The 61673-nt window shown below is 42.6% G+C and overlaps 2 protein-coding genes across 2 annotated transcripts in view; one reads left to right on the plus strand and one right to left on the minus strand.

Moving 5' to 3' along the window:
* Positions 1-6909, plus strand: part of LOC140371719 (uncharacterized) — a 16441-nt gene extending 9532 nt beyond the window's left edge. The window contains exons 3-7 of the mRNA XM_072458909.1: positions 903-1084; positions 1767-1879; positions 2639-2781; positions 5096-5184; positions 5274-6909. Of these exons, the coding sequence (XP_072315010.1) occupies positions 903-1084; positions 1767-1879; positions 2639-2781; positions 5096-5184; positions 5274-6852 (2106 nt within the window). The 3' untranslated portion in view covers positions 6853-6909. The remainder of the gene's footprint in view (positions 1-902; positions 1085-1766; positions 1880-2638; positions 2782-5095; positions 5185-5273) is intronic.
* A 12663-nt stretch (positions 6910-19572) lies between these two features.
* abcg2a (ATP-binding cassette, sub-family G (WHITE), member 2a) lies at positions 19573-57438 on the minus strand. The gene is made up of 17 exons (XM_072459065.1): positions 57386-57438; positions 57194-57321; positions 41081-41140; positions 40151-40265; positions 39326-39478; positions 34902-35059; positions 33158-33260; positions 32793-32841; positions 29686-29883; positions 29321-29466; positions 28955-29037; positions 27951-28040; positions 27151-27275; positions 26920-27074; positions 26295-26384; positions 25391-25455; positions 19573-19749 (listed from the first exon to the last, which is right to left on the minus strand). Exons 1-17 carry the CDS (start codon positions 57422-57424, stop codon positions 19599-19601), a joined length of 1908 nt encoding a protein of 635 aa, XP_072315166.1. The 5' UTR covers positions 57425-57438; the 3' UTR covers positions 19573-19598.
* Positions 57439-61673: the final 4235 nt, after the last annotated feature.

The following is a 61673-nucleotide window of genomic DNA, read 5'->3' on the forward strand; positions in this document are numbered from 1 at the left end:
GGATGAAGTCGAAACGTCTATTTTTTCTAACTGAGTCCAGATGAAACAACTGAAGCTTTTTCTACTAAAGAAGAGGGAGAAGCGTGGTTAAAGTCACCAGAGATGAGGAAGAGAGCCTGTGGGTGCTGTGTTTGCAGCCTACAAGTGCAGGAGAGCAGTGCTTCACAAGCATTTTCAGCATTGGCAGACGGGGCCACATAGACTGCGATTAAAATCACATGTGAGAACTCCCGGGGCAGATAATATGGCCTCATGCCAATAGCCAATAGTTCAATATCCTTGTTACACAGCTGCTGCTTCACTGTGCAGTGTTCGGGTTTGGACCAGCTCGTGTTCACATACACCGCCAGACCTCCACCTCTTTTCTTTCCGCATTCTCTCGTTCTGTCGCCCGCAGCAGATGAAAATTGTCCAAACCTACGATAGAGTCTGGCATTTCTGCTGTTAACCAGGTCTGTGTGAAAATCAAGACGCTGCTGTCCCTATAAATCCTCTGGGACCGCATGAGGCTCGCTATTTCCCTCATTTTATTTTGAAGGGACCTCACGTTACCCATGACTACGGCGGGAACCGACTTCCTATTTGTCCCTCTCTTCTCTCGGAGTTTACGTCCAGCCCGTCTGCTTCTTTGCGTTTTCCTTAGGATGTCTATTCTTTACATTCCTGAATGTTCCAGAATGTTCTTTATGTCCCTGAATGTTCCTGAATGATCTTTATGTTCCTGAATGTTCCTGAATGTTCCTGAATGATCTTTATGTTCCTGAATGTTCCTGAATGATCTTTATGTTCCTGAATGTTCCTGAATGTTCCTGAATGATCTTTATGTTCCTGAATGTTCCTGAATGATCTTTATGTTCCTGAATGTTCCAGAATGTTCTTTACGTTCCTGAATGTTCCTGTAGGTGATCCACCGCGACATAAAGCCGGAGAACATCCTGGTCTCTCAGGGGGGCGTGGTCAAACTGTGCGACTTTGGCTTCGCTCGCACCGTGTCGGCGTCTGGAGGCGGAGTCTACACCGACTACGTGGCGACGCGATGGTACCGCCCCCCGGAGCTGCTGGTGGGGGACACGCACTACGGAAAGTACGAGTCGGCTCCGGTTTAGGGACAAACTAGTCTGGACCTGGAATAAAGTTATAGATGTCATTGGGATCATCCAAAAGTAATGACCTCTGACCTCTGACCTCTCTCCTCACTCCTCACTCCTCACTCCTCACTCCTCACTCCTCTCCTCTCCTCTCTCTCCTCTCTCCTCTCTCCTCTCTCCTCTCTCCTCTCTCCTCTCTCCTCTGACCTCTCTCCTCTCTCCTCTGACCTCTCTCTCCTCTCCTCTCTCCTCTCTCCTCTCTCCTCTCTTCTCTCTCCTCTCTCCTCTCTCCTCTCTCCTCTCCTCTCTCCTCTCTCCTCTCTCCTCTCTCCTCTCTCCTCTCTCCTCTCTCCTCTCTCCTCTCTCCTCTCTCCTCTGACCTCTCTCTCCTCTCCTCTCTCCTCTCTCCTCTCTCCTCTCTTCTCTCTCCTCTCTCCTCTCTCCTCTCTCCTCTCTCCTCTCTCCTCTCTCTCCTCTCTCCTCTCTCCTCTCTCCTCTCCTCTCTCCTCTGACCTCTCTCTCCTCTCCTCTCTCCTCTCCTCTCTCCTCTCTCCTCTCTCCTCTCTCCTCTGACCTCTCTCCTCTCTCCTCTCCTCTCCTCTCTCCTCTGACCTCTCTCCTCTCTCCTCTCCTCTCCTCTCTCCTCTGACCTCTCTCCTCTGACCTCTGACCTCTCAGGCCAGTGGACGTGTGGGCAGTGGGTTGTTTGCTGCTGGAGATGTTCACGTCTCAGCCTTTGTTTCCCGGAGAGTCCGACCTGGACCAGATCCACCACATCGTGCGCTGCTTTGGTGAGATGTTCTCCTCCTCCTGATGCTCCTCGTGTTCTCCTCCTGATGCTCCTCATGTTCTCCTCCTCCTGATGCTCCTCATGTTCTCCTCCTCCTGATGCTCCTCGTGTTCTCCTCCTCCTGATGCTCCTCATGTTCTCCTCCTGATGCTCCTCATGTTCTCCACCTGATGCTCTCATGTTCTCCTGATGCTCCTCATGTTCTCCTCCTCCTGATGCTCCTCGTGTTCTCCTCCTCCTGATGCTCCTCGTGTTCTACTCCTGATGCTCCTCGTGTTCTCCTTGTCCTGATGCTCCTCATGTTCTCCTCCTCCTGATGCTCCTCGTGTTCTCCTCCTGATGCTCCTCGTGTTCTCCTCCTCCTGATGCTCCTCGTGTTCTACTCCTGATGCTCCTCGTGTTCTCCTTGTCCTGATGCTCCTCATGTTCTCCTCCTCCTGATGGTCCTGTCATGTTCTCCTCCTCCTGATGCTCCTCATGTTCTCCTCCTCCTGATGCTCCTCATGTTCTCCTCCTCCTGATGCTCCTCATGTTTTCCTCCTGATGCTCTCGTGTTCTCCTCCTCCTGATGCTCCTCGTGTTCTCCTCCTCCTGATGCTCCTCATGTTTTCCTCCTGATGCTCTCGTGTTCTCCTCCTCCTGATGCTCCTCGTGTTCTCCTCCTGATGCTCCTCTTGTTCTCCTCCTGATGCTCCTCATGTTCTCCTCGTCCTGATGCTCCTCATGTTCTCCTCATGATGCTCCTCATGTTCTCCTCCAGGAGATCTGACGCCGCACCATCAGGAGTTGTTCCACTCAAACCTTCTGTTTTCTGGAGCGCGTCTGCCTCAATGTTCAGGACCTAAAGTCACTTTAGAGCAGCGTTTCCCCTCAGTGTCTGCAACAGCACTCAGCCTGGCCCAGGTACGGCTTTAGTCCTGCTTTAGTCCTGGTTTAGTCCTGCTTTAGTCCTGCTTTAGACCTGGTTTAGTCCTGCTTTAGTCCTGGTTTAGTCCTGCTTTAGTCCTGCTTTAGTCCTGCTTTAGTCCTGGTTTAGTCCTGCTTTAGTCCTGCTTTAGTCCTGCTTTAGACCTGGTTTAGTCCTGCTTTAGTCCTGGTTTAGTCCTGCTTTAGTCCTGCTTTAGTCCTGGTTAAGTCTCTTCTTTAGTCCTGGTTTAGTCTCTTCTTTAGTCCTGGTTTAGTCTCTTCTTTAGTGCTGTTTTAGTCTCTACTTAAGTGCTGGTTTAGTCTCTTCTTTAGTGCTGGTTTAGTCTCTTCTTTAGTGCTGGTTTAGTCTCTTCTTTAGTGCTGTTTTAGTCTCTACTTAAGTGCTGGTTTAGTCTCTTCTTTAGTGCTGTTTTAGTCTCTACTTAAGTGCTGGTTTAGTCTCTTCTTTAGTGCTGGTTTAGTCTCTTCTTTAGTGCTGGTTTAGTCTCTTCTTTAGTGCTGTTTTAGTCTCTACTTAAGTGCTGGTTTAGTCTCTTCTTTAGTGCTGGTTTAGTCTCTTCTTTAGTGCTGGTTTAGTCTCTTCTTTAGTGCTCTTTTAGTCTCTACTTAAGTGCTGGTTTAGTCTCTTCTTTAGTGCTGGTTTAGTCTCTTCTTTAGTGCTGGTTTAGTCTCTTCTTTAGTGCTGTTTTAGTCTCTACTTAAGTGCTGGTTTAGTCTCTTCTTTAGTGCTGGTTTAGTCTCTTCTTTAGTGCTGGTTTAGTCTCTTCTTTAGTGCTGGTTTAGTCTCTTCTTTAGTGCTGGTTTAGTTTCTTCTTTAGTGCTGTTTTAGTCTCTTCTTTAGTACTGGTTTAGTCTCGTCTTTAGTGCTGGTTTAGTCTCTTCTTTAGTGCTGTTTTAGTCTCTTCTTTAGTGCCGGTTTAGTTTCTTCTTTAGTGCTGTTTTAGTCTCTACTTTAGTGCTGGTTTAGTCTCTTCTTTAGTGCTGATTTAGTCTCTTTTTTAGTGCTGGTTTAGTCTCTTCTTTAGTGCTGGTTTAGTCTCTTCTTTAGTGCTGATTTAGTCTCTTCTTTAGTGCTGGTTTAGTCTCTTCTTTAGTGCTGTTTTAGTCTCTTCTTTAGTGCCGGTTTAGTTTCTTCTTTAGTGCTGTTTTAGTCTCTACTTTAGTGCTGGTTTAGTCTCTTCTTTAGTGCTGTTTTAGTCTCTTCTTTAGTTCTGGTTTAGTCTCTTCTTTAGTGCTGATTTAGTCTCTTCTTTAGTGCTGGTTTAGTCTCTTCTTTAGTGCTGGTTTAGTCTCTTCTTTAGTGCTGGTTTAGTCTCTTTTTTAGTGCTGGTTTAGTCTCTTCTTTAGTGCTGGTTTATTCTCTACTTTAGTGCTGGTTTAGTCTCTTCTTTAGTGCTGGTTTAGTCTCTTTTTTAGTGCTGGTTTAGTCTCTTCTTTAGTGCTGTTTTAGTCTCTTCTTTAGTGCTGTTTTAGTCTCTTCTTTAATGCTGGTTTAGTCTCTTCTTTAGTGCTGGTTTAGTCTCTTCTTTAGTGCTGGTTTAGTCTCTTCTTTAGTGCTGGTTTAGTCTCTTCTTTAGTCCTGGTTTAGTCTCTTCTTTAGTGCTGGTTTAGTTTCTTCTTTAGTGCTGTTTTAGTCTCTTCTTTAGTGCTGGTTTAGTCTCGTCTTTAGTGCTGTTTTAGTCTCTTCTTTAGTGCTGGTTTAGTCTCTTCTTTAGTGCTGGTTTAGTCTCTTCTTTAGTGCTGTTTTAGTCTCTTCTTTAGTGCTGTTTTAGTCTCTTCTTTAATGCTGGTTTAGTCTCTTCTTTAGTGCTGGTTTAGTCTCTACTTAAGTGCTGGTTTAGTCTCTTCTTTAGTCCTGGTTTAGTCTCTTCTTTAGTGCTGGTTTAGTTTCTTCTTTAGTGCTGTTTTAGTCTCTTCTTTAGTGCTGGTTTAGTCTCGTCTTTAGTGCTGTTTTAGTCTCTTCTTTAGTGCTGGTTTAGTCTCTTCTTTAGTGCTGGTTTAGTCTCTTCTTTAGTGCTGGTTTAGTCTCTTCTTTAGTGCTGTTTTAGTCTCTTCTTTAGTGCTGTTTTAGTCTCTTCTTTAGTGCTGTTTTAGTCTCTTCTTTAGTGCTGGTTTAGTCTCTTCTTTAGTGCTGTTTTAGTCTCTTCTTTAGTGCTGGTTTAGTCTCTTCTTTAGTGCTGTTTTAGTCTCTTCTTTAGTGCTGTTTTAGTCTCTTCTTTAGTGCTGTTTTAGTCTCTTCTTTAGTGCTGTTTTAGTCTCTTCTTTAGTGCTGTTTTAGTCTCTTCTTTAGTGCTGTCTGCAGATGGAGCCGGCGCTCAGGCCTCAGACTGAACAGCTGCAGGGTCATCTCTTCTTCACGCTCGACTCCTTCAACCTCAGGTTCAGTTTAAAAGACCTAAAACGGCATAAACGAGGAACAGGAAGTGGTTGATGATCATTTTGTCTTTTTTGGTCACGTTTCGTTGCAGGTTTTCAGACGAGCTGAACGCCAAGATCCAGAAGCAGCACCGGGAGAACGCCACGCTGCCCACAATCCCCAAGAGCACCGGGCCGACCAGAGACCAGCTGCAGGAGACGGAGCGCAGGCATCGCAAGCTCCCCGTCGCCGTGGACGACAAGCTCCCCGTCGCCGTGGACGACAAGCTCCACCCCAAGAAGGAGCCGAGCGAGGACAAGGCCCGAGCCGCCAGACGTCCCAAACTTCCCAAAGCCAATCCGGAAACATCCACGAGGAGCACGAGGAGCACGAGGAGCACGAGGAGCACGAGGAGCACAGGAGCGAAGAACGCCGCCGCCGTCAAGACGAAACCCGCCAAACCCAACGACCATCAAGACGCGACTAAGACGTCCAACGACCGCCACACCCCGGCGGTGAAAGCTAAAGCTAGCAGTGCGTTTCCCGAAGCCAAGCGCGAGACAAGATCGGACAACGCCAACGAAGCGGCGAAGGTCGATCCCAAAGCTCCCAGAATCCTTCAGCCGGAGCGAGGCCCCAAGGTCCTGAAGAACTCAGGGCCCGACCCGGGGCCTCACGGCCTCGAGGCCGTGAGGTTTGACCTTGTGTGCGATCCGGACGCACGCAGTGCCACGCCTCAAACTGCGAGTGTCACGCCTCAAACTGCGACTGTCACGACTCAAACTGCGAGTGTCACGACTCAAACTGCGAGTGTCACGGCTCAAACTGCGAGTGTCACGACTCAAATTGTGAGTGCCACGCCTCAAACTGCAAGTGTCACGCCTCAAACTGCGAGTGTCACGACTCAAATTGTGAGTGTCACGCCTCAAACTGCGAGTGTCACGCCTCAAACTGCGACTGTCACGCCTCAAACTGCAAGTGTCACGCCTCAAACTGCAAGTGTCACTCCTCAAACTGCAAGTGTCACGCCTCAAACTGCAAGTGTCACGCCTCAAACTGCGAGTGTCACGCCTCAAACTGCGAGTGTCACACCTCAAACTGCAAGTGTCACACCTCAAACTGCGAGTGTCACGCCTCAAACTGCGAGTGTCACACCTCAAACTGCAAGTGTCACGCCTCAAACTGCAACTGTCACGCCTCAAATTGCGACTGTCACGCCTCAAACTGTGAGAAGAGCCAGCGACTCTCGAGATGAAAGCCAAAGTGTGGGCGACAACCACATGGACAGGATCTCGAAGTCGAGTCAAACGCTGGAGAGTTGTTTGTCCAAAAAGAGTGACGCACATCTGGACGTTTCAGCACATCTGGACGTTTCAGCACATCTGGACGTTTCAGCACATCTGGACGTTTCTGGCCAAAGCCTGGAAACATGGTCCAAACACGCGATGAGCGTGGACTCCAGGAGCGTCAGGACGTCTGCATCTTCTCAGAGTCTGGCCACGATCACGACACTTTCTCCCATCGCAAACCGTCTGAAGATTAAAGCTCTGATCAGGAACTTTCCCCCGGAGCCTCAGGCTGCAGCGCTGAGGGGCCAATCAGAGCGCGGCAAACGTCTGACTCATGCGCACAAAGAAGATCCAGTGAAGGAGGAGTCAGAGCGACGTGAAGGAGGAGTCAGAGCGACGTGAAGGAGGAGTCAGAGCGACATGGAGGAGGAGTCAGAGCGACGTGAAGGAGGAGTCAGAGCGACGTGAAGGAGGAGTCAGAGCGACGTGAAGGAGGAGTCAGAGCGACGTGAAGGAGGAGTCAGAGCGGCGTGGAGGAGGAGTCAGAGCGACGTGAAGGAGGAGTCAGAGCGACGTGAAGGAGGAGTCAGAGCGACGTGAAGGAGGAGTCAGAGCGGCGTGGAGGAGGAGTCAGAGCGACGTGAAGGAGGAGTCAGAGCGACGTGAAGGAGGAGTCAGAGCGACATGGAGGAGGAGTCAGAGCGACGTGAAGGAGGAGTCAGAGCGACGTGAAGGAGGAGTCAGAGCGACGTGAAGGAGGAGTCAGAGCGACGTGAAGGAGGAGTCAGAGCGGCGTGGAGGAGGAGTCAGAGCGACGTGAAGGAGGAGTCAGAGCGACGTGAAGGAGGAGTCAGAGCGACGTGAAGGAGGAGTCAGAGCGGCGTGGAGGAGGAGTCAGAGCGACGTGAAGGAGGAGTCAGAGCGACGTGAAGGAGGAGTCAGAGCGGCGTGGAGGAGGAGTCAGAGCGACGTGGAGGAAAAGTCAGAGCGGCGTGAAGGAGTCAGAGCGGCGTGGAGGAGGAGTCAGAGCGACATGGAGGAGGAGTCAGAGCGACGTGAAGGAGGAGTCAGAGCGACGTGAAGGAGGAGTCAGAGCGACGTGAAGGAGGAGTCAGAGCGACGTGAAGGAGGAGTCAGAGCGACATGGAGGAGGAGTCAGAGCGACGTGAAGGAGGAGTCAGAGCGACGTGAAGGAGGAGTCAGAGCGACATGGAGGGGGAGTCAGAGCGACGTGAAGGAGGAGTCAGAGCGACGTGAAGGAGGAGTCAGAGCGACGTGAAGGAGGAGTCAGAGCGGCGTGGAGGAGGAGTCAGAGCGGCGTGGAGGAGGAGTCAGAGCGACGTGAAGGAGGAGTCAGAGCGGCGTGGAGGAGGAGTCAGAGCGGCGTGGAGGAGGAGTCAGAGCGACGTGAAGGAGGAGTCAGAGCGACGTGAAGGAGGAGTCAGAGCGACGTGAAGGAGGAGTCAGAGCGGCGTGGAGGAGGAGTCAGAGCGACGTGGAGGAGGAGTCAGAGCGGCGTGAAGGAGTCAGAGCGGCGTGGAGGAGGAGTCAGAGCGACGTGAAGGAGGAGTCAGAGCGACGTGAAGGAGGAGTCAGAGCGACGTGAAGGAGGAGTCAGAGCGACGTGAAGGAGGAGTCAGAGCGACGTGAAGGAGGAGTCAGAGCGGCGTGGAGGAGGAGTCAGAGCGACGTGGAGGAGGAGTCAGAGCGGCGTGGAGGAGGAGTCAGAGCGGCGCAGCAGAGACGTTGGAACGTCACTCAAACTGAGCTGGGATTAGAACTCAACACGGTTCCTCACGCCAAGGAACCTAAAGAGTCAGGCCCTAAAGAGTCAGGCCCTAAAGAGTCAGGCCCTAAAGAGTCAGGCCCTAAAGAGTCAGGCCCTAAAGAGTCAGGCCCTAAAGAGTCAGGCCCTAAAGAGTCGGGCCCCAAACAGAGCTGTGTTTGGGGCCCTCGGTCAGTGAAGCGACATGTGTCCTGGTCTGTTCGGACCCTTGTGCTGCAAAGACATTTTAAATGTATAAATATATATTTTGGAAACATAACTTTATTTTCCTAAACATCAAACACATGAATTATCGTCTGAATCACATGGAATAAACTTCATCTTCAATTTAAATTTGATTTAGTTTGTTTTTATTTGAATATGAATGTTAAAAGTTTTAAATGTGGACAGTTTGGAGGCGTTGCCGTGGGCGTGGCCGTTGCCATGGGCGTGGCCGATGCCGTGGGCGTGGCCGATGCCGTGGGCGTGGCCGTTGCCGTGGGCGTTGCCGTGGTTTCATTCTCTGTCTTCTTCTGATGAGTCTGAAGTCGCCGCCTTCACCTCGTCGCTCTCGGAGGACGACTGCTGCGCTCTGATTGGCTGAGTGAGAATGTCATGAAGGAGCCTGAGGTAAAGCTGGCTTCTGATTGGTCCGCTGTTCTGAGGCACTGCTCTGGATTGGACGGCAGGTTTTGGGGGCTGTGGGGACATTAAACATTTATACGTCTAAAGTCTCACTCTCAAGGGTCAATGTTACCTTGGCGACAGCAGGGTGGTGGGTTGTCCTGGCGACAGCAGGGTGGTGGGTTGTCATGGCGACAGCAGGGTGGTGGGTTGTTCTGGCGACAGCAGGGTGGTGGGTTGTTCTGGCGACAGCAGGGTGGTGGGTTGTCCTGGCGACAGCAGGGTGGTGGGTTGTCCTGGCGACAGCAGGGTGGTGGGTTGTCATGGCGACAGCAGGAGTCAGGAGCCAGGTGCTGGTCCCGCAGGAGTCGACAGGGGCACCGTCGAGGAGCGGAGGCTCAAATCCCCAGAGGAAGTTCTCGCTCTGAGCTGCAAACGACATGAAACCATGATGAAGAGGACCCATGATGAAGAGGACCCATGATGAAGAGGACCCATGATGAAGAGGACCCATGATGAAGAGGACCCATGATGAAGAGGACCCATGATGAAGAGGACCTATGATGAAGAGGACCCATGATGAAGAGGACCTATGATGAAGAGGACCCATGATGAAGAGGACCCATGATGAAGAGGACCCGTGATGAAGAGGGCCCATGATGAAGAGGACCCGTGATGAAGAGGACCCGTGATGAAGAGGACCCATGATGAAGAGGACCCATGATGAAGAGGACCCGTGATGAAGAGGACCCATGATGAAGAGGGCCCATGATGAAGAGGACCCATGATGAAGAGGGCCCATGATGAAGAGGACCCGTGATGAAGAGGACCCATGATGAAGAGGACCCGTGATGAAGAGGGCCCATGATGAAGAGGGCCCATGATGAAGAGGACCCATGATGAAGAGGGCCCATGATGAAGAGGACCCATGATGAAGAGGGCCCATGATGAAGAGGACCCGTGATGAAGAGGACCCATGATGAAGAGGGCCCATGATGAAGAGGACCCATGATGAAGAGGGCCCATGATGAAGAGGACCCGTGATGAAGAGGACCCATGATGAAGAGGACCCATGATGAAGAGGACCCATGATGAAGAGGACCCATGATGAAGAGGACCTATGATGAAGAGGACCCATGATGAAGAGGACCCGTGATGAAGAGGACCCATGATGAAGAGGACCTATGATGAAGAGGACCCATGATGAAGAGGACCCGTGATGAAGAGGGCCCATGATGAAGAGGACCCATGATGAAGAGGACCCGTGATGAAGAGGGCCCATGATGAAGAGGACCCGTGATGAAGAGGACCCATGATGAAGAGGACCCGTGATGAAGAGGACCCATGATGAAGAGGGCCCATGATGAAGAGGACCTATGATGAAGAGGACCCATGATGAAGAGGGCCCGTGATGAAGAGGGCCCATGATGAAGAGGACCCATGATGAAGAGGACCCATGATGAAGAGGACCCGTGATGAAGAGGACCTATGATGAAGAGGACCCATGATGAAGAGGACCCGTGATGAAGAGGGCCCATGATGAAGAGGACCCATGATGAAGAGGACCCATGATGAAGAGGACCCATGATGAAGAGGACCCGTGATGAAGAGGACCTATGATGAAGAGGGCCCATGATGAAGAGGGCCCATGATGAAGAGGGCCCATGATGAAGAGGACCCGTGATGAAGAGGGCCCATGATGAAGAGGACCCGTGATGAAGAGGGCCCATGATGAAGAGGGCCCATGATGAAGAGGGCCCATGATGAAGAGGACCCGTGATGAAGAGGACCCATGATGAAGAGGACCCATGATGAAGAGGGCCCATGATGAAGAGGACCTATGATGAAGAGGACCCATGATGAAGAGGGCCCGTGATGAAGAGGGCCCATGATGAAGAGGACCCGTGATGAAGAGGGCCCATGATGAAGAGGACCTATGATGAAGAGGACCCATGATGAAGAGGGCCCGTGATGAAGAGGGCCCATGATGAAGAGGACCCGTGATGAAGAGGACCCATGATGAAGAGGACCCATGATGAAGAGGACCCATGATCAGCTCATCTGCCTTTTCAAGGCAGCTGAGCTGGAGGGTTTGTTCATCTGTTACTGTGGCAACAGGACACGCCCCTTGTTACTGCAGATTCTAATTATTTCAGACAAATATCTTTCTCTAGTTCTACATAAAATGAGGTTGTTCATATTCAGCTTCTCTTTATAAATCTCTTTTTGAACCTGGAGCTTTGACTTGTGTCACTCCCTTTCCTGTGCCCTGAGCCAATCATCATGTCTCCATGGCAACTTATGCTTATTTTGAACCATTTGAGCCTTCATAGGGGCGATGGTGTCCAGAACATTCAAAACACTCGATGTAACAGAGTTCAACAAATCATTTACATTCAACATGAGACATTTTCAAAGTTGATCATTTCCATAAACAGTGTGTTTATGGAAATGATACAGCTGCAGGACCAGCCTCTGAACAGCTGCAGGACCAGCCTCTGAACAGCTGCAGGACCAGCCTCTGAATAGCTGCAGGACCAGCCTCTGAACAGCTGCAGGACCAGCCTCTGAACAGCTGCAGGACCAGCCTCTGAACAGCTGCAGGACCAGCCTCTGAACAGCTGCAGGACTAGCCTCTGAACAGCTGCAAGACCAGCCGGTGGTCTGCTGTGGGTGTGGCCTCTCTCCGGTGGGTGGGGCCACTCTGCTTTGGGTGGGGCCACTCTGCTGTGGGTGGGGCCTCTCTGCTGTGGGTGGGGCCACTCTGCTGTGGGTGGGGCCACTCACATGCTGAGTAAGACTGAAGGTTTCAAGGACAGCATCAAGCTCTTTAGCGTTTCTGTCACAAATATTATCAACATGCACATTGAAATCACCTGTAATGACCAAACCATCAAAGTCTGTGCGACTGAAACATCTCATACTCAAAAGTTCGCTAGTCTGAAGGTTCGCTAGTCCGAAGGTTCGCTGGTCCGAAGGTTCGCTAGTCGGAAGGTTTGCTAGTCCGAAGGTTCGCTAGTCGGAAGGTTCGCTAGTCTGAAGGTTCGCTAGTCCGAAGGTTCGCTGGTCGGAAGGTTCGCTGGTCGGAAGGTTCGCTAGTCTAAAGGTTCTCTAGTCTGAAGATTCGCTAGTCTGAAGGTTCGCTAGTCTGAAGGTTCGCTAGTCCGAAGGTTCGCTAGTCGGAAGGTTCGCTGGTCCGAAGGTTCGCTGGTCGGAAGGTTCGCTGGTCGGAAGGTTCGCTAGTCGGAAGGTTCGCTAGTCTGAAGGTTCGCTAGTCTGAAGGTTTGCTAGTCCGAAGGTTCGCTAGTCGGAAGGTTCGCTAGTCTGAAGGTTCGCTAGTCTGAAGATTTGCTAGTCTGAAGGTTCGCTAGTCTGAAGGTTCGCTAGTCCGAAGGTTCGCTAGTCGGAAGGTTCGCTAGTCTGAAGGTTCGCTAGTCTGAAGGTTTGCTAGTCTGAAGGTTCGCTAGTCTGAAGGTTTGCTAGTCCGAAGGTTCGCTAGTCGGAAGGTTCGCTGGTCCGAAGGTTTGCTAGTCGGAAGGTTCGCTGGTCCGAAGGTTCGCTAGTCTGAAGGTTTGCTAGTCTGAAGGTTCGCTAGTCTGAAGGTTTGCTAGTCCGAAGGTTCGCTAGTCGGAAGGTTCGCTGGTCCGAAGGTTTGCTAGTCGGAAGGTTCGCTGGTCGGAAGGTTCGCTAGTCGGAAGGTTCGCTGGTCCGAAGGTGCCGCTTAGTGCGCCAGTTAGGGACCGTCTCCCAAATACGATTGCACAAGTGTCGTTTAAAAATGTGTTATCTTAGAAAATATTAAACATATTTATACTAAAAAATACATGAATTGAGCACGAATCCAAAATGCTAATCTTAGGTGCTGTAGTAATATTGGGTTAAAAAATTTAACCCTTGTAAATTTCTAAAGAACATTTTTCTTAAAAAATCAACTCTAAGTTATAATAGTAGTCTCTAGGTATCACGCACACCTTTTACTTTTGATTATAATTATTCTTAATATGTTTGATATTTTTTAAGATAACACATTTTTAAACAAACACATTACGCACTTTAGAGACGGTCCCTAACATGAGCCGTGAGGAGCCGCAGTGCGGCTCGTTCAGACTTGTGGGCAGCCACCCACTTTTAAGCTCTTGTTAGCTGTTGCTAACAGTTGTTAGCTGTTGTTGGCTCTTGTTAGCTCTTGTTAGCTCTTGTTAGCTCTTGTTATCTGTTGTTAGCCCTTGTTAGCCATTGTTAGCTCTTGTTAGCTCTTGTTAGCTCTTGTTATCTGTTGTTAGCCCTTGTTAGCCATTGTTAGCTGTTGTTAGCTCTTGTTACCCCATGTTAGCCCTTGTTAGCTGTTGTCAGGTGTAAATGTGTGTGTTTCTTGGCCTCTGACTCTCTGACGTCTTCAAACAGCTTCAGGGTCACGTCTTTGTCCTTCAGAAACTCAACTCCTGATGCATGTTTCATGAGAACAGGTCTGAGCCGTGTCCTCTTTGTCTGAGTTTAACCACACGCCAAGAAAACACGCTTCACACGCCAAGAAAACACGCTTCACACGCCAAGAAAACACTTTTGACACGCCAAGAAAACACGCTTCACACGCCAAGAAAACACGCTTCACACGCCAAGAAAACACGCTTCACACGCCAAGAAAACATGCTTCATATGTCAAGAAAACACGCTTCACACGCCAAGAAAACACGCTTCACACGCCAAGAAAACACGCTTCACACACCAAGAAAACACGCTTCACACGCCAAGAAAACACGCTTCACACACCAAGAAAACACGCTTCATACGCTAAGAAAACACGCTTCACACGCTAAGAAAACACGCTTCACACGCCAAGAAAACACGCTTCACACGCCAAGAAAACACGCTTCACACGCCAAGAAAACACGCTTCACACGCTAAGAAAACACGCTTCACACGCCAAGAAAACACGCTTCATACGTCAAGAAAACACGCTTCACACGCTTCACACACCAAGAAAACACGCTTCATACGTCAAGAAAACACGCTTCACACGTCAAGAAAACACGCTTCACACACCAAGAAAACACGCTTCATACGTCAAGAAAACACGCTTCACACACCAAGAAAACACGCTTCACACACCAAGAAAACACGCTTCATACGTCAAGAAAACACGCTTCACACGCCAAGAAAACACGCTTCATACGTCAAGAAAACACGCTTCACACTCCAAGAAAACACGCTTCACACGCTAAGAAAACACGCTTCACACGCCAAGAAAACACGCTTCACACGCCAAGAAAACACGCTTCATACGTCAAGAAAACACGCTTCACACGCCAAGAAAACACGCTTCACACGCTAAGAAAACACGCTTCACACGCCAAGAAAACACGCTTCACACGCCAAGAAAACACGCTTCATACGTCAAGAAAACACGCTTCATACGTCAAGAAAACACGCTTCACACGCTAAGAAAACACGCTTCACACGCCAAGAAAACACGCTTCATACGTCAAGAAAACACGCTTCACACGCCAAGAAAACACGCTTCACACGCTAAGAAAACACGCTTCACACGCCAAGAAAACACGCTTCATACGTCAAGAAAACACGCTTCACACGCTAAGAAAACACGCTTCACACGCTAAGAAAACACGCTTCACACGCCAAGAAAACACTTTGAGGCGAGTGATTCTGGTCGTTACAAAAACAAATTGAATTGAATAAAATGCAGCTTCTGTTTGACATTATAAAACGTGACCTGGAACTTTCACATGTTTCACTGAATCTGAGTCAAATCTGAACGAGTCCCACGAGTCTGACTCCGGCTGCCCAACGAGACGCTTCAGGAATGAAATGGATTAAACGTTAGAAGCGTGAACTCACCATGAACAAGGTCAAAGTTCAAGAGTCCAGAAGTAGAAAAGAGCAGCGTGAAGGCGACGGCAGACATGACGAGCGCCCGGTCGAGGGAACGAGTCGAGACTGGGTGAAGGCGACGGCAGACATGGCGAGCGCTTTTGCCCGAACACATTTAGTGGTTGGAGTTGCACCAGACGAGGATTCAGCGTGAGTCATTAGTCCAACTGTAAACACTCAGCAGGAAGTCATAAGATTCAAGAGTTTCAAGTCAGAATCTCAGATAAAGAGTCTTTAGCACCTTCACGACCACACGCCCGACCACGACCGCCCAACCGCACCACCGCCCGCCCGACCACGACCGCCCGCCCGACCGCACCACCGCAGGCCCGCCCGACCACACGCCCGACCACGACCGCCCAACCGCACCACCGCCCGCCCGACCACGACCGCCCGCCCGACCGCACCACCGCAGGCCCGCCCGACCACACGCCTGACCACGACCACACGCCTGACCACACGCTAATTCCATCTGTTTGGGAGGAGCTTAATGCCATATGAGTGGGAGGAGCTTAATGCCATCTGAGTGGGAGGAGCTTAATGCCATATGAGTGGGAGGAGCTTAATGCCATCTGAGTGGGAGGAGCTTAATGGCATCTGTGTGGGAGGAGCTTAATGCCATCTGAGTGGGAGGAGCTTAATGCCATATGAGTGGGAGGAGCTTAATGCCATCTGAGTGGGAGGAGCTTAATGGCATCTGTGTGGGAGGAGCTTAATGCCATCTGAGTGGGAGGAGCTTAATGGCATCTGTGTGGGAGGAGCTTAATGCCATCTGAGTGGGAGGAGCTTAATGCCATATGAGTGGGAGGAGCTTAATGCCATCTGAGTGGGAGGAGCTTAATGGCATCTGTGTGGGAGGAGCTTAATGCCATCTGAGTGGGAGGAGCTTAATGCCATCTGAGTGGGAGGAGCTTAATGCCATCTGAGTGGGAGGAGCTTAATGCCATATGAGTGGGAGGAGCTTAATGCCATCTGAGTGGGAGGAGCTTAATGGCATCTGTGTGGGAGGAGCTTAATGCCATCTGAGTGGGAGGAGCTTAATGCCATCTGAGTGGGAGGAGCTTAATGCCATCTGAGTGGGAGGAGCTTAATGGCATCTGTGTGGGAGGAGCTTAATGCCATCTGAGTGGGAGGAGCTTAATGCCATCTGAGTGGGAGGAGCTTAATGCCATCTGAGTGGGAGGAGCTTAAGGTTTATGAAATATGAAAACAATCACGTCACTCTTTCAGGTTATGGTGATAAAGACTTTAGTTTATTTTTGCCGCCAGAACCGGTGATGAGAGCCCTGAACCCTAAACCTGACCTCTGACCTCTGACCTCTGACCTCTGACCTCTGACCCTCACACACAGGATTCTCAGACGTGTAATGTCGGTGAATAAATAATGAGTGTCATATTTATGCTTTGCCGCTTTATGTCAAATGTAACGTGACCTGAGGCGGAGCACGCTCTTTACCCAGATTTGTCTTTTGTCTCCGGTTTCCATGGAGACGTGTCTGTTCTGTTAGTACTGAACACTCGCAATACTGACCTAACCTAATACTGATGTGCAATTCTGTCATATGTGCAATTGCTGTTGGAATTCATGTGCAATTACTGTCGTGATCATATGACATGGTATTTATGTATTTATTTATTTATTTGTCTATGGGAGTTTTTATTTATTTATAGGAGATCTTCTACTGAAAGTGTTTTTCAGACTTCCTATAAGTGATCTGTTCTTCTGGATCTACCTCTGGATCTACCTGCGTTGCACCAATGAAATTTCCCCATGTGGGACAATAAAGGAATATCTTATCTTATCTTTATCACAAGAGGAGCTAAAGTGCACGTGACCAGGTCCAGGTGTGATACACATGTCTTTATAACTGATGACTGTATATTTAAGGTCATTTTACCTCAGTTTGTGTGTTTATACTGTGCAAGGAAGTATTCAAAGAGTCTGTCTTGTGTTCTGTGACATCACTTCCTGGTGGGTGTGTTCTCTTTTTGCCTCATAAACAACAGTGAAGGTTTGATCCACAAACAATCCAGAGACATGTTTTTCCCTCTGAGCTGGTGCTGCAGTAGAGGACGCTGGGACATGTGTCTAAGGACAGAGGACGCTGGGACATGTCTCTGAGGACACGGGACACTGGGACATGTCTCTGAGGACAGTGTAGTTCGCACACTGGGACATGTCTCTGAGGACAGTGTAGTCTGGACACTGGGACATGTCTCTGAGGACAGTGTAGTTCGGACACTGGGACATGTCTCTGAGGACAGTGTAGTTCGGACACTGAGACATGTCTCTGAGGACAGTGTAGTCTGGACACTGGGACATGTCTCTGAGGACAGTGTAGTTCGGACACTGGGACATGTCTCTGAGGACAGTGTAGTTCGGACACTGGGACATGTCTCTGAGGACAGTGTAGTTCGGACACTGAGACATGTCTCTGAGGACAGTGTAGTCTGGACACTGGGACATGTCTCTGAGGACAGTGTAGTTCGGACACTGGGACATGTCTCTGAGGACAGTGTAGTTCGGACACTGGGACATGTCTCTGAGGACAGTGTAGTTCGGACAATGGGACATGTCTCTGAGGACAGTGTAGTTCGGACACTGGGACATGTCTCTGAGGACAGTGTAGTCTGGACACTGGGACATGTCTCTGAGGACAGTGTAGTTCGGACACTGGGACATGTCTCTGAGGACAGTGTAGTCGGGACACTGGGACATGTCTCTGAGGACAGTGTAGTTCGGACACTGGGACATGTCTCTGAGGACAGTGTAGTCTGGACACTGGGACATGTCTCTGAGGACAGTGTAGTTCGGACACTGGGACATGTCTCTGAGGACAGTGTAGTTCGGACACTGGGACATGTCTCTGAGGACAGTGTAGTCTGGACACTGGGACATGTCTCTGAGGACAGTGTAGTCTGGACACTGGGACATGTCTCTGAGGACAGTGTAGTTCGGACACTGGGACATGTCTCTGTAGTTCGGACACTGGGACATGTCTCTGAGGACAGTGTAGTTCGGACATGTCTCTGAGGACAGTGTAGTTCGGACACTGGGACATGTCTCTGAGGACAGTGTAGTTCGCTGAGGACAGTGTAGTTCGGACACTGGGACATGTCTCTGAGGACAGTGTAGTCTGGACACTGGGACATGTCTCTGAGGACAGTGTAGTTCGGACACTGGGACATGTCTCTGAGGACAGTTTAGATCGGACACTGGGACATGTCTCTGAGGACAGTGTAGTTCGGACACTGGGACATGTCTCTGAGGACAGTGTAGTCTGGACACTGGGACATGTCTCTGAGGACAGTGTAGTTCGGACACTGGGACATGTCTCTGAGGACAGTGTAGTTTGGACACTGGGACATGTCTCTGAGGACAGTGTAGTTCGGACACTGGGACATGTCTCTGAGGACAGTGTAGTCTGGACACTGGGACATGTCTCTGAGGACAGTGTAGTTCGGACACTGGGACATGTCTCTGAGGACAGTGTAGTTCGGACACTGGGACATGTCTCTGAGGACAGTGTAGTCTGGACACTGGGACATGTCTCTGAGGACAGTGTAGTTCGGACACTGGGACATGTCTCTGAGGACAGTGTAGTTCGGACACTGGGACATGTCTCTGAGGACAGTGTAGTCTGGACACTGGGACATGTCTCTGAGGACAGTGTAGTTCGGACACTGGGACATATCTCTGAGGACAGTGTAGTCTGGACACTGGGACATGTCTCTGAGGACAGTGTAGTCTGGACACTGGGAGACACTGGGACATGTCTCTGAGGACAGTGTAGTTCGGACACTGGGACATGTCTCTGAGGACAGTGTAGTCTGGACACTGGGACATGTCTCTGAGGACAGTGTAGTCTGGACACTGGGACATGTCTCTGAGGACAGTGTAGTTCGGACACTGGGACATGTCTCTGAGGACAGTGTAGTCTGGACACTGGGAGACACTGGGACATGTCTCTGAGGACAGTGTAGTTCGGACACTGGGACATGTCTCTGAGGACAGTGTAGTCTGGACACTGGGACATGTCTCTGAGGACAGTGTAGTCCGGACACTGGGACATGTCTCTGAGGACAGTGTAGTTCGGACACTGGGACATGTCTCTGAGGACAGTGTAGTCTGGACACTGGGACATGTCTCTGAGGACAGTGTAGTTCGGACACTGGGACATGTCTCTGAAGACAGTGTAGTCTGGACACTGGGACATGTCTCTGAGGACAGTGTAGTTCGGACACTGGGACATATCTCTGAGGACAGTGTAGTCTGGACACTGGGACATGTCTCTGAGGACAGTGTAGTCTGGACACTGGGAGACACTGGGACATGTCTCTGAGGACAGTGTAGTTCGGACACTGGGACATGTCTCTGAGGACAGTGTAGTCTGGACACTGGGACATGTCTCTGAGGACAGTGTAGTTCGGACACTGGGACATGTCTCTGAGGACAGTGTAGTCTGGACACTGGGACATGTCTCTGAGGACAGTGTAGTTCGGACACTGGGACATGTCTCTGAGGACAGTGTAGTTCGGACACTGGGACATGTCTCTGAGGACAGTGTAGTTCGGACACTGGGACATGTCTCTGAGGACAGTGTAGTTCGGACACTGGGACATGTCTCTGAGGACAGTGTAGTCTGGACACTGGGACATGTCTCTGAGGACAGTGTAGTCTGGACACTGGGACATGTCTCTGAGGACAGTGTAGTTTGCAGCTTTAACGAGACAATGTCCAGTTTCATTCTTTATTATTTTATTGATCTTTGGAACATTTAAATCACGTGATGTTTTGATCCAGTGAAAAGACAAACTTTAAATTTAGAAAAATACAAAACAAATACATTTTATTTTGAAAGGTGAAACTTCATGTGAACTTCCTGATGAAGCGCAGTTTGAGGTACGCGATGGTCAGAAACACAATCGTCATGACGACCAGAGCCACGTGATTCTGCCACAATCCCCATGACGACGAGTCCACGCCCTGTTCATCCAAGAGCTCCTCCCCCGAGCGACACCTGCAGGACGAGACCGGAAGTGCATGTAAAAGTGTGTGTTATAAAAGTGTGTGTTACAAAAGTGTGTGTTACAAAGTGTGTGTTATAAAAGTGTGTGTTACAAAGTGTGTGTTATAAAAGTGTGTGTTACAAAGTGTGTGTTACAAAAGTGTGTGTTACAAAGTGTGTGTTACAAAGTGTGTGTTACAAAAGTGTGTGTTACAAAGTGTGTGTTACAAAGTGTGTGTTACAAAAGTGTGTGTTACAAAGTGTGTGTTACAAAAGTGTGTGTTACAAAGTGTGTGTTACAAAGTGTGTGTTACAAAGTGTGTGTTACAAAAGTGTGTGTTACAAAGTGTGTGTTATAAAAGTGTGTGTTACAAAGTGTGTGTTATAAAAGTGTGTGTTACAAAGTGTGTGTTACAAAAGTGTGTGTTATAAAAGTGTGTGTTACAAAGTGTGTGTTACAAAAGTGTGTGTTACAAAGTGTGTGTTATAAAAGTGTGTGTTACAAAGTGTGTGTTATAAAAGTGTGTGTTACAAAGTGTGTGTTATAAAAGTGTGTGTTACAAAGTGTGTGTTATAAAAGTGTGTGTTACAAAGTGTGTGTTACAAAGTGTGTGTTACAAAGTGTGTGTTACAAAAGTGTGTGTTACAAAGTGTGTGTTACAAAAGTGTGTGTTACAAAGTGTGTGTTACAAAGTGTGTGTTACAAAGTGTGTGTTACAAAAGTGTGTGTTACAAAGTGTGTGTTATAAAAGTGTGTGTTACAAAGTGTGTGTTACAAAAGTGTGTGTTACAAAGTGTGTGTTACAAAGTGTGTGTTACAAAGTGTGTGTTACAAAGTGTGTGTTACAAAAGTGTGTGTTACAAAGTGTGTGTTACAAAAGTGTGTGTTACAAAGTGTGTGTTACAAAGTGTGTGTTACAAAGTGTGTGTTACAAAAGTGTGTGTTACAAAGTGTGTGTTATAAAAGTGTGTGTTACAAAGTGTGTGTTATAAAAGTGTGTGTTACAAAGTGTGTGTTACAAAAGTGTGTGTTACAAAGTGTGTGTTACAAAGTGTGTGTTACAAAGTGTGTGTTACAAAAGTGTGTGTTACAAAGTGTGTGTTACAAAAGTGTGTGTTACAAAGTGTGTGTTACAAAAGTGTGTGTTACAAAGTGTGTGTTACAAAGTGTGTGTTACAAAGTGTGTGTTACAAAAGTGTGTGTTACAAAGTGTGTGTTATAAAAGTGTGTGTTACAAAGTGTGTGTTATAAAAGTGTGTGTTACAAAGTGTGTGTTACAAAAGTGTGTGTTACAAAGTGTGTGTTACAAAAGTGTGTGTTACAAAGTGTGTGTTATAAAAGTGTGTGTTACAAAGTGTGTGTTATAAAAGTGTGTGTTACAAAGTGTGTGTTATAAAAGTGTGTGTTACAAAGTGTGTGTTACAAAAGTGTGTGTTATAAAAGTGTGTGTTACAAAGTGTGTGTTATAAAAGTGTGTGTTACAAAAGTGTGTGTTATAAAAGTGTGTGTTACAAAAGTGTGTGTTACAAAAGTGTGTGTTACAAAGTGTGTGTTACAAAGTGTGTGTTACAAAGTGTGTGTTACAAAAGTGTGTGTTACAAAGTGTGTGTTATAAAAGTGTGTGTTACAAAGTGTGTGTTATAAAAGTGTGTGTTACAAAGTGTGTGTTACAAAAGTGTGTGTTACAAAGTGTGTGTTACAAAGTGTGTGTTACAAAAGTGTGTGTTACAAAGTGTGTGTTACAAAGTGTGTGTTACAAAAGTGTGTGTTACAAAGTGTGTGTTACAAAAGTGTGTGTTACAAAGTGTGTGTTACAAAGTGTGTGTTACAAAGTGTGTGTTACAAAAGTGTGTGTTACAAAGTGTGTGTTATAAAAGTGTGTGTTACAAAGTGTGTGTTATAAAAGTGTGTGTTACAAAGTGTGTGTTACAAAAGTGTGTGTTATAAAAGTGTGTGTTACAAAGTGTGTGTTACAAAAGTGTGTGTTACAAAGTGTGTGTTATAAAAGTGTGTGTTACAAAGTGTGTGTTATAAAAGTGTGTGTTACAAAGTGTGTGTTATAAAAGTGTGTGTTACAAAGTGTGTGTTATAAAAGTGTGTGTTACAAAGTGTGTGTTACAAAAGTGTGTGTTATAAAAGTGTGTGTTATAAAAGTGTGTGTTACAAAAGTGTGTGTTATAAAAGTGTGTGTTACAAAGTGTGTGTTACAAAGTGTGTGTTATAAAAGTGTGTGTTACAAAGTGTGTGTTACAAAAGTGTGTGTTACAAAGTGTGTGTTATAAAAGTGTGTGTTACAAAAGTGTGTGTTATAAAAGTGTGTGTTACAAAGTGTGTGTTATAAAAGTGTGTGTTACAAAAGTGTGTGATACAAAAGTGTGTGTTACAAAGTGTGTGTTATAAAAGAGTGTGTTATAAAAGTGTGTGTTATAAAAGTGTGTGTTATAAAAGTGTGTGATACAAAAGTGTGTGTTACAAAAGTGTGTGTTACAAAGTGTGTGTTATAAAAGTGTGTGATACAAAAGTGTGTGTTACAAAAGTGTGTGTTACAAAGTGTGTGTTATAAAAGTGTGTGTTATAAAAGTGTGTGTTACAAAGTGTGTGTTATAAAAGTGTGTGTTACAAAGTGTGTGTTATAAAAGAGTGTGTTATAAAAGTGTGTGTTACAAAAGTGTGTGTTACAAAGTGTGTGTTACAAAGTGTGTGTTACAAAGTGTGTGTTATAAAAGTGTGTGTTACAAAGTGTGTGTTACAAAGTGTGTGTTATAAAAGTGTGTGTTACAAAGTGTGTGTTATAAAAGTGTGTGTTATAAAAGTGTGTGTTACAAAAGTGTGTGTCAAAAAGTGTGTGTTAAAAGTGTGTGTTACAAAGTGTGTGTTACAAAGTGTGTGTTACAAAGTGTGTGTTAAAAGTGTGTGTTACAAAGTGTGTGTTACAAAAGCGTGTGTTACAAAAGTGTGTGTTACAAAGTGTGTGTTACAAGTGTGTGTTATAAAAGTGTGTGTCAAAAGTGTGTGTTAAAAGTCTGTGTTAAAAGTGTGTGTTACAAAAGTGTGTGTTACAAAAGTGTGTGTAACAAAGTGTGTGTTACAAAAGTGTGTGTTACAAAGTGTGTGTTATAAAAGTGTGTGTTACAAAAGTGTGTGTCAAAAGTGTGTGTTAAAAGTGTGTGTTAAAAGTGTGTGTTAAAAGTGTGTGTTACAAAGTGTGTGTTACAAAGTGTGTGTTATAAAAGTGTGTGTTACAAAGTGTGTGTTATAAAAGTGTGTGTTACAAAAGTGTGTGTTACAAAAGTGTGTGTCAAAAAGTGTGTGTTAAAAGTGTGTGTTAAAAGTGTGTGTTACAAAAGTGTGTGTTACAAAAGTGTGTGTTACAAAGTGTGTGTTATAAAAGTGTGTGTTACAAAAGTGTGTGTTATAAAAGTGTGTGTTACAAAAGTGTGTGTCAAAAGTGTGTGTTAAAAGTGTGTGTTAAAAGTGTGTGTTACAAAGTGTGTGTTACAAAGTGTGTGTTATAAAAGTGTGTGTTACAAAGTGTGTGTTATAAAAGTGTGTGTTACAAAAGTGTGTGTTACAAAAGTGTGTGTTACAAAGTGTGTGTTACAAAGTGTGTGTTATAAAAGTGTGTGTTACAAAGTGTGTGTTATAAAAGTGTGTGTTACAAAAGTGTGTGATACAAAAGTGTGTGTCAAAAAGTGTGTGTTAAAAGTGTGTGTTAAAAGTGTGTGTTACAAAGTGTGTGTTACAAAGTGTGTGTTAAAAGTGTGTGTTAAAAGTGTGTGTTACAAAAGTGTGTGTTACAAAAGTGTGTGTTACAAAAGTGTGTGTTACAAAGTGTGTGTTACAAAGTGTGTGTTATAAAAGTGTCTGTTACAAAAGTGTGTGTTATAAAAGTGTGTGTTACAAAAGTGTGTGTCAAAAGTGTGTGTTAAAAGTGTGTGTTAAAAGTGTGTGTTACAAAAGTGTGTGTTACAAAAGTGTGTGTTACAAAGTGTGTGTTATAAAAGTGTGTGTTACAAAAGTGTGTGTTATAAAAGTGTGTGTTACAAAAGTGTGTGTCAAAAGTGTGTGTTAAAAGTGTGTGTTAAAAGTGTGTGTTAAAAGTGTGTGTTACAAAGTGTGTGTTACAAAAGTGTGTGTTACAAAAGTGTGTGTTATAAAAGTGTGTCTTACAAAAGTGTGTGTTACAAAAGTGTGTGTTACAAAAGTGTGTGTTACAAAGTGTGTGTTATAAAAGTGTCTGTTACAAAAGTGTGTGTTATAAAAGTGTGTGTTACAAAAGTGTCTGTCAAAAGTGTGTGTTAAAAGTGTGTGTTAAAAGTGTGTGTTATAAAAGTGTGTGTTACAAAAGTGTGTGTTACAAAGTGTGTGTTATAAAAGTGTGTGTTACAAAAGTGTGTGTTATAAAAGTGTGTGTTACAAAAGTGTGTGTCAAAAGTGTGTGTTAAAAGTGTGTGTTACAAAGTGTGTGTTACAAAAGTGTGTGTTACAAAAGTGTGTGTTACAAAGTGTGTGTTACAAAGTGTGTGTTATAAAAGTGTGTGTTACAAAGTGTGTGTTATAAAAGTGTGTGTTACAAAAGTGTGTGTCAAAAGTGTGTGTTAAAAGTGTGTGTTAAAAGTGTGTGTTACAAAGTGTGTGTTACAAAAGTGTGTGTTACAAAGTGTGTGTTATAAAAGTGTGTGTTATAAAAGTGTGTGTAACAAAAGTGTGTGTTATAAAAGTGTGTGTAACAAAAGTGTGTGTAACAGAAGTGTGTGTTATAAAAGTGTGTGTTATAAAAGTGTGTGTTATAAAAGTGTGTGTAACAGAAGTGTGTGTTATAAAAGTGTGTGTTATAAAAGTGTGTGTAACAGAAGTGTGTGTTATAAAAGTGTGTGTTATAAAAGTGTGTGTAACAAAAGTGTGTGTTAAAAGTGTGTGTTACAAAAGTGTGTGTTACAAAAGTGTGTGTTACAAAGTGTGTGTTATAAAAGTGTGTGTTACAAAAGTGTGTGTTATAAAAGTGTGTGTTACAAAAGTGTGTGTCAAAAGTGTGTGTTAAAAGTGTGTGTTACAAAGTGTGTGTTACAAAAGTGTGTGTCAAAAGTGTGTGTTAAAAGTGTGTGTTACAAAGTGTGTGTTACAAAAGTGTGTGTTATAAAAGTGTGTGTTACAAAAGTGTGTGTCAAAAGTGTGTGTTACAAAAGTGTGTGTTACAAAGTGTGTGTTACAAAGTGTGTGTTATAAAAGTGTGTGTTACAAAGTGTGTGTTATAAAAGTGTGTGTTACAAAAGTGTGTGTCAAAAGTGTGTGTTAAAAGTGTGTGTTAAAAGTGTGTGTTACAAAGTGTGTGTTACAAAAGTGTGTGTTAGAAAGTGTGTGTTATAAAAGTGTGTGTTATAAAAGTGTGTGTAACAAAAGTGTGTGTTATAAAAGTGTGTGTAACAAAAGTGTGTGTAACAGAAGTGTGTGTTATAAAAGTGTGTGTTATAAAAGTGTGTGTTATAAAAGTGTGTGTTATAAAAGTGTGTGTAACAGAAGTGTGTGTTATAAAAGTGTGTGTTATAAAAGTGTGTGTAACAGAAGTGTGTGTTATAAAAGTGTGTGTTATAAAAGTGTGTGTAACAAAAGTGTGTGTTATAAAAGTGTGTGTTATAAAAGTGTGTGTCTTACACAGTTGCGGTGCCGTTCAGTGTTTGGCAGAAGTTCAGTCCCACAAACTCGTTTATCTGCAGCGCCTGAAAAACACAAATGTAAAACTTTAAGGAGGAAACTCACACGTGACACGCCCCCTGGAGGACGCTATCACACGTGACACGCCCCCTGGAGGACGCTGTCACATGTGACACGCCCCCTGGAGGACGCTATCACACGTGACACGCCCCCTGGAGGACGCTGTCACATGTGACACGCCCCCTGGAGGACGCTATCACACGTGACACGCCCCCTGGAGGACGCTGTCACACGTGACACGCCCCCTGGAGGACGCTATCACACGTGACACGCCCCCTGGAGGACGCTGTCACATGTGACACGCCCCCTGGAGGACGCTGTCACACGTGACACGCCCCCTGGAGGACGCTGTCACACGTGACACGCCCCCTGGAGGACGCTGTCACACGTGACACGCCCCCTGGAGGACGCTGTCACACGTGACACGCCCCCTGGAGGACGCTGTGACACGTGACACGCCCCCTGGAGGACGCTCACATGTGACACGCCCCCTGGAGGACGCTCTCATGTGACACGCCCCCTGGAGGACGCTCACATGTGACACGCCCCCTGGAGGACGCTGTCACATGTGACACGCCCCCTGGAGGACGCTCACACGTGACACGCCCCCTGGAGGACGCTCACACGTGACACGCCCCCTGGAGGACGCTCACATGTGACACGCCCCCTGGAGGACGCTGTCACATGTGACACGCCCCCATGTGACACGCCCCCTGGAGGACGCTCACTTGTGACACGCCCCCTGGAGGATGCTGTCACATGTGACACGCCCCCTGGAGGACACGCCCCCTGGAGGATGCGAGTGTTGGTAAGTCGAGTGTAATAATTCTGTTGTGTCACTGACCGCAAAGCCGTATCGTGGAATACTTAGATACTTGAGCCAGGCCAACCAGCTCACGATGGTGGGAAGGTTCACCAGTAATCCTGTGAAGATCTGAGAAGAACAAGACCTTTATGAAGACTCTAATCCTGTGAAGATCTGAGAAGAACAAGACCTTTATGAAGACTCTAATCCTGTGAAGATCTGAGAAGAACAAGACCTTTATGAAAACTCTAATCCTGTGAAGATCTGAGAAGAACAAGACCTTTATGAAAACTCTAATCCTGTGAAGATCTGAGAAGAACAAGACCTTTATGAAGACTCTAATCCTGTGAAGATCTGAGAAGAACAAGACCTTTATGAAGACTCTAATCCTGTGAAGATCTGAGAAGAACAAGACCTTTATGAAGACTAATCCTGTGAAGATCTGAGAAGAACAAGACTTTTATGAAGACTCTAATCCTGTGAAGATCTGAGAAGAACAAGACTTTTATGAAGACTAATCCTGTGAAGATCTGAGAAGAACAAGACCTTTATGAAGACTAATCCTGTGAAGATCTGAGAAGAACAAGACCTTTATGAAGACTAATCCTGTGAAGATCTGAGATAACTGCACATTCATGAAGACCACAGAGAGTACGGTCTCTACCATCATGAAGACGAAGGAGATGGTCATGAAGATGTTTGCGATGGCGACGACCGTCTGGTCAGCGGAGATGGCCATGGCCATGGCAGTACCGGTGTAGGCCACAAGGGCCACGGTCAGCATGAAGATGAAGAAGGAGGCGACGGTGGCTTTGAAACCTGAAGGAGAAGAAGAAGAACATGAGAGAGGAACCGTTTATCAGATGAAGTGGACTCAATGGAAGAGCCTCCTCACCGATCATGAAGTACGCCACGCAGCTGAAGACGATGGCAGGGATGGTCCTCAGCGCGATGATGTCGGACAGGATCTTAGACAGGAAGTAGACGGACACTCGGTAGTAACCACTGATGTACTCGTGTCTGCAGAAGGACCAGAGGTTCAGGACCAGGTTCTACGTCAGGAGAACATCTACTGTGCTCAAGGTTCTACATCTGCTGTGGTCCAGGTTCTACATCTGCTCTGGTCCAGGTTCTACGTCAGGAGAACATCTACTGTGCTCAAGGTTCTACATCTGCTGTGGTCCAGGTTCTACGTCAGGAGAACATCTGCTGTGCTCCAGGTTCTACATCTGCTGTGGTCCAGGTTCTACATCTGCTGTGGTCCAGGTTCTACATCTGCTCTGGTCCAGGTTCTACGTCAGGAGAACATCTGCTGTGGTCCAGGTTCTACATCTGCTGTGGTCCTGGTTCTACATCTGCTCTGGTCCAGGTTCTACGTCAGGAGAACATCTGCTGTGCTCCAGGTTCTACATCTGCTGTGCTCCAGGTTCTACATCTGCTGTGGTCCAGGTTCTACGTCAGGAGAACATCTGCTGTGCTCCAGGTTCTACATCTGCTGTGCTCCAGGTTCTACATCTGCTGTGGTCCAGGTTCTACATCTGCTGTGGTCCAGGTTCTACATCTGCTGTGGTCCAGGTTCTACTTCAGGAGAACATCTGCTGTGCTCCAGGTTCTACATCTGCTGTGCTCCAGGTTCTACATCTGCTGTGGTCCAGGTTCTACGTCACAAGAACATCTGCTGTGGTCCAGACTCACGTGAAGAGTTTTCTCTCAGTGATGAAGAGTTCAGCCGAGGACAAAGAGCTAAAGCACTGGTTCACCGTGATGAAGAACAAGGCCCCAAACCTGAGGACACAAGACCATAATCTGTGATGAAGAACAAGGCCCCAAACCTGAGGACACAAGAACATAATCTGTGATGAAGAACAAGGCCCCAAACCTGAGGACACAAGACCATAATCTGTGATGAAGAACAAGGCCCCAAACCTGAGGACACAAGAACATAATCTGTGATGAAGAACAAGGCCCCAAACCTGAGGACACAAGAACATAATCTGTGATGAAGAACAAGGCCCCAAACCTGAGGACACAAGACCATAATCTGTGATGAAGAACAAGGCCCCAAACCTGAGGAAACAAGACCATAATCTGTGATGAAGAACAAGGCCCCAAACCTGAGGACACAAGACAATAATCTGTGATGAAGAACAAGGCCCCAAACCTGAGGACACAAGACCATAATCTGTGAAGAACAACGCTCCAAACCTGAGGACACAAGAACATAATCTGTGATGAAAAACAAGGCCCCAAACCTGAGGACACAAGACCATAATCTGTGAAGAACAAGGTCCCAAACCTGAGGACACAAGACCATAATCTGTGAAGAACAACACTCCAAACCTGAGGACACAAGAACATAATTTGTGAAGAACAAGGTCCCAAACCTGAGGACACAAGAACATAATTTGTGAAGAACAATGCCCCAAACCTGAGGATACAAGACCATAATCTGTGATGAAGAACAAGGTCCCAAACCTGAGGACACAAGAACATAATTTGTGAAGAACAATGCCCCAAACCTGAGGATACAAGACCATAATCTGTGATGAAGAACAAGGCCCCAAACCTGAGGACACAAGACCATAATCTGTGATGAAGAACAAGGCCCCAAACCTGAGGACACAAGACCATAATCTGTGATGAAGAACAAGGCCCCAAACCTGAGGACACAAGACCTTAAGGTGGTTTGATGACCTCACCTGTTCTGGATCCCGCTCTGATCGTTCTGAACGCCAAAGAAGAGCGCGCCAACGACCAGCGCCAAGAACAGCGTCACCGCCACCTGCAGGAGACGACAGGGATCAAGCTCCGCCCACTTCCAAGTTCACGCTCAAGTTCTCCTTCATCTTTGCCAGACGGATTTATTCAAGACAAATATTGAAAAGAGTAAAAAGATGTAATAATATGTCATGTTTCCAGTTGATCAGATCTTGAGCTCGTTACTTCCAGAAGCAGTGGGCGGAGCCAGGGGAAAAGTCAACAATAATTCAACGTTTTTCTGTCGTTTTCTCCACGAAAGAGGAACTTTAATGTGGGACTGAAGTGTTCTCTGAAGCGGGAGTCACCTGAGCGATGGAGGTCTGAGGGTTCAGCACCAGGTTCTTGAAGGTTCTCTGGAGAACCCATCTGAACTGTGTGAAGAACCCAGTGTTGTAGGTGATGGTTCTGGAGCGAACAGAAGGAGACGTCGGTTTACCAGCCACGATCTGCTCTGTAATGACACCAGACTGAGTCACAGCTGCCTCGGGGCCACCGTGAGTCGCAGCTGCCCCGGGGCCGCCGTGAGTCGCAGCTGCCCCGGGGCAGCTGTGAGTCGCAGCTGCCCCGGGGCCGCCGTGAGTCGCAGCTGCCCCGGGGCAGCTGTGAGTCGCAGCTGCCCCGGGGCAGCTGTGAGTCGCAGCTGCCCCGGGGCCGCCGTGAGGGTAGTTACCGAGTTGTGCTTTGGTCTGTCTGTAGGAGCTGCAGGTCTTGTACTCCTGCACCAGCTTGTCCTCGATGGCCAGAGTGGATGGCCGCGCCTCGCCGTCTGGGGCTGCGTTTGAGCCGCTCAGCATCACCGCCGTCGAGTCGCCATTGATCACGTCCAAGAAGAAGTCGGCCGGGTTGTTGTGGGGTTCACAGGTGTATCCTAGGAGACGGAGTCAAGGCGGAGTCAGGGTCAACACTGACTCATGAGGCTTCATATGTCACTTATATAACTTGTACTTATATTATAATATGCTAGTGTCATGTTGTGTTTGAAGCGCCCTCTGCTGGTGCTGGTGTCATGTTGTGTTGAAGCGCCCTCTGCTGGTGTTTGAAGCGGCCTCTGCTGGTGCTAGTGTCATGTTGTGTTGAAGCGCCCTCTGCTGGTGCTAGTGTCATGTTGTGTTGAAGCGCCCTCTGTTGGTGCTAGTGTCATGTTGTGTTGAAGCGCCCTCTGTTGGTGCTGGTGTCATGTTGTGTTGAAGCGCCCTCTGCTGGTGTTTGAAGCGGCCTCTGCTGGTGCTAGTGTCATGTTGTGTTGAAGCGCCCTCTGCTGGTGCTAGTGTCATGTTGTGTTGAAGCGCCCTCTGTTGGTGCTAGTGTCATGTTGTGTTGAAGCGCCCTCTGTTGGTGCTGGTGTCATATTGTGTTGAAGCGGCCTCTGCTGGTGCTAGTGTCATATTGTGTTGAAGCGCCCTCTGCTGGTGCTGGTGTCATGTTGTGTTGAAGCGGCCTCTGCTGGTGCTGGTGTCATGTTGTGTTGAAGCGGCCTCTGCTGGTGCTGGTGTCATGTTGTGTTGAAGCGCCCTCTGCTGGTGCTGGTGTCATGTTGTGTTGAAGCGCCCTCTGCTGGTGCTGGTGTCATGTTGTGTTCGAAGCGCCCTCTGCTGGTGCTGGTGTCATGTTGTGTTGAAAGCGCCCTCTGCTGGTGCTGGTGTCATGTTGTGTTGAAGCGCCCTCTGCTGGTGCTGGTGTCATGTTGTGTTGATGCGCCCTCTGCTGGTGCTGGTGTCATGTTGTGTTTGAAGCGCCCTCTGCTGGTGCTGGTGTCATGTTGTGTTTGAAGCGCCCTCTGCTGGTGCTGGTGTCATGTTGTGTTGAAGCGCCCTCTGCTGGTGCTGGTGTCATGTTTTGTTGAAGCGGCCTCTGCTGGTGCTGGTGTCATGTTGTGTTTGAAGCGCCCTCTGCTGGTGCTGGTGTCATGTTGTGTTGAAGCGGCCTCTGCTGGTGCTGGTGTCATGTTGTGTTGAAGCGCCCTCTGCTGGTGCTGGTGTCATGTTGTGTTCGAAGCGCCCTCTGCTGGTGCTGGTGTCATGTTGTGTTGAAGCGCCCTCTGCTGGTGCTGGTGTCATGTTGTGTTCGAAGCGCCCTCTGCTGGTGCTGGTGTCATGTTGTGTTCGAAGCGCCCTCTGCTGGTGCTGGTGTCATGTTGTGTTTGAAGCGCCCTCTGCTGGTGCTGGTGTCATGTTGTGTTGAAACGCCCTCTGCTGGTGCTGGTGTCATGTTGTGTTGAAGCGCCCTCTGCTGGTGCTGGTGTCATGTTGTGTTTGAAGAGCCCTCTGCTGGTGCTAGTGTCATGTTGTGTTGAAGAGCCCTCTGCTGGTGCTGGTGTCATGTTGTGTTCAAAGCGCCCTCTGCTGGTGCTGGTGTCATGTTGTGTTGAAAGCGCCCTCAGCTGGTGCTGGTGTCATGTTGTGTTGAAGCGCCCTCTGCTGGTGCTGGTGTCATGTTGTGTTTGAAGCGCCCTCTGCTGGTGCTGGTGTCATGTTGTGTTGAAAGCGCCCTCAGCTGGTGCTGGTGTCATGTTGTGTTGAAGCGCCCTCTGCTGGTGCTGGTGTCATGTTGTGTTGAAGCGCCCTCTGCTGGTGCTGGTGTCATGTTGTGTTTGAAGCGCCCTCTGCTGGTGCTGGTGTCATGTTGTGTTGAAACGCCCTCTGCTGGTGCTGGTGTCATGTTGTGTTTGAAGCGCCCTCTGCTGGTGCTGGTGTCATGTTGTGTTGAAACGCCCTCTGCTGGTGCTGGTGTCATGTTGTGTTGAAGCGCCCTCTGCTGGTGCTGGTGTCATGTTGTGTTTGAAGAGCCCTCTGCTGGTGCTGGTGTCATGTTGTGTTCGAAGCGCCCTCTGCTGGTGCTGGTGTCATGTTGTGTTCGAAGCGCCCTCTGCTGGTGCTGGTGTCATGTTGTGTTTGAAGCGCCCTCTGTTGGTGCTGGTGTCATGTTGTGTTGAAGCGCCCTCTGCTGGTGCTGGTGTCATGTTGTGTTGAAGCGGCCTCTGCTGGTGCTGGTGTCATGTTGTGTTGAAGCGGCCTCTGCTGGTGCTGGTGTCATGTTGTGTTGAAAGCGCCCTCTGCTGGTGCTGGTGTCATGTTGTGTTGAAGCGCCCTCTGCTGGTGCTGGTGTCATGTTGTGTTGAAGCGCCCTCTGCTGGTGCTGGTGTCATGTTTTGTTGAAAGCGCCCTCTGCTGGTGCTGGTGTCATGTTGTGTTCGAAGCGCCCTCTGCTGGTGCTGGTGTCATGTTGTGTTGAAGCGCCCTCTGCTGGTGCTGGTGTCATGTTGTGTTGAAGCGCCCTCTGCTGGTGCTGGTGTCATGTTGTGTTGAAGCGCCCTCTGCTGGTGCTGGTGTCATGTTTTGTTGAAGCGCCCTCTGCTGGTGCTGGTGTCATGTTGTGTTCGAAGCGCCCTCTGCTGGTGCTGGTGTCATGTTGTGTTCGAAGCGCCCTCTGCTGGTGCTGGTGTCATGTTGTGTTGAAAGCGCCCTCTGCTGGTGCTGGTGTCATGTTTTGTTGAAGCGCCCTCTGCTGGTGCTGGTGTCATGTTGTGTTGAAAGCGCCCTCTGCTGGTGCTGGTGTCATGTTTTGTTGAAGCGCCCTCTGCTGGTGCTGGTGTCATGTTTTGTTGAAGCGCCCTCTGCTGGTGCTGGTGTCATGTTGTGTTGAAGCGCCCTCTGCTGGTGCTGGTGTCATGTTGTGTTGAAGCGCCCTCTGCTGGTGCTGGTGTCATGTTGTGTTGAAGCGCCCTCTGCTGGTGCTGGTGTCATGTTGTGTTTTTAAAAGTGAAAGAAGAGTTTGTACCAATGTCAGAGAAATAGTCAAGAGCCTCTTGAGCTGGACCGTGGTAAACCTGGAAGAGAACATCAGACCTGGTTTAGTCCTGGTTTAGTCCTGGTTTAGTCCTGGTTTTGTCCAGGTTTAGTCCTGGTTTAGTCCTGGTTTAGTCCTGGTTTAGTCCTGGTTTAGTCCTGCTCTAGTCCTGGTTTAGTCCTGGTTTAGTCCTGCTCTAGTCCTGGTTTAGTCCAGGTTTAGTCCAGGTTTAGTCCAGGTTTAGTCCTGCTTTAGTCCTGCTTTAGTCCAGGTTTAGTCCAGGTTTAGTCCTGGTTTAGTCCTGCTTTAGTCCTGCTTTAGTCCTGCTTTAGTCCTGCTTTAGTCCTGGTTCAGACCTGTTTCCCGTTCACCAGCAGGGTGAGGCTGTGGAACAGCCTGTAGATGCCGTATCGGGGCTGGTGGATGGACAGGATGATGGTGCGACCATGATCTGCCATCCTGAAAACACAAACACACATAAACCACAGACTCATTATGTCGGCGTCAGCTGATTCTCACGTGACGTTTCATTGGCTGTTTGAGAATGTTTGGGTCGCGTATTTATTGACTCATTGGCGATGTTGTTACTATGTTATTACCATGTTGTTACCACGCTATTACCATGTTGTTACCATGTTATTACCATGTTGCTGCCATGTTATTACAATGTTGTTACATGTTGTTACCATGTTATTACCATGTTGTTACCTTGTTACCATGTTGTTACTATGTTATCATGTTACCATGTTACCATGTTGTTATATGTTGTTACCATGTTGTTACCATGTTATTACCATGTTGTTACCATGTTATTACCATGTTGTTAACATGTTACTACAATCTTGTTACTACAATGTTGTTACCATGTTGATGCTATGTTATTGTGTATATTCTGTGTGTGTGTGTGTGTTTTCTGTGTGTGTGTGTGTGTGTGTGTTCTGTGTGTGTGTGTTTTCTGTGTGTGTGTGTGTGTGTTCTGTGTGTGTGTGTTCTGTGTTTGTGTTCTGTGTGTGTGTGTGTGTGTGTTTTGTGTGTGTGTGTGTTCTGTGTGTGTTCTGTGTGTGTTCTGTGTGTGTGTTCTGTGTGTGTTCTGTGTGTGTGTGTTCTGTGTGTGTGTGTGTGTTTTGTGTGTGTTCTGTGTGTGTTCTGTGTGTGTGTGTGTGTTTTCTGTGTGTGTGTGTTCTGTGTGTGTGTGTGTGTGTTCTGTGTGTGTGTGTATGTTCTGTGTGTGTTCTGTGTGTGTTTTGTGTGTGTGTGTTTTCTGTGTGTGTGTGTGTTCTGTGTGTGTGTGTGTATGTGTGTTCTGTGTGTGTTCTGTGTGTGTTCTGTGTGTTCTGTGTGTGTTCTGTGTGTGTGTGTGTGTTCTGTGTGTTCTGTGTGTGTGTTCTGTGTGTGTGTTCTGTGTGTGTGTTCTGTGTGTGTTCTGTGTGTGTTCTGTGTGTGTGTGTGTGTGTGTTCTTTGTGTGTGTTCTGTGTGTGTTCTGTGTGTGTGTTCTGTGTGTGTTCTGTGTGTGTTCTGTGTGTTCTGTGTGTGTTCTGTGTGTGTTCTGTGTGTGTTCTGTGTGTGTTCTGTGTGTGTTCTGTGTGTGTGTTCTGTGTGTGTTCTGTGTGTGTGTTCTGTGTGTGTTCTGTGTGTGTTCTGTGTGTGTTCTGTGTGTGTTCTGTGTGTGTTCTGTGTGTGTGTTCTGTGTGTGTTCTGTGTGTGTTCTGTGTGTGTTCTGTGTGTTCTGTGTGTGTTCTGTGTGTGTGTTCTGTGTGTTCTGTGTGTGTTCTGTGTGTTCTGTGTGTGTTCTGTGTGTGTTCTGTGTGTGTGTTCTGTGTGTGTTCTGTGTGTGTTCTGTGTGTTCTGTGTGTGTTCTGTGTGTGTTCTGTGTGTGTTCTGTGTGTGTTCTGTGTGTGTTCTGTGTGTGTTCTGTGTGTGTTCTGTGTGTGTGTTCTGTGTGTGTGTTCTGTGTGTGTTCTGTGTGTGTTCTGTGTGTTCTGTGTGTGTTCTGTGTGTGTGTTCTGTGTGTTCTGTGTGTGTTCTGTGTGTGTTCTGTGTGTGTTCTGTGTGTGTTCTGTGTGTGTTCTGTGTGTGTTCTGTGTGTGTTCTGTGTGTACTTCTTCAGCAGCAGCAGCACAGATCCTGCTGTAGAAGCGTCCAGTCCTGTCGTTGGCTCGTCCAGGAACAGCACAGACGGGTCAATGATCAGCTCCATCCCAATGTTTGTCCTCTTCCTCTCTCCACCAGAGATGCCCCGGATCAGCTGAGTGCCAACCTGCCACGCAGAGAGTGACCCGGCCTTTAGTCCTGCTTTAGTCCTGCTTTAGTCCTGTTTTAGTCCTGCTTTAGTCCTGCTTTAGTCCTGTTTTAGTCCTGCTTTAGTCCTGCTTTAGTCCTGCTTTAGTCCTGCTTTAGTCCTGCTTTAGTCCTGCTTTAGTCCTGTTTTAGTCCTGGTTTAGTCCTGCTTTAGTCCTGCTTTAGTCCTGCTTTAGTCCTGTTTTAGTCCTGTTTTAGTCCTGCTTTAGTCCTGCTTTAGTCCTGGTTTAGTCCTGCTTTAGTCCTGCTTTAGTCCTGCTTTAGTCCTGCTTTAGTCCTGCTTTAGTCCTGGTTTAGTCCTGCTTTAGTCCTGCTTTAGTCCTGTTTTAGTCCTGTTTTAGTCCTGCTTTAGTCCTGCTTTAGTCCTGTTTTAGTCCTGCTTTAGTCCTGCTTTAGTCCTGCTTTAGTCCTGCTTTAGTCCTGCTTTAGTCCTGCTTTAGTCCTGTTTTAGTCCTGCTTTAGTCCTGTTTTAGTCCTGTTTTAGTCCTGGTTTAGTCCTGCTTTAGTCCTGGTTTAGTCCTGCTTTAGTCCTGCTTTAGTCCTGCTTTAGTCCTGTTTTAGTCCTGCTTTAGTCCTGCTTTAGTCCTGCTTTAGTCCTGCTTTAGTCCTGTTTTAGTCCTGCTTTAGTCCTGTTTTAGTCCTGCTTTAGTCCTGCTTTAGTCCTGCTTTAGTCCTGCTTTAGTCCTGTTTTAGTCCTGCTTTAGTCCTGCTTTAGTCCTGCTTTAGTCCTGTTTTAGTCCTGGTTTAGTCCTGCTTTAGTCCTGCTTTAGTCCTGCTTTAGTCCTGTTTTAGTCCTGCTTTAGTCCTGCTTTAGTCCTGCTTTAGTCCTGGTTTAGTCCTGCTTTAGTCCTGCTTTAGTCCTGCTTTAGTCCTGCTTTAGTCCTGCTTTAGTCCTGGTTTAGTCCTGCTTTAGTCCTGCTTTAGTCCTGTTTTAGTCCTGCTTTAGTCCTGCTTTAGTCCTGTTTTAGTCCTGCTTTAGTCCTGCTTTAGTCCTGCTTTAGTCCTGTTTTAGTCCTGCTTTAGTCCTGCTTTAGTCCTGCTTTAGTCCTGTTTTAGTCCTGCTTTAGTCCTGTTTTAGTCCTGTTTTAGTCCTGGTTTAGTCCTGCTTTAGTCCTGGTTTAGTCCTGCTTTAGTCCTGCTTTAGTCCTGCTTTAGTCCTGTTTTAGTCCTGGTTTAGTCCTGCTTTAGTCCTGGTTTAGTCCTGCTTTAGTCCTGCTTTAGTCCTGCTTTAGTCCTGTTTTAGTCCTGTTTTAGTCCTGCTTTAGTCCTGCTTTAGTCCTGCTTTAGTCCTGTTTTAGTCCTGGTTTAGTCCTGCTTTAGTCCTGCTTTAGTCCTGCTTTAGTCCTGCTTTAGTCCTGGTTTAGTCCTGCTTTAGTCCTGCTTTAGTCCTGCTTTAGTTCTGGTTTAGTCCTGCTTTAGTCCTGGTTTAGTCCTGCTTTAGTCCTGCTTTAGTCCTGGTTTAGTTCTGGTTTAGTCCTGGTTTAGTCCTGCTTTAGTCCTGCTTTAGTCCTGCTTTAGTCCTGCTTTAGTCCTGGTTTAGTTCTGGTTTAGTCCTGCTTTAGTCCTGGTTTAGTTCTGGTTTAGTCCTGGTTTAGTCCTGCTTTAGTCCTGCTTTAGTCCTGCTTTAGTCCTGCTTTAGTCCTGGTTTAGTTCTGGTTTAGTCCTGCTTTAGTCCTGGTTTAGTCCTGCTTTAGTCCTGCTTTAGTCCTGCTTTAGTCCTGGTTTAGTTCTGGTTTAGTCCTGCTTTAGTCCTGGTTTAGTCCTGCTTTAGTCCTGTTTTAGTCCTGCTTTAGTCCTGTTTTAGTCCTGCTTTAGTCTTGCTTTAGTCCTGCTTTAGTCCTGGTTTAGTCCTGCTTTAGTCCTGTTTTAGTCCTGCTTTAGTCCTGGTTTAGTCCTGCTTTAGTCTTGCTTTAGTCCTGCTTTAGTCCTGGTTTAGTCCTGCTTTAGTCCTGTTTTAGTCCTGCTTTAGTCCTGCTTTAGTCCTGGTTTAGTTCTGGTTTAGTCCTGCTTTAGTCCTGGTTTAGTCCTGCTTTAGTCCTGCTTTAGTCCTGCTTTAGTCCTGCTTTAGTCCTGGTTTAGTTCTGGTTTAGTCCTGCTTTAGTCCTGGTTTAGTCCTGCTTTAGTCCTGTTTTAGTCCTGCTTTAGTCCTGTTTTAGTCCTGCTTTAGTCTTGCTTTAGTCCTGCTTTAGTCCTGGTTTAGTCCTGCTTTAGTCCTGCTTTAGTCCTGCTTTAGTCCTGGTTTAGTCCTGCTTTAGTCCTGGTTTAGTCCTGCTTTAGTCCTGCTTTAGTCCTGCTTTAGTCCTGGTTTAGTCCTGCTTTAGTCTTGCTTTAGTCCTGCTTTAGTCCTGGTTTAGTCCTGCTTTAGTCCTGTTTTAGTCCTGGTTTAGTCCTGCTTTAGTCCTAATTTAGTCCTGCTTTAGTCCTGCTTTAGTCCTGCTTTAGTCCTGCTTTAGTTCTGGTTTAGTCCTGCTTTAGTCCTGCTTTAGTCCTGTTTTAGTCCTGCTTTAGTCCTGTTTTAGTCCTGGTTTAGTCCTGGTTTAGTCCTGGTTTAGTCCTGCTTTAGTCCTGCTTTAGTCCTGCTTTAGTCCTGTTTTAGTCCTGGTTTAGTCCTGGTTTAGTCCTGGTTTAGTCCTGCTTTAGTCCTGCTTTAGTCCTGCTTTAGTCCTGCTTTAGTCCTGTTTTAGTCCTGGTTTAGTCCTGCTTTAGTCCTGCTTTAGTCCTGCTTTAGTCCTGCTTTAGTCCTGCTTTAGTCCTGTTTTAGTCCTGGTTTAGTCCTGCTTTAGTCCTGCTTTAGTCCTGCTTTAGTCCTGGTTTAGTCCTGCTTTAGTCCTGTTTTAGTCCTGGTTTAGTCCTGCTTTAGTCCTAATTTAGTCCTGCTTTAGTCCTGCTTTAGTCCTGCTTTAGTCCTGCTTTAGTTCTGGTTTAGTCCTGCTTTAGTCCTGCTTTAGTCCTGTTTTAGTCCTGCTTTAGTCCTGTTTTAGTCCTGGTTTAGTCCTGGTTTAGTCCTGGTTTAGTCCTGCTTTAGTCCTGCTTTAGTCCTGCTTTAGTCCTGTTTTAGTCCTGGTTTAGTCCTGGTTTAGTCCTGGTTTAGTCCTGCTTTAGTCCTGCTTTAGTCCTGCTTTAGTCCTGCTTTAGTCCTGTTTTAGTCCTGGTTTAGTCCTGCTTTAGTCCTGCTTTAGTCCTGCTTTAGTCCTGGTTTAGTCCTGCTTTAGTCCTGTTTTAGTCCTGGTTTAGTCCTGCTTTAGTCCTAATTTAGTCCTGCTTTAGTCCTGCTTTAGTCCTGCTTTAGTCCTGCTTTAGTTCTGGTTTAGTCCTGGTTTAGTCCTGGTTTAGTCCTAATTTAGTCCTGCTTTAGTCCTGCTTTAGTTCTGGTTTAGTCCTGGTTTAGTCCTGCTTTAGTCCTGCTTTAGTCCTGCTTTAGTTCTGGTTTAGTCCTGGTTTAGTCCTGCTTTAGTCCTAATTTAGTCCTGCTTTAGTCCTGGTTTAGTCCTGCTTTAGTCCTGTTTTAGTCCTGGTTTAGTCCTGGTTTAGTCCTGGTTTAGTCCTGCTTTAGTCCTGCTTTAGTCCTGCTTTAGTCCTGCTTTAGTTCTGGTTTAGTCCTGGTTTAGTCCTGCTTTAGTCCTAATTTAGTCCTGCTTTAGTCCTGCTTTAGTCCTGCTTTAGTCCTGCTTTAGTCCTGCTTTAGTCCTGCTTTAGTTCTGGTTTAGTCCTGCTTTAGTCCTGCTTTAGTCCTGTTTTAGTCCTGCTTTAGTCCTGTTTTAGTCCTGCTTTAGTCCTGCTTTAGTCCTGCTTTAGTTCTGGTTTAGTCCTGCTTTAGTCCTGCTTTAGTCCTGTTTTAGTCCTGCTTTAGTCCTGTTTTAGTCCTGGTTTAGTCCTGGTTTAGTCCTGGTTTAGTCCTGCTTTAGTCCTGCTTTAGTCCTGCTTTAGTCCTGTTTTAGTCCTGGTTTAGTCCTGGTTTAGTCCTGGTTTAGTCCTGCTTTAGTCCTGCTTTAGTCCTGCTTTAGTCCTGCTTTAGTCCTGGTTTAGTCCTGCTTTAGTCCTGTTTTAGTCCTGGTTTAGTCCTGGTTTAGTCCTGTTTTAGTCCTGCTTTAGTCCTGCTTTAGTCCTGCTTTAGTCCTGCTTCAGTCCTGCTTTAGTCCTGTTTTAGTCCTGGTTTAGTCCTGCTTTAGTCCTGGTTTAGTCCTGCTTTAGTCCTGCTTTAGTCCTGTTTTAGTTCCTCTCGTACCCTTGAATCCGCCACCTTCCCGAGGCCGAGCTCTTGGATGAGTCTCTCCACTTTCTGGTCCTTCTCGTCCTGTGAGATCGTCTGTGGCAGACGCAGAGCGGCCGAGAAGCTGAAGTTCTCCCGCACGGTCAGAGTCCCCATCACCACGTCGTCCTGGCAACACAGTGTGTACGTTTGTATTGACTCAGAGTCCCCATCACCACGTCGTCCTGGCAACACAGTGTGTACGTTTGTATTGACTCAGAGTCCCCATCACCACGTCGTCCTGGCAACACAGTGTGTACGTTTGTATTGACTCAGAGTCCCCATCACCACGTCGTCCTGGCAACACAGTGTGTACGTTTGTATTGACTCAGAGTCCCCATCACCACGTCGTCCTGGCAACACAGTGTGTACGTTTGTATTGACTCAGAGTCCCCATCACCACGTCGTCCTGGCAACACAGTGTGTACGTTTGTATTGACTCAGAGTCCCCATCACCACGTCGTCCTGGCAACACAGTGTGTACGTTTGTATTGACTCAGAGTCCCCATCACCACGTCGTCCTGGCAACACAGTGTGTACGTTTGTATTGACTCAGAGTCCCCATCACCACGTCGTCCTGGCAACACAGTGTGTACGTTTGTATTGACTCAGAGTCCCCATCACCACGTCGTCCTGGCAACACAGTGTGTACGTTTGTATTGACTCAGAGTCCCCATCACCACGTCGTCCTGGCAACACAGTGTGTACGTTTGTATTGACTCAGAGTCCCCATCACCACGTCGTCCTGGCAACACAGTGTGTTCGTTTGTATTGACTCAGAGTCAATACGAGAGCTCAGACCTGGACCACGTATCCCGACAGACACTTGAAGTTTGGAGGCTGCGGCGCTCCATCGATCAGAACCTCTCCACTCAGACCAGACGGGTCTTTACGCGCCGCCAACACGTCCAGGAAGCTGCACACGAGAGTCAATACACACACGAGAGTCAATACACACACACACACACACATACAAGTCAATACACACACGAGAGTCAATACACACACGAGAGTCAATACACACACGAGAGTCAATACACAAACGAGAGTCACTACACACACAAGAGTCAATACACACACAAGAGTCAATACACACACACACACGAGTCAATACACACACAAGAGTCAATACACACACGAGAGTCAATACACACACGAGAGTCAATACACACACGAGAGTCAATACACACACGAGAGTCAATACACACACGAGAGTCAATACACACACAAGAGTCAATACACACACACACACACACACACGAGTCAATACACACACGAGAGTCAATACACACACGAGAGTCAATACACACACGAGAGTCAATACACACACAAGAGTCAATACACACACACACACACACACACGAGTCAATACACACACGAGAGTCAATACACACACACATGAGTCAATACACACACAAGAGTCAATACACACACGAGAGTCAATACACACACGAGAGTCAATACACACACAAGAGTCAATACACACACACACACACACACGAGTCAATACACACACGAGAGTCAATACACACACGAGAGTCAATACACACACGAGAGTCAATACACACACAAGAGTCAATACACACACGAGAGTCAATACACACACAAGAGTCAATACACACACACACACACACACACGAGTCAATACACACACGAGAGTCAATACACACAAAAGAGTCAATACAAATGAATGTTCTTCTGAGGTTTTAAAGACACTACAGTTGGACTCACGAGGACTTTCCGCTGCCTGTGGCTCCCATGATGGCGCTCAGTCCAGGCTTCATGATCCCACTGAGTCAAACACAAGCAGAACCTTAGAACATGAGGCAGAACCTTAGAACATGAGGCAGAACGTTAGAACATGAGGCAGAACCTTAGAACATGAGGCAGAACCTTAGAACATGAGGCAGAACCTTAGAACATGAGGCAGAACGTTAGAACATGAGGCAGAACCTTAGAACATGAGGCAGAACCTTAGAACATGAGGCAGAACCTTAGAACATGAGGCAGAACCTTAGAACATGAGGCAGAACCTTAGAACATGAGGCAGAACCTTAGAACATGAGGCAGAACGTTAGAACATGAGGCAGAACCTTAGAACATGAGGCAGAACCTTAGAACATGAGGCAGAACCTTAGAACATGAGGCAGAACGTTAGAACATGAGGCAGAACCTTAGAACATGAGGCAGAACCTTAGAACATGAGGCAGAACCTTAGAACATGAGGCAGAACGTGAGTGTGAACTTGAGTGACTCTGAAGAGGAAGTGAAGCCAGAGGAAATGTTTCACACTTGTTTCTTCTCATAAACTTCTCTAAAACTACGACTCAACACGTTCCACAAAACATGACTCAGCAGTTGTTTTGAGCCGTGAGAAAGTAAAAGACGAGTCACAATGAGAGAACGTGTCGTGAACCTCGGACTCATCTGAAGTGAAGGACGAACATGAAAGTCACTTAAGGCTCCGGCTTTTGGGGTCTTTTTGTTCATTCATCGTTCTGTTCGTTCACGATAAAAAGTGTTCTACACATAATGAGAGTCATTGTGAGAGCCTGCTTTAGTCCTGGTTTAGTCCTGGTTTAGTCCTGCTTTAGTCCTGCTTTAGTCCTGGTTTAGTCCTGCTTTAGTCCTGCTTTAGTCCTGGTTTAGTCCTGCTTTAGTCCTGCTTTAGTCCTGCTTTAGTCCTGCTTTAGTCCTGGTTTAGTCCTGCTTTAGTCCTGGTTTAGTCCTGCTTTAGTCCTGGTTTAGTCCTGGTTTAGTCCTGGTTTAGTCCTGCTTTAGTCCTGGTTTAGACCTGGTTTAGTCCTACTTTAGTCCTGGTTTAGTCCTGGTTTAGTCCTGGTTTAGTCCTGGTTTAGTCCTGGTTTAGTCCTGGTTTAGACCTGGTTTAGTCCTGGTTTAGTCCTGGTTTAGACCTGGTTTAGTCCTGGTTTAGTCCTGGTTTAGTCCTGGTTTAGACCTGGTTTAGTCCTGGTTTAGTCCTCGTTTAGTCCTGGTTTAGACCTGGTTTAGTCCTGGTTTAGTCCTGGTTTTGTCCTGGTTTAGTCCTGGTTTAGACCTGGTTTAGTCCTACTTTAGTCCTGGTTTAGTCCTGGTTTAGTCCTGGTTTAGTCCTGGTTTAGTCCTACTTTGTCCTACTTTAGTCCTGGTTTAGTCCTGGTTTAGACCTGGTTTAGTCCTACTTTAGTCCTACTTTAGTCCTGGTTTAGTCCTTGTTTAGTCCTGGTTTAGTCCTGGTTTAGTCCTACTTTAGTCCTGGTTTAGTCCTGGTTTAGTCCTGGTTTAGTCCTGGTTTAGTCCTGGTTTAGACCTGGTTTAGTCCTGGTTTAGTCCTGGTTTGGACCTGGTTTAGTCCTGGTTTAGTCCTGGTTTAGACCTGGTTTAGTCCTGGTTTAGTCCTGGTTTGGACCTGGTTTAGTCCTGGTTTAGTCCTGGTTTAGTCCTGGTTTAGTCCTGGTTTAGTCCTACTTTGTCCTACTTTAGTCCTGGTTTAGTCCTGGTTTAGACCTGGTTTAGTCCTACTTTAGTCCTACTTTAGTCCTGGTTTAGTCCTGGTTTAGTCCTGGTTTAGTCCTGGTTTAGACCTGGTTTAGTCCTACTTTAGTCCTACTTTAGTCCTGGTTTAGTCCTGGTTTAGTCCTGGTTTAGTCCTGGTTTAGTCCTGGTTTAGTCCTGGTTTAGACCTGGTTTAGTCCTGGTTTAGTCCTGGTTTAGTCCTGGTTTAGACCTGGTTTAGTCCTGGTTTAGTCCTGGTTTAGACCTGGTTTAGACCTGGTTTAGTCCTGGTTTAGTCCTGGTTTGGACCTGGTTTAGTCCTGGTTTAGTCCTGGTTTAGACCTGGTTTAGTCCTGGTTTAGTCCTGGTTTAGTCCTGGTTTAGTCCTGGTTTAGTCCTGACAGTGGCTGTGTTGTGAAAGCTGCTGGTGACCTTTGACCTCTGTAGATGATTGCAGTGAGATAAGCTTGTGCACTTGCTTCACAGTCACACGCTCTTATTATTATGTCATAAAGTCTTTGACTTGAAGAAGTGTTTCAGTGAAATTATGTTTTATAAAGAAATGACTAAAGGTCAAACTGACCGTAACATGTGACGTTTAACCCTCCTCTACAGACCTACAGTCTGGTCCTGAGAGGACATCTACAGACCTACAGTCTGGTCCTGAGAGGACATCTACAGACCTACAGTCTGGTCCTGAGAGGACATCTACAGACCTACAGTCTGGTCCTGAGAGGACATCTACAGACCTACAGTCTGGTCCTGAGAGGACATCTACAGACCTACAGTCTGGTCCTGAGAGGACATCTACAGACCTACAGTCTGGTCCTGAGAGGACATCTACAGACCTACAGTCTGGTCCTGAGAGGACATCTACAGACCTACAGTCTGGTCCTGAGAGGACATCTACAGACCTACAGTCTGGTCCTGAGAGGACATCTACAGACCTACAGTCTGGTCCTGTATTGTTTGGCTCCACATCCTCTGGGCTCTGGTTTGGGGCCTGGTTTCCTTCCTCTTTGGGCTTTGAGTCCCGTTTGTTCTTCAGGTGGAGCTCTGAGCCGCTCCAACAAAAACAAACACCTCACACGGACCATTCAAATCAGGCTAAAACCGCCGCTGTGCTGCAGCCAGAGCTCAAAGACGTTTGAGACAATAGAGACAATAGAGACAGGAAGAACCTCCCCAGATCACGAGCACGTGTGACTCAGCTGCAACTCAACTAGAACTATTATCAAACTATTATTAAACTATTATCAACTATTATCAAACTATTATCAAACTATTATCAACTATTATCAAACTATTATTAAACTATTATCAACTATTATCAACTATTATTAAACTATTATCAACTATTATCAACTATTATCAAACTATTATCAACTATTATCAACTATTATTAAACTATTATCAAACTATTATTAAACTATTATAAAACTATTATAAACTATTATCAACTATTATCAACAATTATCAAACTATTATTAAACTATTATAAACTATTATCAAACTATTATCAACTATTATCAACTATTATTAAACTATTATCAAACTATTATCAACTATTATCAACTATTATCAAACTATTATCAACTATTATCAACTATTATTAAACTATTATCAAACTATTATTAAACTATTATAAAACTATTATAAACTATTATCAACTATTATCAACAATTATCAAACTATTATTAAACTATTATAAACTATTATCAAACTATTATCAACTATTATCAACTATTATTAAACTATTATCAAACTATTATCAAACTATTATTAAACTATTATCAACTATTATCAACTATTATCAAACTATTATCAAACATTATCAAACTATTATTAAACTATTATTAAACTATTATCAACTATTATCAAACTATTATCAACTATTATCAAACTATTATCAAACTATTATTAAACTATTATCAACTATTATCAAACTATTATCAAACTATTATCAAACTATTATCAAACTATTATTAAACTATTATTAAACTATTATTAAACTATTATCAACTATTATCAAACTATTATCAAACTATTATCAAACTATTATTAAACTATTATCAACTATTATCAAACTATTATCAACTATTATCAAACTATTATCAAACTATTATCAAACTATTATTAAACTATTATCAAACTATTATCAAACTATTATTAAACTATTATTAAACTATTATTAAACTATTATCAACTATTATCAAACTATTATCAAACTATTATTAAACTATTATTAAACTATTATCAAACTATTATCAAACTATTATCAACTATTATCAACTATTATCAAACTATTATCAAACTATTATCAAACTATTATTAAACTATTATCAAACTATTATCAAACTATTATTAAACTATTATAAAACTATTATCAACTATTATCAACTATTATCAAACTATTATCAACTATTATCAACTATTATTAAACTATTATCAACTATTATCAACTATTATCAACTATTATCAAACTATTATCAAACTATTATCAACTATTTATCAAACTATTATCAACTATTATCAACTATTATCAAACTATTATTAAACTATTATCAACTATTATCAACTATTATCAACTATTATCAAACTATTATCAACTATTATCAACTATTATTAAACTATTATCAACTATTATCAACTATTATCAACTATTATCAAACTATTATCAACTATTATCAAACTATTATCAAACATTATCAAACTATTATCAAACTATTATCAACTATTATCAAACTATTATCAAACTATTATTAAACTATTATTAAACTATTATAAACTATTATCAAACATTATCAAACTATTATCAACTATTATCAAACTATTATCAACTATTATCAAACTATTATCAACTATTATCAAACTATTATCAACTATTATCAAACTATTATTAAACTATTATTAAACTATTATTAAACTATTCAAAACTATTATCAAACTATTATCAAACTATTATTAAACTATTATTAAACTATTATCAACTATTATCAAACTATTATCAAACTATTATCAACTATTATCAAACTATTATTAAACTATTATCAACTATTATCAACTATTATTAAACTATTATCAACTATTATCAACTATTATCAAACTATTATCAACTATTATCAACTATTATTAAACTATTATCAAACTATTATTAAACTATTATAAAACTATTATAAACTATTATCAACTATTATCAACTATTATCAAACTATTATTAAACTATTATAAACTATTATCAAACTATTATCAACTATTATCAACTATTATTAAACTATTATCAAACTATTATCAACTATTATCAACTATTATTAAACTATTATCAACTATTATCAAACTATTATCAAACTATTATTAAACTATTATCAACTATTATCAACTATTATCAAACTATTATCAAACATTATCAAACTATTATTAAACTATTATTAAACTATTATCAACTATTATCAAACTATTATCAACTATTATCAAACTATTATCAAACTATTATTAAACTATTATCAACTATTATCAAACTATTATCAACTATTATCAAACTATTATCAAACTATTATCAAACTATTATTAAACTATTATCAAACTATTATCAAACTATTATTAAACTATTATTAAACTATTATTAAACTATTATCAACTATTATCAAACTATTATCAAACTATTATCAAACTATTATTAAACTATTATCAACTATTATCAAACTATTATCAACTATTATCAAACTATTATCAAACTATTATCAAACTATTATTAAACTATTATCAAACTATTATCAAACTATTATTAAACTATTATTAAACTATTATTAAACTATTATCAACTATTATCAAACTATTATCAAACTATTATTAAACTATTATTAAACTATTATCAACTATTATCAAACTATTATCAACTATTATCAAACTATAATCAAACTATTATCAACTATTATCAACTATTATCAAACTATTATCAAACTATTATCAAACTATTATTAAACTATTATCAAACTATTATCAAACTATTATTAAACTATTATAAAACTATTATCAACTATTATCAACTATTATCAAACTATTATCAAACTATTATCAACTATTATCAACTATTATTAAACTATTATCAACTATTATCAACTATTATCAACTATTATCAAACTATTATCAACTATTATCGAACTATTATCAAACATTATCAAACTATTATCAAACTATTATCAACTATTATCAAACTATTATCAAACTATTATTAAACTATTATTAAACTATTATAAACTATTATCAAACATTATCAAACTATTATCAACTATTATCAAACTATTATCAACTATTATCAAACTATTTTCAACTATTATCAAACTATTATCAACTATTATCAAACTATTATTAAACTATTATTAAACTATTATTAAACTATTAAAAACTATTATCAAACTATTATCAAACTATTATTAAACTATTATTAAACTATTATCAACTATTATCAACTATTATCAAACTATTATCAACTATTATCAAACTATTATCAACTATTATCAAACTATTATCAAACTATTATTAAACTATTATTAAACTATTATCAACTATTATTAAACTATTATTAAACTATTATCAACTATTATCAAACTATTATCAACTATTATCAAACTATAATCAAACTATTATCAACTATTATCAAACTATTATCAAACTATTATCAAACTATTATTAAACTATTATCAAACTATTATCAAACTATTATTAAACTATTATTAAACTATTATCAAACTATTATTAAACTATTATTAAACTATTATCAACTATTATCAAACTATTATCAACTATTATCAAACTATAATCAAACTATTATCAACTATTATCAAACTATTATCAAACTATTATCAAACTATTATTAAACTATTATCAAACTATTATCAAACTATTATTAAACTATTATAAAACTATTATCAACTATTATAAACTATTATCAAACTATTATCAAACTATTATCAACTATTATCAACTATTATTAAACTATTATCAACTATTATCAACTATTATCAACTATTATCAAACTATTATCAAACTATTATCAACTATTTATCAAACTATTATCAACTATTATCAACTATTATCAAACTATTATTAAACTATTATAAACTATTATCAAACTATTATCAACTATTATCAAACTATTATCAACTATTATCAAACTATTATCAACTATTATCAAACTATTATTAAACTATTATTAAACTATTATTAAACTATTAAAAACTATTATCAAACTATTATCAAACTATTATTAAACTATTATTAAACTATTATCAACTATTATCAAACTATTATCAAACTATTATCAACTATTATCAAACTATTATTAAACTATTATCAACTATTATCAACTATTATTAAACTATTATCAACTATTATCAACTATTATCAAACTATTATCAACTATTATCAACTATTATTAAACTATTATCAAACTATTATTAAACTATTATAAAACTATTATAAACTATTATCAACTATTATCAACTATTATCAAACTATTATTAAACTATTATAAACTATTATCAAACTATTATCAACTATTATCAACTATTATTAAACTATTATCAAACTATTATCAACTATTATCAACTATTATTAAACTATTATCAACTATTATCAAACTATTATCAAACTATTATTAAACTATTATCAACTATTATCAACTATTATCAAACTATTATCAAACATTATCAAACTATTATTAAACTATTATTAAACTATTATCAACTATTATCAAACTATTATCAACTATTATCAAACTATTATCAAACTATTATTAAACTATTATCAACTATTATCAAACTATTATCAACTATTATCAAACTATTATCAAACTATTATCAAACTATTATTAAACTATTATCAAACTATTATCAAACTATTATTAAACTATTATTAAACTATTATTAAACTATTATCAACTATTATCAAACTATTATCAAACTATTATCAAACTATTATTAAACTATTATCAACTATTATCAAACTATTATCAACTATTATCAAACTATTATTAAACTATTATTAAACTATTATCAACTATTATCAACTATTATCAAACTATTATTAAACTATTATTAAACTATTATCAACTATTATCAAACTATTATCAACTATTATCAAACTATAATCAAACTATTATCAACTATTATCAAACTATTATCAAACTATTATCAAACTATTATTAAACTATTATCAAACTATTATCAAACTATTATTAAACTATTATAAAACTATTATCAACTATTATCAACTATTATCAAACTATTATCAAACTATTATCAACTATTATCAACTATTGTTAAACTATTATCAACTATTATCAACTATTATCAACTATTATCAAACTATTATCAAACTATTATCAACTATTATCAAACTATTATCAACTATTATCAACTATTATCAACTATTATCAAACTATTATTAAACTATTATAAACTATTATCAACTATTATCAACTATTATTAAACTATTATCAACTATTATCAACTATTATCAACTATTATCAAACATTATCAAACTATTATCAAACTATTATCAACTATTATCAAACTATTATCAAACTATTATTAAACTATTATTAAACTATTATAAACTATTATCAAACATTATCAAACTATTATCAACTATTATCAAACTATTATCAACTATTATCAAACTATTATCAACTATTATCAAACTATTCTCAACTATTATCAAACTATTATTAAACTATTATTAAACTATTATTAAACTATTAAAAACTATTATCAAACTATTATCAAACTATTATTAAACTATTATTAAACTATTATCAACTATTATCAACTATTATCAAACTATTATCAACTATTATCAAACTATTATCAACTATTATCAAACTATTATCAACTATTATCAAACTATTATTAAACTATTATTAAACTATTATCAACTATTATCAAACTATTATCAAACTATTATCAACTATTATCAACTATTATCAAACTATTATTAAACTATTATAAACTATTATAAACTATTATCAACTATTATTAAACTATTATCAACTATTATCAACTATTATTAAACTATTATCAAACTATTATTAAACTATTATAAACTATTATAAACTATTATCAACTATTATTAAACTATTATCAAACTATTATCAACTATTATCAAACTATTATCAACTATTATCAAACTATTATCAACTATTATCAAACTATTATCAAACTATTATCAACTATTATCAAACTATTATCAACTATTATCAAACTATTATTAAACTATTATAAACTATTATCAAACTATTATTAAACTATTATCAAACTATTATCAAACTATTATTAAACTATTATCAACTATTATCAAACTATTATTAAACTATATCAACTATTATCAAACTATTATTAAACTATTATCAAACTATTATCAACGATTATCAAACTATTATTAAACTATTATCAAACTATTATCAAACTATTATCAAACTATTATTAAACTATTATCAACTATTATTAAACTATTATCAAACTATTATCAAACTATTATTAAACTATTATCAACGATTATCAAACTATTATTAAACTATTATTAAACTATTATTAAACTATTATCAAACTATTATCAACTATTATCAAACTATTATCAAACTATTATCAACTATTATCAAACTAATATTAAACTATTATAAAACTATTATTAAACTATTATTAAACTATTATTAAACTATTATTAAACTATTATCAAACTATTATCAACTATTATCAAACTATTATCAACTATTATCAAACTATTATCAAACTATTATTAAACTATTATCAAACTATTATCAACTATTATTAAACTATTATAAACTATTATCAACTATTATTAAACTATTATCAACTATTATCAAACTATTATCAACTATTATCAAACTATTATCAAACTATTATCAACTATTATCAACAATTATTAAACTATTATTAAACTATTATCAAACTATTATCAACTATTATTAAACTATTATAAACTATTATCAACTATTATTAAACTATTATTAAACTATTATTAAACTATTATTAAACTATTATCAAACTATTATCAACTATTATTAAACTATTATAAACTATTATCAACTATTATTAAACTATTATTAAACTATTATTAAACTATTATCAAACTATTATCAAACTATTATCAACTATTATCAAACTATTATCAACTATTATCAAACTATTATCAAACTATTATCAACTATTATCAACTATTATTAAACTATTATTAAACTATTATCAAACTATCATCAACTATTATTAAACTATATAAACTATTATCAACTATTATCAAACTATTATTAAACTATTATTAAACTATTATTAAACTATTATCAAACTATTATCAACTATTATTAAACTATTAAAAAACTATTATCAAACTATTATCAAACTATTATCAACTATTATCAAACTATTATCAAACTATTATTAAACTATTATCAAACTATTATCAAACTATTATCAACTATTATTAAACTATTATAAACTATTATCAACTATTATTAAACTATTATCAACTATTATCAACTATTATCAAACTATTATCAAACTATTATCAACTATTAATAAACTATTATAAACTATTATCAACTATTATTAAACTATTATCAACTATTATCAACTATTATCAAACTATTATCAAACTATTATCAACTATTATCAACTATTATCAAACTATTATTAAACTATTATCAAACTATTATCAACTATTATCAACTATTATTAAACTATTATCAACTATTATCAACTATTATTAAACTATTATCAACTATTATCAAACTATTATCAAACTATTATCAAACTATTATCAAACTATTATCAAACATTATCAAACTATTATCAAACTATTATTAAACTATTATCAAACTATTATCAACTATTATCAACTATTATCAAACTATTATCAAACTATTATCAACTATTATCAAACTATTATCAAACTATTATTAAACTATTATAAAACTATTATCAACTATTATCAACTATTATCAAACTATTATCAAACTATTATCAACTATTATCAACTATTATTAAACTATTATCAACTATTATCAACTATTATCAACTATTATCAAACTATTATCAAACTATTATCAACTATTATCAACTATTATTAAACTATTATCAACTATTATCAACTATTATCAAACTATTATTAAACTATTATAAACTATTATCAAACTATTATCAACTATTATCAACTATTATTAAACTATTATCAACTATTATCAACTATTATCAACTATTATCAAACTATTATCAACTATTATCAAACTATTATCAACTATTATCAAACTATTATTAAACTATTATCAAACTATTATCAACTATTATCAACTATTATCAAACTATTATCAAACTATAATCAAACTATTATCAACTATTATCAAACTATTATCAAACTATTATTAAACTATTATTAAACTATTATAAACTATTATCAAACTATTATCAACTATTATTAAACTATTATCAACTATTATCAAACTATTATCAACTATTATCAAACTATTATTAAACTATTATCAACTATTATCAAACTATTATCAACTATTATCAACTATTATTAAACTATTATCAAACTATTATTAAACTATTAAAACTATTATCAAACTATTATCAAACTATTATTAAACTATTATTAAACTATTATCAACTATTATCAACTATTATCAAACTATTATTAAACTATTATTAAACTATTATCAACTATTATCAACTATTATTAAACTATTATCAACTATTATCAAACTATTATCAACTATTATCAACTATTATCAAACTATTATTAAACTATTATAAACTATTATCAAACTATTATTAAACTATTATCAACTATTATCAAACTATTATTAAACTATTATCAAACTATTATCAAACTATTATCAACTATTATCAAACTATTATCAAACTATCATCAAACTATTATCAAACTATTATTAAACTATTATTAAACTATTATTAAACTATTATAAAACTATTATCAAACTATTATTAAACTATTATCAACTATTATCAAACTATTATTAAACTATTATCAAACTATTATCAACTATTATCAAACTATTATTAAACTATTATCAACTATTATCAAACTATTATCAAACTATTATTAAACTATTATTAAACTATTATCAACTATTATCAAACTATTATCAAACTATTATTAAACTATTATTAAACTATTATCAACTATTATTAAACTATTATCAACTATTATCAAACTATTATCAAACTATTATTAAACTATTATCAAACTATTATCAAACTATTATTAAACTATTATTAAACTATTATCAACTATTATCAAACTATTATCAAACTATTATTAAACTATTATTAAACTATTATCAACTATTATCAAACTATTATCAACTATTATCAAACTATAATCAAACTATTATCAACTATTATCAAACTATTATCAAACTATTATTAAACTATTATTAAACTATTATTAAACTATTATCAACTATTATCAAACTATTATCAAACTATTATTAAACTATTATTAAACTATTATCAACTATTATCAAACTATTATCAACTATTATCAAACTATAATCAAACTATTATCAACTATTATCAAACTATTATCAAACTATTATCAAACTATTATTAAACTATTATCAAACTATTATCAAACCATTATCAAACTATTATCAAACTATCATCAAACTATTATCAAACTATTATCAACTATTATCAAACGATTATCAAACTATTATCAAACTATTATTAAACTATTATTAAACTATTATCAACTATTATCAACTATTATCAAACTATTATTAAACTATTATAAACTATTATAAACTATTATCAAACTATTATTAAACTATTATCAAACTATTATCAACTATTATTAAACTATTATCAAACTATTATCAAACTATTATCAAACTATTATTAAACTATTATAAACTATTATCAAACTATTATTAAACTATTATTAAACTATTATCAACTATTATCAACTATTATTAAACTATTATTAAACTATTATAAAACTATTATCAACTATTATCAACTATTATCAAACTATTATCAACTATTATCAACTATTATTAAACTATTATTAAACTATTATTAAACTATTATCAAACTATTATCAAACTATTATTAAACTATTATCAAACTATTATCAACTATTATCAAACTATTATCAAACTATTATCAAACTATTATCAACTATTATCAAACTATTATCAAACTATTATCAACTATTATCAAACTATTATCAAACTATTATCAACTATTATCAAACTATTATTAAACTATTATCAACTATTATCAACTATTATCAACTATTATCAAACTATTATCAACTATTATCAAACTATTATCAAACTATTATCAACTATTATCAAACTATTATCAAACTATTATCAAACTATTATTAGGCCCGAGCGCCACAAGCTGTGAGAGGTCTATTAGTCCCGTAAGAACGTGAGAAGCTCGTCCACTTCCAAACACTCACTAAGTCTCCTCCTCGTGCCCCGTGCAGACTCATGAGTTGTAGGAAAATGGAACATTATCATTGTAAACGGGCGAAGCTCGTGCAAAAGTGGCACTAAACGAGCACTTTACATGGTCATCCCCACATAAAGCACTGGTTTGCACTAAGTAGCTCACGAATACGTTCCATGTCTTACATGTTCCGTTCATAAAAACATGTAAAACACAAAGTGGGCGGAGCCCACTCAAAATTAACCAAAGTACCCGTCAGTGACCAGGACCCACGAGCGCTTTCCGAAAATCTATAGTTTATGATATTTGAAAAATGGGAAACATTGTTTTCGCATCTTCTTCTTCTTCTTCTTCTTCTTCTTCTTCTTCTTCTTCTTCTTCTTCTTCTTCTTCTTCTTCTTCTTCTTCTTCTTCTTCTTCTTCTTCTTCTTCTTCTTCTTCTTCTTCTCGGGACAAACCCCCATTTTTCACCCAGTGAACATCCATCCATTTTCTGCCGCTTTATCCGGGGCCGGGTCGCGGGGGCAGCAGTCTGAGCAGGAACTCCCAGACTTCCTTCTCCCCAGACACTTCCTCTAACTCCTCCGGGGGGATCCCGAGGCGTTCCCAGGCCAGCCGAGAGACATAGTCTCTCCAGCGTGTCCTGGGTCTTCCCCGGGGCCTCTTCCCAGTGGGACATGCCTGAAACACCTCCTGAGGGAGGCGCCCAGGAGGCATCCGGAACAGATGCTGCCACCTCAGCTGGAGGAGCAGCAGCTCTACTCCGAGCTCCCCCCGTGTGGCCAAGCTCCTCACCTTATCTCTAAGGGAGCGCCCAGCCACACGGCGGAGGAAACTCATTTCAACCGCTTGTATCCGCGATCTTGACCGACCGGTAAATCCAGAGCTTTGTCTTTCGGCTCAGCTCCTTCTTCACCACAACGGTCCGATGCAGCGACTGCATCACTGCAGCCGCTGCACCGATCCAACTGTCGATCTCACGCTCCATCCTTCCCTCACTCGTGAACAAGACCCCGAGATACTTGAACTCCTCCACTTGGGGCAAGGACACCCCACCCACCTGGAGAGGGCAAGCCACCTTTTTCCGGTCGAGAACCATGGCCTCGGATTTGGAGGTGATGATTCTCATCCCAGACGCTTCCCTCTCGTCCCAGTGCAGCTGCAGGTCCGGGTTTGATGGAGCCATCAGGAGAACATCGTCTGCAAACAGCAGAGATGAGATCCTGTGGTCCCCAAACCGGACACCCTCCGACCCCTGACCACACCCTCCGACCCCTGACTGCGCCTAGAAATTTTGTCCATAAAAATTATGAACAGAACCGGTGACAAAGGGCAGCCCTGGCGGAGTCCAACATGCACTGGGAACAGGTCTGACTTACTGCAGTGAACACAGCTCCTGCTCCAGTCATACAGGGACCGGACAGCCCTGAGCAAAGGGCCCCGGACCCCGTACTCCCGGAGCACCCCCCAAAGGACACCCCGAGGGACACGGTCGAAAGCCTTCTCCAGATCCACAAAGCACATGTGGACTGGTTGGGCAAACTCCCATGAACCCTCGAGCACCCGATGGAGGGTATAGAGCTGGTCCAGTGTTCCACGACCGGGATGAAAACCACTCTGCTCCTCCTGAATCCGAGGTTCGACTATCGGTCGGATTCTCCTCTCCAGTACCTTGGAATAGACCTTACCCGGGAGGCTGAGGAGTGTGATCCCTCTGTAGTTGGAACACACCCTCCGGTCCCCCTTCTTGAACAAAGGGACCACCACCCCGGTCTGCCAGTCCAGAGGCACGGTCCCCGACCGCCACGCCCTGTTGCAGAGACGTGTCAACCAAGACAGTCCTACAACATCCAGATACTTTAGGTCCTCAGGGCGGATCTCATCCACCCCCGGAGCCCTGCCACCGAGGAGTTTGCAAACAACCTCAGTGACTTCAGCTTGGGTGATGGATGAGCCAGCCTCCGAGTCCCCGGTCTCTACTTCCTCTTCGGAAGACGTGACTGAGGGATTAAGGAGATCCTCAAAGTATTCCTTCCACCGTCTGACGACATCCCCAGTCGAGGCCCCTGCCGTCGACTGCCGCCCAGATCTCTCTGCACCGGCCCCTTATGGATCCTCCTGCGGGTGGTGGGCCCACGGGGAGGGCGGCCCCACTTCGCTCTTTCGGGCTGTGCCCGGCCGGGCCCCGTGGGGTAAGACCCGGCCACCAGGCGCTCGCCATGGAGCACCCATCCCAGGCCTGGCTCCAGGATGGGGCCCCGGTGACACCGATCCGTGCGACGTAAACTGCCTTGTTCTTGTTGTCATCATAAGAGGCTTCTGGATTTTGATGGTAAAACAAAGGGGAGAAGATTCAGCAGTAGATGTAATAAAAGGACAATTGGGGCGCGTTAGCCACGCCCCCTCCTCTTGCGGCGTGGTGAGGGCCGATCATTGCCGCTTGCGGCTATATTTACTATTATTATTATGGAACATTGAGACTTTGAAACACGTTTTAAACAAATAAAGGTCTAAGTCTGTGAAGCTTCAGAGAGATTATGTCTGAATCAAGTGTTTAATTAATGAAAATCAGAACATTTAGATTTAATAATGTCACTGTCTCACATGAGGAGGATGAGGATGTCTGTGCTGAGTGTAAACCTGTGCGTTCTCACATGAGGAGGATGAGGATGTCTGTGCTGAGTGTAAACCTGTGCGTTCTCACATGAGGAGGATGAGGATGTCTGTGCTGAGTGTAAACCTGTGCGTTCTCACATGAGGAGGATAAGGATGTCTGTGCTGAGTGTAAACCTGTGCGTTCTCACATGAGGAGGATGAGGATGTCTGTGCTCAGTGTAAACCTGTGCGTTCTTACTTGAGGTCGATGAGGATGTTTTTGGTGCTCTTCTTGCGGCACAGACATCCTCCCCCCTGCTGCACCTTGTAGTGGACGTTGTGGAAACTGACCGTGGCGCCTCGTTTCTGTCCGTCTGAATCCGGAGTCTGTGCGACACGAGACACGGTTTATACTTCAAACACATGGCGCACAGAGACTGAGAGTATTCACCTGTTTGGCGCGTCCGTTCTGAGCGCGCTCCATCTCCATCAGGCTCCGCCCACACGACCTGAATCACACACAGAGGAAATGACGGTTCAACCACGACTAAAACATGAACAAACTCAACAACCGCCAAGCCACGATTTCAGTCAAGATTTTACTAAACATATTCATTTAAAAGTCCTTCGGGATCTAAGCCCCTCCTTTAACCGACACCTTAACGTGCTGGAGGGGTTTGAGGGCCCCAATGACCCCAGGAGCTGGTCGGGACTACAAGACAAACAGGTCGTAGGTCACGGGTCAGACAAAGAGTTCAGAAGCCCTTTATGAACAGACAACCATCAAGGTCAGTTACGTCGCCCTGATTGGCATCACCGGGGCCCCATCCTGGAGCCAGGCCTGGGGTGGGTGGTGGCCAGGTCTTTCCCCACGGGGCCCGGCCGGGCACAGCCCGAACAGGTGACGTAGGGCCGTCTTCTTGTGGATGAACCACCTGCAGGAGGAGTCGTAAGGGGCGGGTGCAGAGTGATCTGGGCGGCAGGCGACGGCAGGGGCCTCGACGACCAGATCTCCAGACACAGAGACTAACTCTGGGGACATGAAATGTCCCCTCGCTGAGGGGAGGAGCCTGAGCTTGTGCTGGGGGGAGGAGCTTGAGCTTGTGCGGGAGGTTGAGCGTTACCTCCAGCACAGTTTGGGCTCTGGAACCATCTCCTCCAGAGGGGCCGGACGCTCCACTTCTCTGGTGCTGCCCGCGGGGAGAGGCGGGGCTGGTGTGGGCGGGGCTGGTGTGGGCGGGCTTATAGCCCCTCAGCTCAGCCGCCACGTGTTGGAGTTCACCCCGGTGGACGAGAGGGTCGCGTCCCTTCACCTTCGGGTGGGGGACATGTCTCTCACTACAGAGGACCCGGCCTTCTCTGAGTCCTTGGGAGGAGAACTGGACAGTGCACTGACCGGGGACTCTGATGTTCGACTGGGGGACTTCGACGCCCACGTGGACAATGACAGTGACTCCTGGAAAGGGGCGGAGCCCCGATCTGAACCCGAGCGGTCAGTTATTGGACTTCTGTGCCACGGATTGTCCAGAACGAACACCATGTTCAAGCACAAGGTCCATCAGGTCACATGACACAGGGACACAGAAGGTCAATGATCCACTTTGTTGTCATGTCATCTGACCTCTGACCTGTGTCCTGGACACTCGGGTGAAGGGGCGGAGCTGTAGAGCACCACCTGGTGGTGAGTTGGATCCTCTGGTGGAGGAGGAAGCCGGAAAGACTTGACCCAAGTGCATTGTGGGAGTCTGTTGGGAACGTCTTATGGAGCCTCTGTCAGGAGGGTCTTCACCTCACACCTCCGGGAGACTCCTCCCATGTCCCGGGGGACGCTGGGGACATGTTCTCCTCCATTGTTGATGCGGCTGCCCAGAGCTGTGGTCAGGGCCGGCCCTTCCACTAGGCCGTATAGGCGGGTGCCTGGGTTGGCACTGCAGGGGGGGGGGCGCCCCCCTCTGGATAAAAAAAAAAATATATATATATTTTTTTTTGCTTGGCGGAGTTTTTTGCGCCCCCATCTATGTATCCAAACACTATTTTGGAATTGACAAATAAATCTAACGAAAATTGTTATATATGTGTTTTTGCTTGGCAGATTTTTTGTTTGGGGGGGGGGGCGCCAGGGGGGTAGCTCGCCTAGGGCACCAAATGTGCTGGGGCCGGCCCTGGCTGTGGTCACATGGTCTCCGGTGCCTGTCGCGGCGGCAACACCTGAACCCGGTGGTGGACACCGGAAGTAAGGGTCAGACTGAAGAAGGAGGTCTACAGGCCACTCTGACCTGTGGGTCTCCTGAGGTCATCGACAGGTGTCAGGCCAAGCGGGCGCAGCTCGTGCTGTGCAGGGGGAAAACCCGAGGCTGGGAGGAGTTTGGGGAGGAGTTTTCCAGGACTAAACCAGGTCTAAACCAGGACTAACCCAGGACTAAACCAGGTCTAAACCAGGTCTAAACCAGGTCTAAACCAGGACTAAACCAGGACTAAACCAGGTCTAAACCAGGACTAAACCAGGTCTAAACCAGGTCTAAACCAGGTCTAAACCAGGACTAAACCAGGACTAAACCAGGTCTAAACCAGGTCTAAACCAGGTCTAAACCAGGACTAAACCAGGTCTAAACCAGGACTAAACCAGGACTAACCCAGGACTAAACCAGGTCTAAACCAGGTCTAAACCAGGTCTAAACCAGGACTAACCCAGGACTAAACCAGGTCTAAACCAGGACTAACCCAGGACTAAACCAGGTCTAAACCAGGTCTAAACCAGGACTAAACCAGGACTAACCCAGGACTAAACCAGGTCTAACCCAGGTCTAAACCAGGTCTAAACCAGGACTAACCCAGGACTAAACCAGGTCTAAACCAGGACTAACCCAGGACTAAACCAGGTCTAAACCAGGTCTAAACCAGGTCTAAACCAGGACTAAACCAGGACTAAACCAGGTCTAAACCAGGTCTAAACCAGGTCTAAACCAGGACTAAACCAGGTCTAAACCAGGACTAAACCAGGACTAACCCAGGACTAAACCAGGTCTAAACCAGGTCTAAACCAGGTCTAACCCAGGACTAAACCAGGTCTAAACCAGGTCTAAACCAGGACTAAACCAGGACTAACCCAGGTCTAAACCAGGTCTAAACCAGGACTAACCCAGGACTAAACCAGGTCTAAACCAGGACTAACCCAGGACTAAACCAGGTCTAAACCAGGTCTAAACCAGGTCTAAACCAGGACTAAACCAGGACTAAACCAGGTCTAAACCAGGTCTAAACCAGGTCTAAACCAGGACTAAACCAGGTCTAAACCAGGACTAAACCAGGACTAACCCAGGACTAAACCAGGTCTAAACCAGGTCTAAACCAGGTCTAAACCAGGACTAACCCAGGACTAAACCAGGTCTAAACCAGGACTAACCCAGGACTAAACCAGGTCTAAACCAGGTCTAAACCAGGACTAAACCAGGACTAACCCAGGACTAAACCAGGTCTAACCCAGGTCTAAACCAGGTCTAAACCAGGACTAACCCAGGACTAAACCAGGTCTAAACCAGGACTAACCCAGGACTAAACCAGGTCTAAACCAGGTCTAAACCAGGTCTAAACCAGGACTAAACCAGGACTAAACCAGGTCTAAACCAGGTCTAAACCAGGTCTAAACCAGGACTAAACCAGGTCTAAACCAGGACTAAACCAGGACTAACCCAGGACTAAACCAGGTCTAAACCAGGTCTAAACCAGGACTAAACCAGGACTAAACCAGGTCTAAACCAGGTCTAAACCAGGTCTAAACCAGGACTAAACCAGGTCTAAACCAGGACTAAACCAGGACTAACCCAGGACTAAACCAGGTCTAAACCAGGTCTAAACCAGGTCTAAACCAGGACTAACCCAGGACTAAACCAGGTCTAAACCAGGACTAACCCAGGACTAAACCAGGTCTAAACCAGGTCTAAACCAGGACTAAACCAGGACTAACCCAGGACTAAACCAGGTCTAACCCAGGTCTAAACCAGGTCTAAACCAGGACTAACCCAGGACTAAACCAGGTCTAAACCAGGACTAACCCAGGACTAAACCAGGTCTAAACCAGGTCTAAACCAGGTCTAAACCAGGACTAAACCAGGACTAAACCAGGTCTAAACCAGGTCTAAACCAGGTCTAAACCAGGACTAAACCAGGTCTAAACCAGGACTAAACCAGGACTAACCCAGGACTAAACCAGGTCTAAACCAGGTCTAAACCAGGTCTAAACCAGGACTAACCCAGGACTAAACCAGGTCTAAACCAGGACTAACCCAGGACTAAACCAGGTCTAAACCAGGTCTAAACCAGGACTAAACCAGGACTAACCCAGGACTAAACCAGGTCTAAACCAGGTCTAAACCAGGTCTAAACCAGGACTAACCCAGGACTAAACCAGGTCTAAACCAGGACTAACCCAGGACTAAACCAGGTCTAAACCAGGTCTAAACCAGGTCTAAACCAGGACTAAACCAGGACTAAACCAGGACTAAACCAGGTCTAAACCAGGTCTAAACCAGGACTAAACCAGGTCTAAACCAGGACTAACCCAGGACTAAACCAGGTCTAAACCAGGTCTAAACCAGGTCTAAACCAGGACTAAACCAGGACTAAACCAGGACTAAACCAGGTCTAAACCAGGTCTAAACCAGGACTAAACCAGGTCTAAACGAGGACTAAACCAGGACTAACCCAGGACTAAACCAGGTCTAAACCAGGTCTAAACCAGG

The sequence above is a fragment of the Eucyclogobius newberryi genome, unplaced genomic scaffold (assembly GCF_026437365.1).
Source record: "Eucyclogobius newberryi isolate DKJ021-1_F unplaced genomic scaffold, fEucNew1.0.hap1 SCAF_22, whole genome shotgun sequence".
NCBI classification, from domain to species: Eukaryota; Metazoa; Chordata; class Actinopteri; order Gobiiformes; family Gobiidae; genus Eucyclogobius; species Eucyclogobius newberryi.

Coding starts and splice junctions, on each gene's coding strand:
- abcg2a (XM_072459065.1), bottom strand. CDS start 57,424: ATGGAGATGGAGCGCGCTCAGAACGGACGCGCCAAACAG. Junction 39,479..40,150: donor TGTCGGGATACGTGGTCCAG/GTCTGAGCTCTC, acceptor CTGTGTTGCCAG/GACGACGTGGTGATGGGGAC. Junction 27,075..27,150: donor CGTGGCGTACTTCATGATCG/GTGAGGAGGCTC, acceptor CTTCTCCTTCAG/GTTTCAAAGCCACCGTCGCC.